Below are 65400 nucleotides of genomic sequence, written 5' to 3' on the forward strand. Positions count from 1 at the left end.
TCAGTATGAAAGAAACTTATGTACTGATGGTATACTTACGTGATATGTGAACTTAATGCTACAAGTACAAGAAATCTCTTGATTATGAAACGCTTTAATAATTTTGTCGTATTCTTAAAAGGAATTTATTTCTAATTTTGCTTCTTATTTTTCTTGGACTTCAACTAACTTTTCCTTGGGGTTATTCGTTTTGTGGGCATAATCCATATGTTTTTCCTTTTGGTTGAGAAATGATATTAAGGAAATTGTATATTACCATAACATTTTCCGAATATCTTGATGATGATTGATAAGGTTCTATTGAGGTATAATTACTTTGTCCTCTTTTGTATGTTCTTGAAATGACTAGTATATACCTTGTATACAGACAACCCATGAGAATCTCTAATTCTCTTTCTAGGTTTATTTATGTCTCGTTTATTAAATATTTCTTTGGCATTGACTTGGAGTCACTTATCCTTGGGATTTTGCCCACCTGGACTTTTCCTTATGCTGATATTCTCTTTCTTCCAGACTTGTTAGGAGAGTTACTCTAAGAGTTTTTATGCTCTTATTCTATTGCTATACTAATTATAACTATTAAGATCTTTATTGTCTGTTTTTTTAGCGAATGATTGATTTCTTGATCTCGTTTTTTCTTTCTTTGTATTTTTTCTTATCTCCTCTTCTTTTGTCTTTCCTCATTTTCCATTTCTTCTTTTAAGCATTGATTCTGCTAATTTCGTGACATTGATTTCGTCATAAATTGATTTATCTTCGATGTCATACATTCCTTCCAAGGAATTTTGATCTGTAGCATTTTCCTTGAGTGTAAGTAAAGTAAGGCTTTTGAAATGCTGGGTAATCGAAATATTGTTTGTTCTTGATAATTGTCTTCATTACTCTTTTTCCCTTTTTGACAATATTGGTTTTAATTTACTTGATCCTGCTCCTTGCGTATTCTGATTTGCACTTATCAGAACTGGTGGAGTCTTAGTATTGAATGAATCTGAATTTCCTTCCATTATCGTTTGATATAAGTCTTTGTCACTGGACACATGAATTGAGAGTAGAGACGTTTCAATGTATCCCTTTCCTTTACTGAATCGAGGTCGACTTATATAACTATTATGAATGGACATCTGCGCGAGGTTTGTTTAAAGGTAGGAATGCGTTCCTACCTTATTCGTAATATTTGAATATTCTATTTAGATATTTTTTAGTCAAATATCAAATTTGCTATTACTGATATTTCTGTAATAAGATTGATTGCCAGGAAGATACTTCGGATGACCTTCGTATGACAATTTAGGAACTTAACGATTGTTCTTGACTGATAAAGATTGTATAATGACTGTTATTACTAGCCATGTCTGATGGCTCATATTCGAATGCAATGATTGAATGTCTAACTACTCGGTGTATGCCCAATGTAGTTTGTATAAGACATTTGTACAGATTATGCTTAGGGATATGTATACTTCCAATATTTGCTTATCCCTATTTATTCAACAAATAGTTAAGCTTAGGTACTAATACATTAATACCTAATTCGTTGAAACCGATGGCTCCTATTTATAAGGTTATCTATCTCTAATCAAAGCATAGGTATGATTAAATACCTAATTCGCTAATATCGATGGCTCTGATACCAACCTGTCACACCCCGGCTTTAGGGCCTAGGCGTATGACCAATAGTTGGTACCTGTTTTGTAAATACATCAGAGTTGCGGTTTATTTTAGCGGAAGACTTTGGTTATAATAAAATATTAATTTATTTGAAACTTTGCTCGGATAATAAATACCCGAGTGTTTGATTAAAAATCATGTTTAAATCTTGTTCATAATATTTTAATAATTTAAAACTGAGCCATCTCTACCTTGCGAGCGTCTATCTTCATGAATGACTATATTCATTGCTACCTGTGCTAATGTGTTTCCCTGAAATGTGGGGAAAAATACGTCAGCTATATACTGGTGAACACGTATGACTCAATAAAACATTTGAATGACATTATAATACAAACATAGTTTTCTTGACAAACTCAGCGGAAGTATTACTACTTCCGGTATGTGTACCACTGCCCTACACACATAACGGTATTCCCCGAGCCAAACGGCCCTGAACTGAGAACTGGTCATGACCGTTGCAGCCCGCGGCTTCATTGCCTTTAATTGATTGATTTGGGCTTTAACGGTTATGTTTGGATCCATACACATGCGTATTCGGTCTGAGTTGATTTTATTCTCTACTTTGTATTATAACGTTTTAGAGATTACTCGATCTCATTTAGACATTTGATTGACTCGTTAAGACAAACACCCGTTCGTCTCATTGAGTATAAATATGTTTTGACTGGTTAAAAAGGTTAACGTATTCACCTGTGATTGTCTGATCTGAATGATATGGTGATCTCGTTTGAAACCTTGACTGTGAATGATTGATTGATTGATGATTGACCTTACACGGGTATTCGAAGTTCTTATTACTAAGATTGATTGAGCAGCACTTCCACTATCGCGTTCTAGAGCTTAGACTGTCGGAACCTCAGAGCTTGGCAAGAACTTTGCGGTTGGCACGCAAAACGAGGTGACATATGGTTGTCACCGTGTCGTGCACGTACTTCAAGATAGAATGTCGGGTCAATTTTGGGTGGCATGCACTTCGAGATATTGTCGGTATATGGCACGGGTTACGAGGTGGTGATTTTCGGGTCAGGGCACGGAAACCAAGGTAGTGAGAGAAAATATTCTAGAGAGAGAAAGTTTTGGTGTGAGAAAATGAGGTGCCATGAACCCCTATATATAGGCTGATCTCGCAACCCATCGCGATACGCGATGGGTATTCTCTAACCCGTCGCGTATCGCGACGCCGCAATTTAACGCCGCCATCCTAGCTTTTGGCACGTGTCCGCTGACTCATCAAGGTCCATCGCGATACGCGATGACCTGTGCTCTGGGCTCTTCACGTAGCGCGATGGGTTCCTGAATTCAATCTTTTACTTTTGTTTTGTCATGAAACTAAATCAAATGCATGCTATTTGTTTGAAGATATGGAGATCTTTGTATGGATGTATATATAGAAGGTGTTGGGTCGGTTCATTAATATCTTTGCTCCACCATATTGTTATTGTTATATATACTTATTATATTAATTATTAATTTGTTTGATGATTCACTGCTAGTAAAGAAAACGTGGCTTTCATAAATGGCATACACCACTTTCCTCTAATTTATTTTTTCTATTATTACAGAAAGTGTGAAATAAGTTGGCTTAAAAAATATCTTCATTTAATTACTTAAAAATGAAAAAATCTATATCGTTTTGGCTACCTCAAATTTACTTAATAAACTTAAATTCTTTTTTATTATTATTTTCTTCTCTCTATATGGTTTAATTCATAATTCTCCATATATAAATACAATGGAATATTTGGGAGTAGTCCCTGCCACAAAAGATTATGACCTTCTAAAAGTAGGTTCTTCATCATGAAGATATTTATGTATATAAAATTAATGGTTATTGTTACTAAGAGATGTTATCGTATATGGTATATGGTGGTTAATTTTTTTTATGCTCTAATACACATGCATACTAATATGTGAGTAATGTTTTAATAGTAAATGCACTCTTTTCTAAATAACACTATATTATGTATGTATAATTATAGAATCCAATGTGTATTCGTAATGGCGCAACATTATATGAGCATATATGTTATTTTTATAATTTATGCATTACAGTAAATAAATAAATAAATAAATGGTTTAAATGATGTTTGACAAATTTTGCTCGTCTAAATATTTTGCGACTCATCATTTTTATTTTTATTTTGTTATCATGTTTGGTACTTTTTAGCCTTTCAACTTTTAATTGTTGAGATTTAAGGAATGGAGTTTTGGCAGGTGTTACATTTTCCATTAAGATTTTAAATTATTTTCTAATTCATTAACTCATTTGCAATAACGATTTAAGCCTAATTCGTTATCTGAACATAGCCTGATTCGTGGTCTAATTCGTTATCAGATCTTAGCGAATTGGTGGGTAACGAATCACCTGATTCGTTATCTGATTCGTTGTCCTAACATAACGAATTTGGTGAATAACGAATCACTTGATTCGTTATCTAATCATAACGAACTAGGGAACTGATTTGTTATCTTGTTATGACGAATTGGTTAACTAATTCGTTATCTCAGCATGGGTGAACTAATTCGTTATATTAACATAACGAATGGCATCAGCCTTATCCAACTTTGACTCCCAGGTCAAAGTCAAAATCGCCAAGAACACCCACAGTCAACCTATCTTAGATCTGCAATTAAACCTTCGTTTCTTAACGAAATATCATGATTTAGGTATCAATGAACTCGGAATCCAAGCGTCTACAAACCCTAACCATCAAATCAGCCAAACTTTCGTGTTTAAGGGGTGCGATTTGGGCATATATGTTACAGGTTCTTTAGGTTAGAAATTAACCTATCAATCGTTAATGGTTTTCAGCAAGAATCATCATGTTTGCTTTGTTTTTACCATATGTATTCAGATCTAAGATTATCTAAATAAATCCGGACCTAAATTGTCAATTCCTAATTATATACGTACCTTAAATGAGTCGAACTATGAACACGGTTAAGCCTTGATGTTGTTTTGGTTCTTCACAACGATCTAGCACCAACAAATCTCGGGTTTTCAACTTCGGATCTAGGCTCGAGTTAAAGGATAGTCTTGTGTGTGTTTTTGATGGTGTAGGCTATGGTGTAGAGATGGATAAAAATGGAAAGGTTTAGGGTTTAAGGGGTATTTATACTCCCTTAAGCCCATGGACCTAAGGCCCTTCCATCTTTTATTCTATCTTTAAAAGTCCAAGCCCATCATCTTATAGAAACCGACATACGACACTTTATTGAATACACTAAATTTCATTTATTTATTAAAATCAAAAGTAGGATGTTACACATCATGATCTCTGGGGGTAAGGGGTAGTTTGGTTACAAAATCCATGGTAATGTTATCCCATTTCCATTCAGGGATTTCGGGTTGTTGTAACAATCCAGATGGCTTTTGGTGTTCAGCTTTAACTTTTGAACACGTCAGACACTTGCTGACATAGACAGCTATATCACCTTTCAAATTCGGCCACCAATAAAATTTTTGGAGATCTTTGTACATCTTAGTCGATCCTGGGTGGATTGAATACTTGGACTTGTGGGCTTCATCCAACACTAAGTTTCGCAAATTCCCATATCTTGGTACCCAAATTCGGTCGATCAAATAAGGTGTACCATTAGACTTTGTCACGAATTCACGTTCAAGACCTCGTAATCTTTCAGCTCTTATGTTTCGCGGCTTCAAGGCTTAGCGTTGGGCATCACGAATTCGAGTAGTAAGACTCATGTGAATCGCTAAACCCAAAGCACGAACACATAAGGGTTTTTCTCTTTCTTTTCTACTCAACGCATCAGCTACAACATTCGCTTTACCTCGGTGGTAACGAATGTCATAGTTGTAATCATTGAGTAATTCTACCCATCTACGTTGTCTCATATTAAGTTCTTTTTGGTCAAATATATGCTGGAGGCTCTTGTGATCAGTGAAGATTGTACATTTAGTACCATAGAGATAATGCATCCAGATCTTAAGGGAAAAAACAACATCTCCTAATTCCAAATCATGTGTAGCGTAATTCTTCTCATGTACCTTCAGCTGTCGGGAAGCATAGGCTATAACCTTGTCTCGTTGCATAAGCACGCAACCATAACCTAGGCGTGAGGCGTCACAATAGACTACGAAACCATCAGTGCCTTCTGGAAGTGACAAGATAGGCGCACTACACAACTTCTACTTAAGCAACTGAAAAGTTTCTTCTTGTTTCTCAATCCACTCGTATTTCCTTTCTTTCTGGGTTAACTGGGTTAGGGGGTGAGCAGTGGAGGAGAAATTTTTGATGAATCGTCGGTAATAACCTGCCAATCCTATAAATTGTCGCACTTCAGTAGGTGATCTTGGTGTCTCCCAATTCTTAATTGCTTCAATCTTTGAAGGATCAACATGAATACCGTCTTCGTTAATAATGTGACCCAGAAACTGGACTTCTCTAAGCCAAAACTCACACTTAGAAAACTTCGTGTACAACTTCTCATTCTTTAACAACTCTAAAATCATCTTCAAATGCTGCTCATGCTCTTTGGTGGTTCGCGAGTAAATAAGTATATCATCAATAAACACGATCACAAATTTATCCAAATATGGCTTACAAACTCGGTTCATGAGGTCCATAAACATAGCTGGTGCGTTAGTTAGACCAAACGGCATGACTAAGAATTCATAATGACCATAGCGAGTTCTGAAAGAAGTTTTGTAAACATCTTCTTCTGCAACTCGCAGCTGGTGGTATCCAGATGGTAGCTCGATTTTTGAATAATAACTAAATCCTTGCAACTGATCAAACAAATCATCAATTCTCGGTAGTGGGTACCGATTCTTGATGGTAAGCTTATTCAATTCACGGTAATCGATACATATACGAAATGAACCGTCTTTCTTCTTCATGAATAAGACTGGTGCTCCCCACGGTGATAAGCTTGGTCTAATAAAGCCTTTATCCAAAAGCTCTTGCAGTTGATTAGACAACTCCTACATCTCAGACGGTGTCAATCTGTAGGGAGATCGGGCTACAGGTGCAGCATCTCGCAGAAGATCGATTCTGAATTCAACCTGCCTTGGTGGGGGTAATCTAGGTAAATCTTCAAGAAATACTTCTGGGAAGTCTCGGACAATAGGAATATCTTCTACATTCTTTTCTTTAGCTTTCGAATCAATTACATGGACAAGAAATGCTAGATAACCTTTCCGCAACATCTTTTGAGTCTTCATAATACTAGTGAGCTTCAACTCCGAATTGCTTTGATCGCCCTGAATAGTTAACGCTCCACCATTTGGAAGGGGTAAACGAACCATCTTTTCTGAGCAAACAATTTCAACTTTGTTTTTGGATAACCAATCCATTCCCACGACAACGTCGAAACTTCCGAGCTCAACAGATAACAGATCGATGCTGAATTGATGATATCTTAATGTGATACTACAATTATGAACAACTTTACTAGTTTCTATTAACTTCCCATTAGCTAGCTCAATTGAGTATTTATTGTCTAGAGCGATAGATTTAATACCAAGGAGGGGTTCAAATTTCTTGGAAACAAAGCTTAAGTCGGATCCGGTATCGAAAAGTACATAAGCGTAATGATTATTTATAAGAAACGTACCGGTGACTACCGATGAGTCTTTGCGTGCCTTCTTTGTGTTCATCTCGAATGCCCTTCCCTTATTCCGATTCTTGATCTTTGGGCAGTCCTTCCTATAATGTCCCACAACTCCACACCCAAAACATCCGGGGTTCTGGTTACCTGATGTTGGCGGTATCATTTTAGCATAACAGTCTCGGTACAAGTGGCCGACTCGGTGGCATCGGTCGCACTTCTTACATTCCCCGCCATGATTCTTCCCACACGAGTTACATTGGTTCATCTGATTCGAACTTCCTCCAGCTCTCTCGACATTAGCGGAAAATGTGCGACCCGAATTTTGGTTTTTCTTAAACTGTCCTCCAGAATTTCCAGTCCATTTTCTCTTAAACTCCCCTGACTTGTTCTCGGGTTCTGCTGAATCAACTTTCTTTTCGGTATCCTTTAATATCTCTTTGCGAACACAGTCGTCAGTCAGAATTTTCGCGAGTTCTCTGGCAGAATAAATCGTATCGGGTTTCGAAGATGTGACCATGCCTCGAATCTCTGGTGCTAATCCCCAAACGTATCTCTCGATCTTAACATATTCGCGCGTGACTAGTCGTGGTACCAATCTTGCTAATTGATGTGCGTGTGCGCTGCTTGTATAAAATATGATAGATTAGATATTTAGCTTTTGCACAAGATCGTGTTTTAAATTTATAAAAGTGATTTCTACAAAGACTAAACACACACAAAATAGGCAAGTGTACCTATCGTATATGTAGAATAGTATTGGTAAGAACCAAGTATCGATCCGTGGACACAAATGTTTCTAATAATGAATCGTTGTTTTGCTTCAATCGGAGGTTATAATCATCTTGGGGTTAATTTTTGAATTTTTTTATAAATATAAATACTTATATATAATATATAGGTGACCAAGATAAGAAATTCTAAATGAGTTGTTCAATTATGCGAAGGTTACCATCTAAGATCAAGAATCCACTCCAGTTTAGCATTGATAATTAATATGTAGACATGTGATAAACTTGCCGTAGCAATATATGATAGATAGCTCCTTAAACCTTAAGTGAGCATCTTTGGCACTAAGGAGATGATATGCGCATTTTAAAGTCCACCCTTTCCTAATGTCATACCATCTCAATGATGTCAATTTAAGTTGGCAAGTAGTTTCGTAAAGTAGAAAGATTAGGATTGACTTCAATTTCTCGAATACCAATTCTAACAACTTCGGGTGGTGTAGTTCATCACACAACCTCCCCTTGGTTGATATAAGTAGGTTATAATTACACATTCCGTTAACATATAGTTTCTTTAACTAATTTGATATCCTAAGCAAAGCCATTTTCGGATTACCAAGGTTTAGAAAAATACACCATAACTTATATCTCATCATTTCTAAGTAAAATATAAGGATCCATGTTTCGATAATGTATCAAAGTATTTATATATTTCAAGAACATGAATCGATCATGAACGATTGCCAATGAAATTGACAACCACCAACTTTGAATTAGTGATTTAAGATGGTGAAACATTTCTCATCAAAAGATAATTGTAATACAACCATGTACTTTACTAGACTACATCACATGTCTTGATAAATTATCAAGTAAAACAAAGCTTCTTCATAGATTTTAGATGGTAAAAGGAGTTTAGCTCATAATGAGCATAATGATAAACATTAAGATGATTGATAATAACAAATACATGATTATACTTGGAACAATCTAACCAAATGTAGATGAATCTTTCTTCTTAATGATGGTAATGATGGTTGATGATGATGATTAGTGGTGATAACCTCCAAACCTTCAAACTCTTCACTATATCTTCAAAGTGAGTGTTAGTGTGTGTTTTTATAAGTGAAAACCAGAGAGAATTCTTTTCAAGGCACACCAAATGAATGCAACATGAGCCACTATTTATAGGCAATCTGGATGATGAGGCACGGCCCCGTGCTTGATGAGCACACCCCCGTGCATTTATATGACATGTGCCAGATTTGTTTTGTCTTTTCTGTAAGGTGGCAACGCCCCGTGGTTGGTAGGCACGGCCCCGTGGTTTTTAGTGACATGTGCTTAATTCTTCTTTGTCTTTTCTGCATTCTCGTCCACGGCCCCGTACTTTTGCTTCCAGGTTTTTTTTCTTGTGTCAGAAGCATGGGGGCGTGTTTCTTGAGGCATGGGGGCGTGTTTCTTTGTTTTCTTGTGTTTTCTTCTGTTTTTCTTCATCTTTTTGCTTGTTTCTTCGTTTGGGGCTTGGTTTCACCTGAAATTATGTTTTATTATGATAAGCAGCCTTTTATGCTATGTTATTAGATAGAAATTGTTGTTTTTAGAGATTATTTGGTGCCGAAAAGATGTATATTTCTATGTACATCACTAATACAATAAATTGAGATGTGTATGTTCCAATATCGGCGCCCTTCATGGTCAAATTCCAGAATTCCAACTCTATCTTCTGCAACTCATTCCTCAGGCAATACTCCTTGATCAACATCTCTTTCAACTCTTCCCATGTAAGACCATAAGCTGCATCTTCTCCATGTTCTGAATAAGAGAGTTACACCATTCGAGTGATTCGTCTTGAAAAGAGCAGACTCCATATTTAACTCTCTCAGCTGGGCTACAATTAATGATCTTCATAACATATTCCATCTTCTCAATCCAACGAACTATTTCAAGGGGTCCTTTATCTCCAGTAAAAGTCTTGGGATTACATTTCTGAAATGTACCGTAGGTACAACCAGATACTGGATTCCCTGTTAACATAGTTCGTTCAAAAATCATCACCGATTATTGAATTTTACTAGTCACAGTTATGGAATTTTTGTAAATGATTTTTATTCTTTTATTTTTACCTGACGGTTTACCGGTAAGATTGTCGGTTCCAGCTCCGGTTCCGACATCATTACGGGTATCTTGTGTTGGATTACGGTCAGCATCACGATCATTGCCTCGATGCTCAAGGGCTGAGTTAACGCGTTGGGCAATGAGCTGATCTAACTCCTCCTGGGTGGATGGTAATCCGGACCCTCGACTTGCGGCGGTTCTCCTTGTCTTAGGTAGCATTTTTCTTTTATTTTTACATCAACAATAATAGCATAAGGTTAGATTATTATCTTAATGTCACATAATAGCAAGAAAATTCGTAACATAAACATAATATTAATAATAATATTTTAAGGTGAAAAGCTCCAAAAAAATACAACCAAAATTTGGTGCACTATTCCTAGCACCTAAAAGTTTTGCTTTTCAACCCAAAATACAAAATACTAATCGAAATTACGTAATACTAGGACTAAAGTGCCTATACAAAAGAAACAAACATGACATCTAAGGCAAGAAACCAAAGTACACCAAGAGAAAGTGCAAAACATCCTCAAGGCTTTCCATCCTACCCGCCATTTGCCAGAATTGGCCCATGTGAAGCTACATTGCACCTACTCGGTGCTCCAACATCTGAAATGCTTGAAAGTTACCGATCTCCCGAACTTCTATGTTCGTGAGTCGGTTTTGAATATCCCCTAAGATGGCTTCACTAACGGCCATTCTCTCTGTGAGAGAGCTCACCAAGGTCGGGCCCTGGACAACTAGCGGTGGTGGAACGGGTATGGCATCAGCAGGAGGCGGTGCAGTGGGTGGTGTAGCAGGTGGTGCTGTCTGGGCCGATCCAGAGGCCTTGAAGTCATTCCTTCCCCTCTTTCGCGGGTTCACCGAGGTAGGGGGGATAACAGTGTGCGGTGTTGCAGGAGTTTGTATGGGTTGGGGTGTGTCCCCAGCCTCATCTTCTCCTTCGTTCAAGTCAATATATATGGGTGGTGAAGTCATCTGCGGCAAGTAACTTAGTTAGTGCTTTATCAATAAAACTAGCAAAAGTGCCCGCGCGTTGCTGCGGGTTCGAGTAACTTATCTCCTTGTATTGGTTTGTAGTGTTTGGCGTGGTGTGTAATGGGTTATCGTGCGATCACAATTTTGCATTAGCATTTGTGTGCGCGCGCGCGTGTGGATGAGAGAAGGGGGTGCGCACTAAAATATTAATGGATGCATATATATTGGATACATCATGTTTTGTGAAATATTTGTTAATATTCTTGCTTGTCAGTTTGTAAGGCACAAAGTAGAAACTTTTTGTTTATGCAAGTTAAGTACCAGTTACTTTATAACATCATCGATCCAATATATATGCATACACCAGTATGCATGTGCACAACCAACCCGCGTATGCCCACCTCTTTACCCATTCTATCATTCGTGAACACACGCCTTAATTGACTTTAGTTTGAGTATCTCTTTCATCTCCTAGGTAAATTTCAACTCTAACTACTCACCAATTAACACACATTTAATCCTTTATGTTGATTAAAATTTCAAAACCTACCATCAACAATGATTTAACCTGCTTAAATTAAGGATATTTATTTACAAATAAAAAGAATAATGATATCAAACATTACAAGTACTCAAAGTGGTAAGGTATAGCCGTCCTAAAAGATATGGTAATTCTTGTCATCTCTTCAACTTTACAACTTTCCTAGGGTTTGTGAGAAAAGTAGAAAAAACACCATAAACAATACCATATGTAATCTCCATGAAGATATTAGTGAACTCAAAGGGTAGTTCACATAAATTGAGAATAAGGTTTTGGTTCATAAGAAAAATATTAAAAATACCAGTAACAAACATAAGATAAAAGTGAAACAATCCAAGTAGTTAGTAAGATAGCAAGACATGACATTTATTAATAGAACCTCAACGAACGGTATTATCTTAAAATAGTTACGCCTGACATGTCATCTTCAGATATGGTGAGTGTTGTACTTGGTAGAAACATATTTTTCCATTGTGTACCCCGATAGCTATTTTAGCGTCAATCACATTACACTTGAACACTTTATTAGCCTTGTTCCCTTAATTTCGATATTGATCACTTGATAAAGTGTCAGATTCATTTATTAAATGTATAATGTGAATATAAACTAATGAGTATTATTATCATTTGTATGTGTGTAAGGTGGTTAATAGTCCATGAAGAGAACTTGGCATGCAACCATATTATAACACCTTTACTTGGAATTAATGTTGATGACTCCATGCAGATTAGAAAGAATATATATTTGACCATTCCTAACTCAATCCACCCAAATGGCCCATCCATGTTCACCCATGGACAATCGTAATTCGAGTTTTATTCACACACATGCTACATCACCAAAAATTAAAATTTATTGTGTCACCCTATTCATGATACTCTTATCATATTTAGTTAGAAAAATAGTCAAATTTTATTATTGATATTTCTAAGACAATTTAGTTGGTGTAAAATGATGTAATGATGTGATTTAGAAAATACACTGCTTTTTTTATATTCGATTAAATCTACGCAACATTAGCAATAAGATTTTGATTCATAAAGTAAACATTAAAAATATCAATAACATAAGATATAAGTGAAACAATCCAGGTAGTTAGTAAGATAGCAATATCGAAAATATTTTTAAAAAAACCTCAGCAAACGGTATTATTTCAAAAGCAACGTTACGCCTTACATGTCGTCTGCAGATACGGTGAGTGTGATACTTTGGTAGAAACACTTTTTTTCCTTGGTGTTCCCGATAGCTATGTTAGTGTCAATCACGTTACGCTTGAATGCCTTGCATATAGCCTTGTTCCCTTGTCTATGGCGTTTGATGGGGCAATGTTTCTTAGCAACATGATAGGACGTCCGATCTTTAGCCGTAGTTTAGTTGTGTTTGAAGTGGGTGTGGGTGTTGCTAACAACCAACAATGTTATTTTTGTTAATAAAAACAAACTATATAAATTGTAGTTAATTCGTATGAGTAATGAAATATGTTATGAGTATACCAAGGTCTGGTCCTTTTGGGCATTTTGATAATGAATCCTTTCTTGAAGCAGAACTCATGTTAGTGTTGCTTAGTGGTGTATGAGTTTTGCTTTTGTCATGGGGCATTCTTGGTGCGGGTTTTCTCGTTTCGTTAGTATCTTATCAAATATGTGTATCAAAATGGTGTATGTACATATTTAAGATGTAAGGGGAGAATGGGAACTCATGAGTATTACTCATGCATCAGTCAATCATGTATTGTCACCTCATTTCTACCCTTAATTACCCATAAACCACAAAATTACCGGCAACACCTACCCACAAGTACCCTAAAACTTTATTAATTCATTTTAATTCTTCAATGGTCAACAATGAATCAATTTTGTGTGGCAAACATTTGTCATGAAATGAAGTCACGCACCTCACCCTCATTGGGTGAGGTGATGTTACTATGTGATTTGGAAGCCATGCACTCTATCTATATGGGTGCCCGTCCTCTCTAATAGCACATTTACTTGCAATTAATGTTCATGACTCCATGAAGAATAGAAATAATATATATTTGATCATTCCTCCCCCAAACGACCCATCCATGTTCACCTATGGACCATCAAAATTCGAGTTATGTTCACACACATATCGGACAAATTGGTTAATTAGTATATAGAGAATGATTATATCAAGGTGCAATTTCATATATACCCTTTCAAATATTGAAAATATCATATATACCCATGCAAAATTAAAAATATCGTATATGCCCTCACAAAGTTATTAATATATCAATTCATTAAAAAATTTTAAAAATGGCCATAGTACTCTTGTTTGATTAGAAGCGATAAAAGGTTTTATAGTGTAGACCATTTGATGCGATAAATCTTCTAATGATTTGCAATTTTGAAGTAGTGACGAGAGACGATTTGGTTGTCGTTAAAGGTGAGAAACGTCGATTAAAATTAAAATTAAAATAATAACATAGGGTATAAACACACTATGTAATAGAAAGGGGTAGAATGGTATATTCGTTGAAATGGGAATAAATAAAAGTTAAATGTTTAAAAAAAGAACGGTAAAATGGTCATTTATTAAATTATTATTAACAGGGATATATATGATACTTGAATTGTGTTTATAAGGGCATATATGATATTTTAGTTACTTTGTAAGGGTATATATGATGTATTAAGTTTTGCTTGGGTCCATATGATATTTGTAATGTTTGTAAGGGTATATATGAAATTAATACTTATATTAACTATCTTTTAAATTTGTTGCGTAAAACTAAGATTTTACCCATCATACCCGGTATTCACATATAATACAAAAAAATATTGAATAGGGTGGCCTGAATAGTGGTACTTGTGCCTGTTGTCTCGAGAGGCAATGTTTGTTTCTAACATTCTGAAAGTGTTGATGGAATTAACAATGTGTATACTTGTTGTGAGAAAAGTGGTAGATGGAATGTTGACTGCAAAGAGTGGCTAAGAAAAATATGGGAGTTAGCTTGAAATAAGGCTGGGTGTTTGTGAAACCGAAAGTGTCATTGAATGGATGCATCAACGGGTATTACTTGGTGAGTTAATGGAAAGTGGGTTTCATTTCGTGAATATACTAATATAAATTGATGAGTTATTAATTAATATTGGTTTAAATGGATGAGTTATTAGCTTGCATCTATAAATATCAAATACTTGAAGTAAACTTTTACATAACTTAGTAGTTTTTTTAGGGACATTACAAGTCTATATGATCATGTCTTAATTAATTATAATGCTTGTTTGGTGGTTCTTGATTAACTTTTGTGATTATATGTTTCATATCTAGAAAAATTAAAACAATGACACATATACGGATTAAGACAATTTAGCCCATATGGTTTTATTGGACTCTATTTTATAGCATCTCCTAGAAAAGGTGTGACAACTATAAAAAGTTAAAAACACACTAAATCTCATCATCAAGACAACAATAGATTCCAATTCTATAAGTTTACTTTCGCCTTTTTGCATACCCAATAAGTCCCACTTATGTTTACACAATCTCAAATATTAAAAGATTTAGATTATGTATTATAATGCACATTTATGATCCAAGACAAAGGAATCAACCACTCAAATATAAATGAGAAAATAGAGATATCAAAGATTTAGTTTTGGACACTTGGAAACATTTGGGCATCTTATTATTACATGCAACTTTAAATGGCAAAGGCAAATGCAGTACCTGTTTAATTCTTTTTGATTTCCAATTTTCACGAAGCTTCTTTCTAAACCCACATCTAAACGCTGCCCTAGTTATTTACACTTTTCTCACAGGTCATGCGTGGACATCTGACTATGGTTGTTCAAATATAGAATAAGAGTTTCAATGGTTAATCAAGTGAGCAATATAAACCATTAATCCTCATGCAACTCATGATTAATATATATTTAATACAACTTAAAATTTTGGAAATTTTTAGTTGTTATTGTGTAAATAGATACTCACCACTGCATAATGTTAAGAGACCATGGGAGCAATCTAATGATCGCTCTTGTCAATATCCACCCACCTTATTGTTGACAGCCGATCACGATGACAGGGTTGTGCCATTGCACACCTTGGAATTATTGGCGGTACGTATTTCGTTTTCGTGTATATATGGTTGTTGGGATAATATATAGGTAACCAACTTTGGTAAAAAAATATATATAAGAACAAGAAGCCACTATAAATAGGCTCCTAAGGTTAATAGAAACATAATGAAACATGAGAGTTAAGAATGTGGATAGTCATTATGATAATAATAATAATAATAATAATAATAATAATAACAATAGCAACAACAACAACATATTTAAACCATATCCTTTTATTCCTCGAGGCTATAAATAATAATAATAATAAGCTCGTGAATTAATTCATGAAAGGTCTTTTCATTTTCAAAATAGGTACGAATTTCGTCACCGTTATTATTTTCTTAAATTCAACTTACACTATCATGTTTACTATTTAATTCAAGTAGTTGTGTTTGAGTTGATTTAATTAATTGTATTGTTTTTGTTCGAATCCGTAATGATTAGCAATTTTTTATTTTATTTTTTAGTTGTTGAGTGTTGTAGATGTGTTGTTGGCTAGGGTTTAATGACTAAATCGGAGTAATGTGCTTCCTATTTGTTTGATTGATCGTGTGCATTCACAAAGGAAACGCACTTAAGTAATAAAACCAGAAACCATTTATGGCTTGTTTACGTGAGCCGTTAAGCTAATTGAAGCTTTTCATACATATTGTATTTATTGGGCAAGCCCATTTAAAAAACAAGTTTTTGTTGACTGAATAACAATGATAACTAAAGTTTTAGGCCACAGCCCAATATCAATATGCTTTTCACAAACACAGCTTTTTAAATTTAACTGCATAAAGTACAATTATGTTGTCATGAATGATTGTACACAGTGACATAAACATTACTCACTTTTCCATAAAACATTATTATCATGTAAGGCCCCGTTACCGGTAGCCCTACTTTCGTGTTGGATTTACTCATAAACGCAGTTCTAAATATCAGAGTTAATTAAAACATTCGCGGAATATAAAAGCTTTCATAAAACATTTCATAACAAAACACATCTTGTCTTAAAACATCATATTGTCTTTCAAAACCTCTTTGTTACCATACAACCATACATCATACCTCGAGTATTATTAGGGCCCGGTACCCTCTTCGTAACCATACAACCATCCTTTCCTTCTTTTATTAACTTTATCACATTCATACACATAAGCATACATATCATACTTACCTTATACTTAGCGTTACAACCTGACAGTACGTGCAATATCCGAAGATCGTTCACATACCGTCAAGCTATCATTCATACATATCACATCATTCACATAAGGCATACACTTATCTCTTAGGATAAGCGTATTAACAAACATATCGAGTATGCACACAGCCCCAAAAACATAACACATGATTGGGGCTAGAAACTCACCTGAACACGGTTACGTTCACCGTTAATCGTAATCCCTTTCTTCAGTTGTGCACGGCTGACTGTATAACAAGTATACGTATCAATTAACTATCACTACTCATATCATCTTTCTAGTCTTAACTACTACCCACAACGAACGGGGGTCCGGGGGCAGCGCCCCTGGCAGCGAGGTCTAGGGGCGGCAGCCCCTAGCAGGGTCCAAGGGGCAGAGCCCCTGGCTGGGGTCGAGCTGCCAGGTCAGCTTGGCAAAAATTTATTTACATTAACTGTCATAACACATTTTCCATTAGGTTTTTAATTTATTTTCTAAGCGAACTTAACTTTAGGCGAAGTTAAACCTTAAGCGAACTTAGCTTTAGGCGAAGTTATCAGTTAGGCGAACTTGGCCGTAGGCGAAGTTATCAATTAGGCGAACTTGGCCTTAGGCGAAGTTATCAATTAGGCGAACTTGGCCTTAGGCGAAGTTATCAATTAGGCGAACTTGGCCTTAGGCGAAGTTACCAGTTAGGCGAACTTGGCCGTAGGCGAAGTTAAGCTTTGAAGGCGAAGTTATGCTTTGAAGGCGAAGTTAAGCTTTTGCAGGCGAAGTTGTTCAGGTCAGCTACGGGTTTGGTTTTTATCAAGCATTTTGGCGATTTTAATACCCTTGTTATGGTTCGACATCACCCCCTACGGTCCCTAACCGTTTTCGTTCGTATATATATATCCCGTATATACTATAAAGCTTGGACCTTTAAGGTAAAAACGTTCAATACTACGTAAACTTTAAAGGTCAAGAACATACCTTTTATACGTTCGGTGTGGTCGCGGTTTGCTTGGTTATCTCGTATATTGAAGATCTAATAATGGTCGGCTTGATTCTTGGTCTCGGATGTCTCTCTCTCTCTCGACCGAATATGGTGTAGTGTATGTGTGTGTTTTTGAGTGTGTAGAGATTATGATGGAAATGAAATGAGGGTTTATGGTTTTAGGTTGGTTTAGGGGATATTTATATCCCTTAAAGCCCATGGACCTAAGGCCCATTCTCATTTAACCCATCTTAACTAATCTAAGTCCATGATCCGTTCTTTACTCGACATTAATTAATTAATAACGCGAAATCACTAAACGTAACTTTCTTTATTTAACATTATAAATTTTAGGATGTTACATATCACTTTCATCAAACACATACATCAAGCACAAGTTAGATTTAGAGTAACAGACAAACAGAAATTTGTCGTATTAAAACATCAAAACATTCTAATTTCTACACAACATTTGCTCCCCCAAATGAGAACCAACAATAATAAGTCCACCATTCTTAATCCAAAGCCGGACCTTGCTTTACGTTAGTTGTCATTGTCGTTTTGAATAATGTATAGAGAGCATAATAAGTAGAGAAAATGGAGTTTGTTATTCATTGGTATGTATGCATGTATATCTAATACAAGCTCAAGAAGCACTATATATAGGCTAACAAAGTTAATAGAAACATAATGATACATGAGAGTTAAGAATGTGAATAGTCACAATAATAATAATAATAATAATAATACAATTGAATCATTGAAATCAATTAAACTATTGATGTGGAGTTAGTGAGCTTTTATAATAATTATTTAGTGTTCAAACATTAATTAAACAAACCTTTTGCATCTCTAAAAGCTTGAAAAGTAATTTACAAAAAAATAGAGCTTTATGAACTTGTACAAGACGCTTGAAAAACGAAATTATGCAATGGAAAATTACTTTTGTTGCCCAATTATGAAATGTATGTTTTAACCTTGTCATGGAATTATGAAATTACTTTTGTGCCCATCACTCCTCCTTTATATATAATATAGATATGTATAAATAATAGTTAATTATTATTTTCCAATAAGTTATAAATATTCAACTTATAACTTTATTACATACCTTGGCTTCGAGAGGATGGATGAACCATGTGTTTTGATTTCACGAGTTATAGTTTAGAAATTATTTTAAATATTCAAAAATTTGTATTTCGCTATAACGATTGGCTCTGATACCAACTTCTGTCACACCCTGAAAATCTTATCTTGGCAGCGGAAGACTTAACTAAGTTAATTTCGGGTAATGACAGATGCCGATTAGCCAATTCACGAAACATAACGCTTAAATATATAAAAATGCTTGTTTATTCATCAGAGTGCACATGTCATATTTTACATAGTTTGTTATTATTACAAGCCTACAATTCCACATCATCAAAACACACGCGTTCTCGGTTCCATCCCATTCATCCCTCACGATGTCTCCATATTTCTCATTTACCTGAAAAGTATGTTAAAATTATTTTGTCAACACGAATGTTGATGAGTTTCTTAATTAAAAACCGGGATGTAACAGTTCTCGACTTTACACACATTTATTTATCATTTTTATCAATGATAATTTTTATTATTCACCATTCTTTTCAATGGGAATTTAATTTCCACTTTTCCATACATAGTTATATATTTCTTAAACAAAACGTGTTAGTTGTAAATGAGCAAAGAGTACAACACATGTATGACTATCATTATAATAAACTCGAAACATACCAAAATCAAAATATTCCCACCTTTTCAACCAGAGCGACTGGAAAAAGGGGGCGTCGCCCCGATAAATCTACCAATATTTTTAGGCCCTTTCTCTCTAGGTTAACGGTTTTTCCTTTTATTATGAGTCATCCCATTAATTTGTAAAATATATATCTCTTTAATTTACATACTCCCCCCCCCAATATTTATAAATCAATAAAACACTTAAAAGTGGGGATTTACGAGATAACTAACTGTTTTTGGTAGATGATCAGTTATTCCAACTCGACTCATGTCCTAGTTATATAGCATACGATTAATAATTTATTCATATTTTAAGTTATTTCTTCAACTTAAAATATTTCACACATCTTATTTCTTTAAAATGTTATTCTTTTGTTCGTGTGTTTATTTTAGCTTTAACGACACATTGGCGATTCCGTTCAAGTCCTGTATGATCATTCAACACACACATAACTTATAAATTTGACTCAAGTAGCAACTAGCACATTAATGCATAAATATTCTATTTAGCAAATAAACAAGTAATAATTTATTATTATATATTTAATATTGTTTAATATTATATAATAATATTAAGTTTTATAAATTTATATTTTAGTTTCTGGGATATTTAATATTTTATATCTTTATACTTATCACATTTATAAAATCGTTTATCAGTTTGGTCGGTTTTGTCGGTTTTATGTTAATCGGTAAACCGGTTAACTTTTCTTATAAAATTGAGTTCTTTATTACTTTTAAATACTTTAAGCGTGACAATACACAAGTTTTACAAGTTATTTTATTAAAATAGTACATTCTTATTTTTGTTAGTAATTTCACAAAACTAGCAATTTTGAAGTTTTCGGGTCGGTTTTTCCGCGACACGAACCGTCAAAGATCAAGTTATTCCATCTTGACCTTAATATATACATTTACTTATGTAAGGCATATATATTATTTGGGCTTACGGGCTGTTCTAAAACAGTTCGCAAAACCGTTGTCTATTCGCGTTAAAAGTCGTATTTTTCGACCGTTAAAGCTACCGACAAGTAATTTATGTCATATTAAACATGCCAAACACTTAATACACATATTTACAACATATAATTTGAAATAAATTTCCAGACTTATACACTTAACACAAAACACTAACTTTATAAGCCATTTTCAAGTCTAGTATGCACATGTCTAAGCTTACTAAATAAGGTAAGGTATAAACTAATCAATATTCATGTGACAATATGCATTTAATATACTTAAATTTTCAGATTTGTTCCCACTTTATCATGTCTCTATCATTTTTCACACAATCCAAGTTTCACCTTTTTCATATGCATTACATGTGACAAATTTTCTAGCATTACTACTTAACCATCTGTTCAAGATTCTTTCATGAGCATGTCACATTTATTCCAATCATCATCTTATCAATCAAGTTAACAAGCATGTTTATTCAAGTGTCATTCTTCAACCATATATGTTCAAGTCACTCAACGTCATTAAACAAAACTAGAGGTTTACAAGTTGTTGACAAATAAAGTTTCTATTTTTAGCATATCATCTTATTCTCAATATTTTATCCATAATTTTAATCAAAGTAAAAGAGTCATTTCAATAACATATATAACCATAATATTGAGTTCTAACATGGACCTAATTAATATTTGCAAATTTCAAGTATACCTATGTTCATGCGTAAGGCTAATTCATCATTTCATCAAAATATAACAATGAGATTTTTGCAACCACACAATACTCAATCATGACAATATTATCTACACTAATTATTAAAGAGTAACTTATACACTTTCTCCTATTCTCTTTCTCTCTCTGTTTTCTCCTTCTTACACCAACCAAAACCCATTTCATCTTTTATAGGATAATCTCAAAAGAAATCAAAAGTGTATGTTAGAATCAATCAACTAGCTAGCAGTAAACAATTATATAAGGATTAGTCTACATTAATGTATGCATGCATGTGGGTGTATGGCATCCTCACACACACAACATATTCACAGCACACTCACATTTATACACATTTTTATAATAATAATAATACAAAATTTGTCATATTATCAAAATAATAAGAACAATAACATGCATGTATGTGGGTGTGGGCTCGGCACCCACCACACACATGCATTCAATTCAACAGCTCACACCGAACATCATGCCTACGTATAAAAACAATCCCACGACTCACCCACACATGCATATATTCATCACCTTTTATTTTTAAATGTCAATCCTTGATTATATGTGTGAAACATCAAGTTGCAAAACTAGATCAACAATACTTTGGTAGTAAGTTTTACCTTAGATTTTTGGGGTGAAGCAAAGGAAAGAAAATGAAGAATATATTTGCTAGTGGCTCTTTGGAATGCTTCTAATCCTCCTTATTTACTCCTATAAACTTTTAGACCTCCATACTTGAGTTTTTCAATAATAAGGTGAGAGGTAGATTTGAAAAATGGTGTTACAAGAATGATGGTGATAATGCATCGGATATATAGAAGAGAAAATGAAGGTAGCTTTGATGAGTTTCACTAGATTGGGGATGTGGAAGATAGTGAAGGAGTGTGGCAATTCTACACAATCTTAACAAAATCATAGAGTAATCATGATTTGCATGTCCTTGGATTGGACAAGAAGAAGAGGAAGCTGGCCATGAAATATTTTTGGAAGATTTGGTGGGGTCTCAGGTGATTAAATAGATATATCTTAAATATTGGTTTAACGTTTGGCAAATTTTAACTACTCAAACGAGTTCCGTTTTTAATAATTTTTGTCAGACTTTATCCGATTTTGGATTCCTGACGCAACAAGCCTAAGAACATAATTTTTGGTGGTGTTGGGTTTCGAGTTCATACGGTGTCCGCTACCGGCTCTCAACCGCAAACTTATTGGTTTCTGTGAAACGAAAAGTTCTAAAAATATATTTGTCACTCATGTCCACTATCTTTACTAATAATAAAATTTTCCGGGTTGACCCCGACTATTTTGGACTTTCAACTTCCCGGGGTATCGCCAGTGTTCGTTACGCGCAATGTTCGTTACGCGACAAATTTAACCTTTTTGAATTTAAACAAATATAGCACACATATTTTGAAGACTTTGGAATAAAATATTATTATTTTATTTATTACAATATTTTATTTAGATAAGCACTGTTACATTAGTCGCGGTTAAGGCTAAATTTTACGGGGTTACACAATTTGTAGATCACTTAAGATAGGTGTAGTAAGAGCAAGCTAGTGCATTCGATTGTATTACGGATGTTGCAATAGGTGGTAGGCGGTTGCAGGTGGGTGCAGATAAGGTGGGAGGTAGCTGGTGGTTATAGGTGGGTGGTAGTGGTAGAGGTGGGAGGTGGTGGTTATGGAGAAGGTTAGAGTTTTATATAGAAGGAGGATAATGTGGTGGTGTATGTCCCTCAAATATGCTTTTTATTATTATATAAATGTCACATCAGTAACGAAACTAATAGAGTTAGGATCGACTAAGTTTGGGAGCGCCATAAACAAATAGGGTGAAAGTTGGAAGTGGTGATAACAAATAGAAAGTTCGGAGTGGTATAAGCTAACGAGTGAAAGTTAGGAGTATTAGAAACCAATATCTCTTTTTTATTTATGAAATTTTGCTGGGGTTTTATCCCATTAACTAAAAAAAATAAAAATAACATTCCATTAAAATCATTCATTCTCATCTCCTTTTTTGTTTTTTCATTCTATTTCTCTTTCACCATACTCGTTTGACAACATAAACCTGACAACCGTTGCAACCACCACTGTCTCCGACACCGTTAGCATCACTACCACCACCTGACCACCAGCGCTACCATCACCACCACCATCACCGTAGCCACCACAACAATTGTTATTGTCGCCAACACCACCGTCGCTTCTGCCTAACCACCATCGTCACCGCCGTCACCACCATCGTCGCCGCTAACATCACCATGATCGTCAATGGCGCCACCACCACCACCGTTGCCATTGCATTTACTTTTATTCCGATAATTTTAATTTTATTTTGATTTGTGGTTTTTTTATCATTTCTATTTCATTCATGCGTTTTTTTCGCTAGCAAACAACATAAAGTAATAATTTATTCCATTTTAATAAGTTAACCAAACAAGACAAATGAATGATATTGTTTTATTTCATTTCTTTGTCATTTCCATTCCTTCTTCCATTATATTCCCCCTTCATTCCATTAATCCTAATAGTAAAAATGTTTAGCTTGTAAGACTTACAAATATTGCGTACATGTAGAATGGATGTTTGATTCTTCTTTGGAGTTGTTTGCCTTCAAAAGTAGTCTCAAATCATATATTTGTAGTTTGGGGAAAAGGTTGGACAGAAGGGCATCCTCCCCCACCCATGTTCTCTAACTCTTCTTAAGTGAGATTGTAACATAATTTTATACAAGTCTGGAGATAAACGTGTTCATACTCACGGCATCCTCTCCTAGCCACGCGTCTCGCGTTGCGTTTATACTCGATGTCGTATTCAGCTGAGTACCCAAATTTTGTGCGTAGACTTTTGACAAGATTGTGCTTAAGAGAGATAAGTATGTGCTTGGTTAAAGCATTGGTTGTGTTTGGGCTTGTTTTCTCGATCGACATGGACATGCTTAAATGACCATGTTTTGGCCATTTGGCTTCTACACCGTCTTCTCTTTTTTCAATTACATGTGCTTAGTTGTTGCTCCCGATAGGCACGACCGTGCGTTGGAACCAAATTTGAGCCAGCCTAAAAGAATTTTGAAATTATATGTTGCACTTAAGTCAACTAGTGTGAGTGGGTTTTAGGCTTTTCAATCCATTGTCTTAGGGTTCATGATTGTTTGCTAGCACCTTGGTTAGTCGGGCTACCTCATGTGTGATATCCGTTGGAATTTATAAAAGTTCATTCATCGACATCATCAACAAGCTAAATACTTCAAGTTATAAGGATACACATATTGAGCATTATATGGTTTTTTTTTTACGTTTTTTGATCACTTACAATTGGACCATAATTGTTATATATTCATATTATACCGCTTAAATAAAAGTTTAACACGGACATATAAATCTCAATAGTGGTATCACTTTGAAAGCTTGCATGATAAACTTTATGAACTTTTCTCATTAATATAAATCACGATTGGAAAAAACAAATGCACGACGAAAGAAAACAACTACAAATTGAATGGAAAATTAAAAAAAAAATAATTTCTTGAGAAAAACCTATCACATCAAGCACTATCGGACTGCGTTTTGTTTGAAACACGTAAAGAATCAATTCGAACCAAATATCTCCAAAATTAATATCACTTGTAGTTTTTTGTTATTGTAACTTTAATTTAAACAGTTCCATATTTTAATTACATTATTGTGTTGTTTGCAAAGAGAAAAATAATTAATGCCATAGTTTTAGAATGGGTGAGATGATTTGGTGAATGTATTTACATGGTTTCGAGATGAGATGGAAAATGATGATGCGGTGTTGATATGAATGAGAGAGAAGTGTATGATGAGTGAAAAAGAAAAACATATATTCTTAGTTTCCCATTACTTTTAATAAAAGTGTCAACATTATCTTCCTAATTCATGTCTTATGCGTATAATCTAATGTTTAGCTCAAGAACCTACAAAAATTTAGGGTTTTTTTAGGTTCTTTTCTCCTCTCATCATTTTCCTCATAAACTATCTCCCACGATAATTTCTCTAAGGGAGTGTGTGTTTTTTTATTATTATTAACTTTTATTTTTTATCATAGTTACAAGAAACAACTTAATTTATAATAACTTTTGAAATACATAATTTTTGTTTAAGGACAAACTATGCATTGATATAAAATAAGGGAAAATTCCTTAAATAACCCTTTTGAGAAGAGAAAAAATAAGAAATAGACTAAAACCCCTACATATTATCAAAATAGCCTATTAAATTTGGACTGAGGCGAAGAGATCTGACGAAATCTTTAAACCAATAGAAATCTGACAAGTGTATTTTTTTTGAAAATTCGACGAGTTATTTGAAAATGTTGGAGGACCAGTCCATATTTTCCACTAAATATTCTTCTAAAAAACAGTCTTGTCCGACAGTTTAATAATGTTTCCTACCAGATCCTTCAAATTCCAAAAACCTGGGAAATTGTGTCTTTAAACTCAGTCTTTCAAGACGTATTTTGGGTGAATTTGTACTAAACTAAGTCCAAATTTAATGGGCTATTTTGAAAATATATAAGAATTTTGGCTATTTCACACTTTCTTTGTCCTCAAAATGGTTATTTAGAGAACTTTCTCAAAAAAATAAAGTATAATTACATTAACACACTTTATTTTTATAATTGTTTACACACCGTGCTATTGAACTTCAATAACTACAATAAAATGTCCCCAAATTTCATATGCTGTCACACGTTATCCCTAAACATAACAAAACCGAAAACTATAATTTACTAAAAAGAATAAAAATAAAAAAGCAATATTTGAGTTGCTAGGCTGTAAAAATAAGTAAATAGATATGTATTTTTACAATAATAATAATAATAATAATAATAATAATAATAATAATAATATTATTATTATTACTAAAAGCCGTACAAAGTTTCAAGCCTTTTGTATTGTCTCAGTTGGTGAGTCGCGTTGCGTCGAAATACATACGTTGCTTTCTTCCTTGCTTATCGAACAAATCAATCAAGGTATAATCAATCACTGCGATCTATTCAATTCATTATTATTATTATTATTATTATTATTATTATTATTATTATTATTATTCATTCAATTCAATCAATTTCATCGATTTCGCCTAATTCAATTTCAGCCGATGCTTCGATTCATGTTATTCTGACCTAGACGATGATTACTCTAGCTTAATTTAGCTCTCCAATTATTCAATTCTAGGTCTTGATTACACGTCAATTTAGGTTTTTTGGGATTCAATTTTGGAAATTCAATTCAATTTGCAAATTAGGGTTTCATGTTTAATCTGTAATGTTTACTGATTAAAGGTCATTGATTTTCCCCAAAAGATACCAATTTTTATCATTCATGTTAAGGGTTAAGACTCTCAATTGTTACGTATCATGTGTTCTGGTTGATTTTGAGTTTTTGAGGGTCGGGTACGGTTAAATAACACACCCCTATTCTGATTGTGGCATTTGTCTTGAAACTGAAGGTGCTTTTAATCTGAAATTGTCACATTTTACTAGGGTTTGATGTTTTGCGTAATGAAGTTTGCAATGTTGATTGATTACGGTTCATTGGTTTGAGACAAATTATATCATTGATGTTTAAAGTTAAACTCACTATTGCATATTATACATTGGCATTCTTCTGTTTGTACCATTTGACTTTAAAAATTAATTTTTATTAGGGAAAACTGAAGGTGAATCTTTATACATATGAAGTTGTAACATTTTATTAGGGTTTGATGAAATTTGCAATGTTGACTGATTAAAGTTGATTTTGATTGATTTTCCTCGAAAGAGACCAATTTCATCATGGATGTTAATAGTTAAAATCAATATTGCTCAATTGATTGCGTTTTTCTTACATATTATAACATTGGCATTCTTCTGTCTGTAGCATTTTTCATGTATTAGGAACTGTTACAGTTGGTTATGAAACATATTGTTTGTGGAAGCCAAGAGGATAAAAATGAATTTGCAAGCTCCAATAACAGGACAGTATTCAAGGCAGGTTTCGAATCAAGGCGGGACTTCGTTGCCTGCTATACAACAGCAACAGAATATGATGCAGAACTCTGAAGGTGGGCCGCGCGCTCAAATAACTGTGGAGGCAAGACAGCTTATAACAAAACAGATGTAAGTTGTTTTTCATTGTTTTTATATGAAAAACATGTTTTTTGTGTGTAGGAATTTCTGTATGCCTAAAGTGCCTGATTGTCACTAATTTACTATACTAGTGTTTGATGGAGTTATTGTACGTGTTGAGAACTATTGAATGTGTTAGGAACTATCGACAACATTTAGTTGGTACTTTGTTTGTTTGTTTGCTTGTTTGTTTAGGTTACAAATACTTATATTCTTTTAAGTTACTTTTGTAAAAGTTTAATGAAGTGTTTTGTTTGTGTCTGTTTGGTAAGAAAAGGGTTGCTAATAAGTGTGTTTGGAAGTTGAGAAAGCAACAATAATTGAAAATCAGTGATAATAATGTTTAGGTATTGGCTTCTTTGTTTATTGTACCTTTGTTATGTGATAATAACATTAAATCAACTATTGCTTCTGCATTCTTGTAATGTTGATGAGGATAGCTAATTTTGGATAAAAAAAGCTTGATTCTCATCTTTTATAATATCTTGAAGCATCATGGATCAATTTTAATGTTTAGTTCAGATTTATTTTTTGCAATGCTCTTCATGAATTAGTGTTACACGATGTCTTTTTCTTGATCATTTCCTGATGAAAAATATAAATTTTGTTCTAGCTATAAGTTTATCATTCAGCGAGTAAATCGAGGGAATCCTCCAAAAGGTATAACGGATACCGTCAGACGATTGGAGGCTGGCTTATTCAAAGATGCTACATCAAAGGTTTGCTAATTGTTTACTTACGTTACATATGATTTATTTTCACTTGATGTCTTCATATTGCAGTAATATATATATACACTCATTTTAAACAAACGTATTTTTTTCTGTTAGGAGGACTATTTGAATTTAGAAACACTGGCAAACCGTTTACAAGCTCTGCTTAAACGAAGCAGCAGTCAAAATCAACGATATCAACAAGGCAATGCTAATGTTCCAATGGGAACAATGATTCCAACACCTGGCATTCCACAAAGTGGAAACTCAAATAACATGATGTCATCAGTTGCCAATCAGAGCAGCTTTTCCATGAATACCCCAGGGCCTTCTAGAAGCATGCATACTGGGTCATTTGATGGTATTTACTCTCTTTCTAGTTCTTACAAGTTTATTTATAATATTTTCATCTTTCATTAGAACAATGTACAATTGTAGATTTATATCCACTTTTTCAGGAGGTTTAACAGACGGATCTCAACAAGCGATGTCTAATTTTTCATTACCGGGTGGTGGACAAAGAATTAGCAGCCAAATGATGCCTACTCCTGGATTTAATAATAATAATAACAGCACAAGTAACCAATCGTATGTGAAAATGGAGCCGACTAATAATGTTTCTGCTATTTCAAATGGTGACTCGGCAATGGTGACTCAGCCAATGCAACAGAAGCAACAAGCTGGTGGTCAAAACAGCAGGATCTTGCATAACCTGGGAAGTCATATGGGTGGGGGGATAAGGTCAACTTTGACTCAAAAACCATATGGGTTTCCAAATGGGTCGTTAAACGGTAACTTAGGGATGATCGGTAAAAGTTCACAGATGGTTAATAGTTTGGGTAACTCTGAAGGGTTTTTGACAGATTCTCTTTATGGAAACTCTTCTAAACTAATGCCACAATATTTCGATCAACATCAAGGACAAGTTTCTCAGGGTACTCTTTCTGCACACACACATATGCTGGGGGGGGGGGGGGGGTCATCTTGGATTGACTCGAAACGTTTTTGGCTATTTTTTGCTCATTGTGTGTTAAAGATATAACTACAGAGAATATTTGGCTTGTAAATGAACTGAATGGACACGAAAGTAGAATGTTCTTGTTTGTTTGTTTAACTTTAATTGAACAAACACGAACAAGTAAATGAACAGACTTTTCTTCTTCGTGTTCGTTCGTTAAGAAAATGAACATGTTCATTTATGTTTGTTTGTTAACAATATAGATGAACAGTTAACAAAAGAACATAACTAAACATAGATGAATTTAAATTATTGAGCTAAAACTAGTTATAAGTATGGTGACTAACAATGTGTTCAGCTTGAAAAGCTATTAAAACTAGATTAAGTTGTAATGGGCCAAAAAGTTTAAATGGATGTATTAACGAACTTAAACAAACATAAATGAATGTAAAGTTGTAAAACGAGTTTAAATGAACAAAAGAGACACGTTTCCTTGTTCATTTATTTAACTAAATGAACAATAATTTTCTTCATGTTCGTATGTTTATTAAATAAACAAACATCCTGCTGAACGGTTTATGAACTGTTCACTGAATGTTCAGTTTGTTTACACATGTAGAAGATATTGTTTTCTCAAAAATAATCTATTTGTGAATGAAGTGATTTAGTAGGTTGTATGTTGACAATACACTTTGAATGACTTTGGACATGTTTTACTAAATCTTTTGATTCATCTCGTGTGACCCTTTAGAGATAAAATGATCTGAATTATCTTAAATTTGTTAGGTGATGGATCAGGAAACTTCTTTGTCCCAACAACCTCATCTGCATCAATAATGAATATGAACCCTAATTTATCGACATTACAAAGAACAAGCTCCCCATTGGTGGTTAATCAGTCAAACTTGCACACTTCTGATCAGTCTGCAGGTGTGAAGTCTTCAATGGATCAATCAGAAGAGATGAACTTTCAGTCTCAGCATTTACAGAATCAGCAACAACTCATTCAATCTCAAAGACAACAGAATCAGCAGAATCAACGTTTACCTTATGGGCAATCTCAGATGATATCTGATCTAGGTAATAGAGTTAAATCAGAACCACACGCTTATCATCAATTCCAGTCATCCAGAGGTGGTCAGTTACATGCTATTTCATCTGGTTCTCAAGATATGTCTGTAGTAATGCCACAAGCTTCAGAGAAGCAGCAGCAGATAGGTGGTCAATGGCATCCCAGATTACAAGAACCGAACAAACAATTAGGTAATTCATCAAATGAGTTGAAAACTGAAGAGGGTTTTCAAGATCAGATTCAAAGGAACGGTCTGTCTTCAGAAACATCAATGGCTGCCAATGCACCAGTCGATCCATCATCTGCCCAACAAACAAAGTTCAGGAATCAAATAAGATGGCTTTTGTTCATGCTACATGCTCGGAATTGTGTTTATTCACCTGGAAAATGCCCTGCTATTCACTGCGTTTTTGTTCAGAAACTTTGTAAACATATTGTGTCGTGCAATGATGTCACTCAATGCCAGTATCCTCGTTGTCATAAGTCAAGGGAGTTGCTTCATCATTATAAGCAATGCAAAGATGAAAGTTGTCCTGTGTGTGTTCCTGTAAAGCTCTTTGCGCAACAAAACAGTGTCCACCAAACAAACATCCCACCATCAGGAAATGGCTCATGTGACTATACTTCAGAAGATTTGCGTCCTTCTATTAAACGTTTGAAGATCGAGCCATCACCAGCTGCTCAAAGTGAAAACCAAAACCATAACCAAAACCAGAGTCAAAACCAAAATCCTAATCCGATTCTACCCGTTTTAATCCCTGCTACATCTGAGGGCCTTCAGGATCGTGACACATGTCAACCCCTAAAAAACGAGGTTAAACTAGAAGCTTCTACAAGTTCTATGCAAGGAACAGTGAAGATGACTAAGGAGAACAATGAGGGTGCTTCACACATGTCAAATGAGGGTACTGGTTTCCCTAAGCAAGAGTTTTATAAGGCAGAGAAAGTGGCGGGCCCGGTTAAACAGGATGACATGGCACTTGCTGCTGAGTCATCTTCTGGGACCAAATCTGGGAAGCCAAAGATCAAGGGAGTATCGATGACAGAATTGTTCACACCAGAGCAGGTTCGAGAGCATATAACTGGTCTCAGGCAGTGGGTTGGCCAGGTCAGCTTCTAAATATAAAGATAATTGTTTCATATAACAGGTAACGCTTGTATAAATCTAAACATAATGTTCATTATTTGTTCTGTTACAGAGTAAAGCAAAGGTAGAAAAGAATCAAGCTATGGAGTTCTCCATGAATGAAAACTCTTGTCAGTTATGTGCAGTTGAAAAGCTCAATTTTGAACCACCACCAATATATTGTTCACCCTGTGGGGCCCGCATCAAAAGAAATGCAATGTTTTACACTTGGGGGAGTGGTGAGACACGCCATTTTTTCTGTATTCCATGTTATAACGAGTCCCGTGGGGACACGATAAGTGTTGATGGAACTAATATTTTGAAAGCAAGGCTAGAGAAAAAGAAAAATGACGAGGAAACTGAAGAACCGGTATTTTTTTTATTATGCTATCTTTGTTTTAATTTTTGTATTTTGTAAATGTCTAATATTTTTGAATCATTTTACAGTGGGTTCAATGTGACAAATGTGAATCTTGGCAACATCAAATATGCACATTGTTTAATGGTCGGAGAGATGATGGGGGTCAAGCGGAGTACACTTGCCCTAATTGTTATGTGGAAGAAGTTGAAAGAGGAGAGCGGGTTCCACTGCCCCAGAGTGCTCTTCTTGGAGCTAAAGATTTACCAAGAACCATTCTTAGTGATCACATAGAGAACAGATTGTTTAAAAGATTGAAGCAGGAAAGATTAGATAGAGCAAGATTTCAAGGGAAAAGTTATGATGAGGTAATGTGAATGTAACCTTGTAAAATTAGAAACTAAGTAAAATAGCATATTCACCCATTTCATTATAAACAAGTGTGAATATTACCAATCTATCGTTATTTTTCTCAAAACTTTAAAATTTCATCTTTATCCTTTTCTAACCTTTAATGTTTATATTCATTTATCAACAGTATTTTTCTCATAATATAAGATTTGTTCATTTCATTAACGCACCCACGATAAGTCTTGAGATTTAGATAGGGGTGTTCTGAAAATTCGATTCGGATTCGAAAAATTCGAAATTCGACTCAATTCGAATTCGATTATCAAGGTTCGAATTCAGTTTTAAAAAATTGGAAATTAATTCGATTCGAATGCGAGTCAAGTAATCGAATTCGAATCGAATACGGATTTATAATGTTCGATTCGATTCAAAATGCAAATTCAAATTATACTATATTTTGGCCAAAATCTAAAATAATCCATTAGTTAATATCTATCTATAAGTCCATTATTATAACATTACCAAGCTCAAATGGTCAATAGCCTGTACTAGTTATTTCTAATATTTAACCTACCTTGAATCTTACCAAGACCCCACTGATAGATTTTGCTATTTGTGGGATATACTGGGTATGGTTGTTGAATCAAACTGAGTTTATTCGAATTCGATTCAACTTTCAAATACAAATTGAACTGAATTTCGATTTGGGCAAAATTATTTCAATACGAATTCAAATCAAATTAATCAACTTTAAATCAATTTCAATTCGGTTAATATGAAAATTCTGTTCATATGAAATATAAATTATTTTAAAGAAATGAGGGTGTAATGGTCATATTTAAATTGTATTCAATAAACTGGGTATATATTCTATGTTAGTTTCTAGGGGTATATATGATATCTTAAATTTGGGTTGGATATATATGAAATTCTCCCAGTTTTTCTTTTAGTCACAAACTCGATCCAAATTCTGATGCTTTATGATGTTATTAGGTTCCTGGAGCAGAAGCACTTGTTGTCAGAGTAGTATCATCTGTGGATAAAAAGTTGGAAGTTAAACCGCGGTTCCTTGAGATTTTTCAAGAGGAAAATTACCCACCAGAATTTCCATATAAATCTAAGGTATGCACATAAACAATAATAATATTTAAGTATAACTGCATTCATTTAATTAAAGTTCATGAACCAAGATTGACAATATACTAAACCCTGTTACTTCTTTTAGGTTGTTTTATTATTCCAGAAAATCGAAGGGGTAGAAGTATGTCTTTTTGGCATGTATGTTCAAGAATTTGGAGCTGAATGTGAGCAGCCAAATCATCGCCGCGTTTATCTCTCGTATTTGGATTCAGTCAAGTATTTTAGGCCCGAAATAAGAACTGTTACAGGAGAAGCTCTGCGTACATTCGTATACCATGAAATTCTGGTAAGTTTATATATATATATATATAATATATATCCCCAGATTATATCTCAAATTATTATTATAAAAAGACTGAAATCTTACTATTTTCTCAGATTGGTTACCTAGAATATTGCAAGTTACGCGGGTTCACAAGTTGTTATATATGGGCATGTCCTCCGTTAAAGGGTGAAGATTATATCTTATATTGCCATCCTGAAATTCAAAAGACACCAAAATCAGATAAACTAAGAGAATGGTAAGTGGTTATGTTAAATTAAAATGAATTAGTTACACATATGGTCTCTGTGGCTTGGCCATATTGCAACATCAGTCCCCATGTTTAAATATTACAACTTGAGAATTTAGATCAACTGTTTGAACGAATGTAACACTGATGGTACCTGAATGGATGAAGGTTAGCTTTTTTCGTTTAATTTTTAAAAAATGACCAAATTACTTGTGGAATATTGAAAAACAAAAGACAAGTAACATATTCGAACACTCAAGTGTTGGTGGGTTTGGGTGTTAGTGAATCCCACCATTTGAAGTGATTTTTATATATTTATTTTGGGTGTTGGATCCTCTTAAATATGTATATTTTTTATTTTTTATTTTTTAGTATTAGATTTTTTGATTTTATATTTTTAATAGTTAATTAAACGGATGGTTCTTGTGGTATACCCATATTGCAAGTTTTGTCCTTAACTTTGAGGAATTACCTCTATGGTCCATATCAGGATCAATGGTGTTACCTTTGTGCAACGAGTTGGTTTAAAGTTGTAATTTTTGAAACCTGGGGACTAAAGCTGCTCCATGACCAAAATACCCTTAGGACTATTTGTGTGATTTGTTCAACTTAAAATGTGAACTGTTACAGACTGTCTGACGTGGATTATTGATTTTTATTATCAGGTATTTGTCAATGTTGAAAAAGGCTACAAAGGAAAATATTGTGGTGGATTTGACAAATTTATACGACCATTTTTTTGTACAATCGGGTGAATGTAGAGCTAAAGTTACCGCATCTCGGTTGCCATATTTTGATGGAGATTACTGGCCCGGTGCTGCTGAGGATATAATATTTGAGCTTCGTCAAGAAGAAGATGGAAGAAAACATAATAGAAAAGGGCCAATGAAAAGGACCATTACAAAGCGAGCTCTTAAAGCTTCAGGTCAAACCGATCTTTCTTCAAATGCTTCTAAAGATCTGCTACTCATGCATCGGGTAATTTGTTTCTTCAATTTATTATTCATGCATTTAATTAGATACAATTTATAATATGATCATTATCCCCTTCTCTTTTTCTATATACTCACAAGATATGACATCTTAATGCAAGTTTTAAGGTAAGGGTATAAATGTCATTAGTTTAAATCAATTTCAGATAGCGGTGAAAACTTGCATAATATCATATTTACTCAATCAGAAAAGTTAATATCTAATATACGCATTCAAAATGCTTAAAATTTCATATTTACCCAATTCGTTAAAATACAACTTATAATAAAACCAATGTATTCTTTTTCTCCTTACATTTCTAACACTGACATCTTAATGCAAGTTTTAAGGTAAGGTATAAACATCGTAAATTTGGAAACAAGTTTATTTGATATTATATATTTTTTTTGTTGGGTGAATTTGATATTGTTTTGAAATTTTTTTATCTGATGCATAGGGATGCTTTTTTCTCTTCAATTTATGTTTTCATAAAAAAAGGGCAATTTTACAGATGAAAACTTGCGTAATATCATATTTACCCATATCATTAAATCCAGTTAATGATTTGACCATTATACCTTGTAGGAAAAAATCCTGATTAAAGTTCACATGTGAAAAAGAGAAAAAGATTTAGAGATAAAGAGAGTGAGTTAAAGTCAGTTAAGAAGAGTTTGAATTTGAATGTCTAGTCTATTAGTTAGAGCGATCGGGTTTTTGATCTATTTATTGGTTTAATAATGTTTTAGTTAGAATAGGATTAGGTTATTGGTTAGTTGGAATATCTAGTAAGTTTATGTTGAGTTAGAGTTAGAATAGGATTAGCTAATGGTTAGTTGGTTTATAGGTAAGTTTAAGTCGAGTTAGAGTCGGGTTATGTTTGAGTCATATAAACATAGGTCTAGGGATGTTTGTCTTTTGTATCAAATCAAGTTTTTTTTATTGTAAGTTTATTAATCATTATTCATGTTTATCTTAAGATCTGATCATTCTATTTAGTTTTTTTTTGTTGTTTATCGATCTGGGCCATCATACTCTTCCTTTGTCTTCTTAAACTTTAAACTCTGATTTCTTAATGCACTTTCTATGGTAAGGGTATAAATGTCATAATTTTGATTATATCTGATATTGTAATTTTGACCAGTAAATATGATAGTATCGAGTTTTTAAAGGGATATATGAAATTACTCAAAAAAAGATCATAATTATTGCATCTTACATTGGCATGAATTCTTTGATTGTAGAAATATAGATTGTCTGATTACTGTTGGAACTTGAAATATATTATAAACATGAACGGATTCATATTATTTAACAAGTGTGCATTTGTATAATAGTATTTTGTACATTGTTCTTTTTACAGCTTGGTGAAACAATATCCCCAATGAAGGAAGATTTCATCATGGTTCACTTGCAGCACTCATGTACTCATTGCTGTCTTCTAATGGTCTCCGGGACCCGCTGGGTTTGCAACAATTGCAAAAACTTTCAGCTCTGCACTCGGTAACCACATTTTGATGGTGTCTATTAAAATATATTATATGTAACGTAAATTGATGGCTGTGTATGTTTGTTTGTTTCAGGTGCTATGAAGTTGAACAAACTCGGGAGGAGAGGGAGAAACATCCTATTAACCAAAGGGTCAAGCATCCACTTTATCCTGTAAGTTCATATTCAAATTTAAAATGTTCCACCGATTTGAGGCACAATTTTAGGATATAAATAAATAGGTAGTTGATTCTTTTTTTGATTTATCAATCACTTTAAACAACTTACCTAAAAATAATCGGATTAACAAAATTAACTCCAATCTATAGCTTTATAAATATCGACAGTTGGTTATTATGCATATCACAAACCAAGAACAAAAGAGTCAAGAGGTTAGCAACAGTAAAGCATGTATATTTATTATTGATTTTTTAGATTCTGTTGTGACTTCTCTTAATTGAAGGTTTAGATACATAAATTCATCATATTTTAAAATACGTATTTTTTATTCCAAGTTCTTTTTTTGTTTGATTTTTATGCTCTCTTAGTTGTGCTTTTGGTTGGTGTTTTATGCTTTGGCTTTGTTAATTGAAGCCACCTTTGAGTTATTTGCTGCCATAGCTCCTTGAGGTTTTTGCTGAGTTCTTTTAAGTGCCCTTTTTTTTTGTTGAGCTAGGCTTCGGAGCCTTTGCTATTTGATAATTATGTATAGTTATATACATAACTGCATATTAAAAAAAATAAAATAAAATGGATATAAACAGCCCCTGCCGGACCGTTAAACCACCAAAACTAAACCAAGAACAAATTTTATAAATCTCAAAAACTTTCTTGGTTTGGTCCGGTTCAGTTGGTTTCAACCATTTGTCTATGCACAACTAAATTTTAAGGCTATTTACTTATTTGATTATGTTTATAATGTATTAACTTTGCAGAAGGAAATCAAAGATGTACCTACCGATACAAAAGATAGAGACGAAATTCTAGAGAGTGAGTTCTTTGATACCCGACAAGCGTTTCTTAACCTTTGCCAAGGAAATCATTATCAATACGATACGTTAAGACGCGCTAAACATTCATCAATGATGGCATTATATCATCTTCACAACCCAACGGCTCCCGCATTTGTGATTAATTGCATAATATGTCGGCTTGATATTGAAACGGGCCAAGGTTGGCGCTGTGAGATCTGCCCTGATTATGATATATGCAATGCATGTTATCTCAAAAATAGAGGCATTGATCATCCTCATAAGCTGACTCAACATACCTCGATTGCTGAGCGCGATGCACAAAACAAAGAAGCCCGCCAACAACGAGTTGTTCAGGTAATGTATAGTCTAGGAGTGTTAATTGTGTCTTGTTGGTGGGTTCAAATGTTCAACCCGAACACATCCCATATTTTTATTTGTGTCAAAAACGTCAACGCTATCCCGCACACCTAAAATTGTCACATGGGTTAAACCGGTCATAAATGGCTTGTTGGTCGACCTGTTTAAGTAAGCAGGTTAAACATGCCAACTCTTAACATCATCTGTTTAGTTAAACAGGTCAACCATAGCACGAACCATTTAGCTAATCAGTTCTACAGAACAAGACCTGTTTCGTTAAACAAGCGAACCGGAACACAATCTGTTTAGTTAAACAGGTCAACCCTAGCATCCCTCATTTAACTAAATAGCTCAACCAAACTGACCCATTCATGAGACTACTCCTATCGCGGGAGTATAGGTGGGTCGGTCGGCCAAGATTGTGTGAAAGAAAAACCAAAAATCAATTTAATAGTCCGACCAAGTCGCTACACTGACTTGTAGTCGGTTGCCAATAAAGTAGGGGGCCCTCCATGTGGAACATATTATCTTATTAAATAGTGAAATTACCAAACGTTAAACAGAGCTATTCATATACATATTATTTTGGCACATGCAAAATTCATATGGTGTTTATATTGTTGTAATAAAACATATCAAATAAAAAATATAGTTCAATTTAATTCAAGAAAATATAATAAAAATACGAAAATATATTTTCAATAAATTTCTACCCACATCGTAGAGAACTTTTTTTATATTTAAAGGTTTTTTAAAATCCAAAGTTATTTTTAATACAATTAAAACTAATCATAATATATATTTTATTCAATAGAAAAATGGTTGATTGGGTTGTGAATGGAAGTGAAAATTTGATTTTGGTTGGGCTGTATACGTGGAAGGGGAAGAGAGAGAAATTAATATTTTAATGAAAAGTTGGGTTGTGTTGGGTTGTGAATGGGAATAGTCTGAACGTGTCAATTCAAACACGACCCATTTAACTAAACAGGTAAACCCGAAGGTGACCCATTTTTTAAACGGGTTAGATATGTGAACCCAGACTCGGATTTCTTTCGTGTTCTGTTAGAAATCGTCATCCTTATTTTTGTACAAGATTTCTTTTACTTGTTTCTTGTAACATGGTTGGATTGATTGCAGCTAAGGAAGATGCTTGATCTTTTGGTACACGCATCCCAATGCAAAGCGGGTCAATGCCAGTATCCAAATTGTAGAAAGGTGAAGGGACTTTTCAGACACGGAATGCAATGCAAGGTACGTGCATCCGGTGGTTGCCCCCTCTGCAAGAAAATGTGGCATCTTCTTCAGCTTCATGCGCGCGCTTGTAAAGACTCGCCTTGCACCGTGCCCCGTTGCAGGTACATTTTCATTTCTTTTATTATTATAGTTATTGTTGTTATCAAGTATATATATATATAATTTGTATTGTACAACAGGGATCTGAGGGAACATTTGAGAAGGCTGACCCAACAGGCGGATAGCAGGAGGCGGGCGGCTGTTATGGAGATGATGAGGCAGCGGGCGGCTGAGGTTGCTAGTAGCAGTTGATGATGAAGCTGTAAATATACAACATGAGTCAGTGTACAGTTACAGTTTTGATTAGTTGAATTTTCTTTCAAGTGATTTTTGGAATGGGACAGCTGCTGCAGCAGGTAGCTGGGCTGGCTACTACATAGGGAATTAGGAATAGAAGGAACAAGCAAGTACAAAGTGACTTTAACTTTTAAGAATTTAAACAGAATTTGTTTTAAATATTATCTTATCTTGGGGTTCTTTGTATGCTAGTGACTTTACCTTAAGTAGTTATGCAAGTATATCTTATTTTAAAAGGCGCGCCTGCAAATTGCTTGATTTAGGTCAGTTTGAACACCGTAAGCGCATTGCAAATAAAGATTATTTTCTAAATTTTCTAAAAAGTTCTACAAAACTAGAGTTTAAGAGTAAACTACCAAACTACCCGTGCGCTATTTTTTGTTTATAATAATAACCAAACTGTCAATTTTATTTAAGATATAATGTATAACATTTTTTACACTATACGTATTCGTATGACATTTCTCATTATATGGCATTTATCTTAATGTACGCAAACCGTAAATTTTATGCGATTTTCAAAATGAATTTCCTAAGTTTGTATGAAATTTCTCCTCATTCAAGATTATCGATTGTTCTTGACTGTAATTGTGAAGCTAATTCTCCTTCAATATAATCATGTATATAATATATTATTTTTATTTAATAATGCTTGAGATTTGTAAAATCTAATTAATTTGGATATGGTAATGAGCCTATAAATTTGTAAGGCACAAATCATAAGCAAAATTAAAAATAAAATAAAACACTTATAAACCGCACCTCGAAACACCCCTCCTCCATAACCAAAGCAATTATATGATTTATAAATGGGTCTGTTAACCTGCCTGATCTATTACCCAACGTAAATAAATGAACATATGCAGAAATGTTATTATATCAAAGCTAAGGTTCTTTTAATCATGAATCATGATTGTAAAATCGCGCCTAGTACTTCACAAGTAATCCCCGAGTACTCTCTACATGGGCCTAGCGACTTATTCGACCATATTTCTAATTAAAGCAGTTTTCATAATTTATATTTTTCTTTTGAAGTTTTATGAAGTTTATAAGGACCTTATCAGATATATCTATGTTTCTTTACTTAACTTAGCATGATCAAAAATAGTTCTTGATATATCAACATATTAAAGATGCCTAAGAAAGTGAATTGGGGAAAAAGATGAAAGACTAAAGTCTTTTACAATAACACGAAAATAATCATGTAGCAAATTCACACAAGAGTAGAATCTTATTTTCTTCAGATTGAAACACGAATTAGTTCTTTGAGTTTAGAATCCCTGCTTTTTGGTTGTTTTAGGTCAAGAAATGAATGGAAACAATGGCTATTCAAGAAAGTTGACCAAAGAGTCAAAATTGAAATGAAGAGCAAATTACTCCTATTTTGTTCAGAAACTGAGAACATGTACCTAAAAATATTCCGTAGAAAGTACAAACCCCATAAAAAACAAGCTTTTGAGTATTGAAATCCATGGTTTTTGGTTATGCATTATCAAGATTGTATGGAAATAGAGATGGATGTTCAAAAAAAGTTGACGATTAAAAGTCAAAATTAAAATGTAAAACTAATTATTTGACATCACGCGCGCATTTTAAAACCAAGCTTATAAGCCGGATGAATTTAACCGCTTAGACATGCCTTAGAAATGTGAAAATTCATTCACCAGAAGGATCTATTTTTGTTCACTTCTTAAAATCAATGTACTTACTATGCAATTAATTACTAAAGTTTGTGTTAAAAGCCGTTAATAAAATTTAGATCAATTCCAATTATTAGATCTAATACTAGATCATAGCCGATCCGATCCATGATAGTGACACGACTACTTACTCATACGGTCATACCTCTCACATGTTAACAAATGTTATAACAGTCGTATTAAGAATTATTGCATAGAAACTGTATTCTTACATCACAGTTTAAAAGTGAAAAAGTTGTATGAACAGACAAACAACTCGAGTGTATACGATCTTCTAAAATGTCCTGAACTTTCTGATTTCATACATAATAGACGATATGGGAACAAGATCCTTGTTGAGGGCGGACCCACCAGCAATCTTTTTCATGCAATCAGAGAGTCGCGTGTAGTAAAGTAAAAGTTGCGTCAAGGAGGCTTTCAATATCTCCATACCACATAAAAAGTTGCTAAATGAAGTGATTACATCACTATGCATTAATTCTATTGCCGCCTTCCACCTACTTCCAAAATCCTTAACTAGCGGTTCAACTTCTGCCACAGTGATTGGTTTGTCAGAACCATTCGGGTCTTCAGCTGCATTCAAAAAGTCAACTTCAGTTATTTTGACCGACATAATCAATAACAAACACAAAATGTGATGACGATTCATAGACTCACAGGCTCGGGTTTTGACAAACTTGATCAGATTGCTGAAATGCTCTAGCAGCAATTCTTCCTGTGAGAAGCAAGAAAGTGTTATTTAACTGCCCAAGTAACTAGTGGTGGCACAATGAGCAGTCCGGGCCCGTTTAGTGACGGGTCAAAGTCAAAACAGCTCAATGCCTAAAAGAAAGATTTTAAGGGTGTTATGTAGTTAATAACTCACCACATAAATAGCTGTATAATTCTTCAGAAGCTCTTCAAAATGGGCCTGAATTTTGCCACCTTCTGGGCCCGTTTCCTAAATATGAAATTGCATTATAGCTAATTCGTCTACCATTTATATAACACACACAAATATATATTGCGCCAAAAACAAGGACCTTACCTTTAAAACTGCAATTGTCATGTCATAGTTATTAATAAGAAAAACTGTCTGCAGTTTCGATTTTGTGAACATTTTAGCAAGCTTAATTAGCAAGTCATCAATGGCCATTTTCAGTCTTTCCATGTTCAGATCAAGCTGTGAAGAAAACAAAAGGTTAGAAGTCAACGCCTCTCGGTTTCACATAATAAATTCACTAAACACGCGAGTTATAAGTCAAACCTGCCCGTCCCCATAGTCAACATTAAGTTGAATAAGTGAAGCTGTAAACTCAGCATAACGCCTCATGACATAATGCGGGTGCACATCATCTTCCCACAGTGTTTTCACATTCGCATTGCGCAAACTGTTTATGTGCATATCAAATACCATCTTGAAACGTGGCCACAATGATATATTCACCTAACCACAATCATATAATGTATGTAAAATATAGTAATATAAACAAAAATACAAAATATTAAAAAATTATTATAAAAAGCCGTTACCTTGTCTAGGTAAGAATCAAGACATGGAATCCGTCGCCTAGACATTATGAGCTGAAAAGAGAATGAAGAAAATGAAGTATTATACAAAGAAAAAGTGTTATTATTACAATATTAATATTACAAACTTGAGTTGTTACCTGGTGTTGATGGGTGATGCGGATCATAAGCATTATACCTATTGCATCAAAGGAATTTGGAAGAACTGTACCAAAGTGCTCATCCATTACAGCAAATGGCCCTAACAAAAAATCAAAATTAAATAATTGTTACTGCTGAATATATATACTATTGAACATTAATAAACGTGTTTTTTTGAAACCTCCTCAATACCCGAAAATATTTCATAAAATACAGTCTCTTCTCCAAAGAAATCACCACAGAATACATATCTGCAAAACATTATAAAAGTCAAATTGCGTATTCTGGGTTCAAAATACGCCATTGTGTGTGTGTGCCAATGTGAGAGAGAGCTAAAAAAACAAATATACAGTACTCTGATGTGGCAGTATCCATAAGCAACTTATGCAAGCTTCTGAACAGAACTTCATAAGGATATTTTTTTGAGCTTGCTTCAGCAATATGTGGGATTAATGAAGGCTCATCAATTTCCTAAACCAGTAGTAATGAAATATAATAACTGAAATGCCAGTTGGCGAGAAAACAAACAGAAATAATCAAATTCACTTATAAGACCTTGAGAATGTTTATCCTATCCCCGAGAGCAAAGATAGCAGACCGGTTTTTCAACGGTTCTCTTCCTCTTAAAAAAAGGCTTGTGCTTCTAGTGTCAACACCTATTAGATCAGTGGGCCCCGCTATATCTAGTTGTAGTTTCTCTAATGCTTGAATATAAGCACGAAAATGAGCACTTAAGACCTGAATAATAGAAAAAATATTAACTAAAACTACAAAATAAAAATAATAATCAAGGTCTTAGGAGTGATATAATTAGTCTACCTTGTTCATAGTATCGGTATATGCTGCCCGCACTTCATTATAAATCTCCTTCCCATGCTCTTTGAGAAAGGAAATAGCAAACCTGCATGAGTAATAGGACCGATAATAAATAATTAACCTAAATAATAAAGTCATTACAAGATATCCTATACACACACATAACTGAAATACTATTAATAGATATCGGCCAAACTGGACGGGCCAGGCGGGTTCAGGTCAGAATGGGTTCTAAGAAAAAATGAGATCGGTTCAAAACGGGCTCTAAGCAAAAATGAACACGGGTCAATGTGGGCCGCTTTGAAAAAGTATCAATTTGACTGGGGTCAAAACAAGTTTGACCAATATGAAATCGGGCTAAAATCTTGGTTTTAAAGCGCGCGCATCACGAGCATTTAATGCATGATGCACCAATGAGATCGCATCAGGTGGACCGATGCGCTGCGATTCCATGATGCTCGATGATGCGCTCTAAATCACATAATGTGTGATGTTTGAATACTGAGTTAAACTATGTTTATGCATAGATTACTTATACATCATGCATAGACTTCTTGTACACATAGAGTTAAGGACTGATTGTGTATATACATAAAATTTCTTCAATGGTACTATGGCCTTTTTTTTATTACTTATTTTAATCTCTTACTTTTTAGAGATTAAAATTTAAAAAGTTAACAAGTTCAAATAGTATCTATAAATATAATTTTAGTAATTTTTTTTAATATCAAAGGCCTCATACATAGTGCGTGCGCATCACGCATCGGGTTATTGAATCAAAACGCATCAGAGCACACCCCACCCCTACCCCAGCCCCTGGGTTAAGTAAGTCTTTATAAAAAAAAGTACTCACCCACCCCGGGTAAAAATAAGTCTTTTATAAAAAAAGAATTAGATATATAACCCACCCCACCTTGGGATGAAAAGAGTCGTTTTACAAAAAGAGGTACCACCCTACCCAACAGTTTCAATTGAGCCGTTTTAAAAACAAGTAACCACCCACCCCCCAAAGGTTAAAATGACTCATTTTAGAAACAAAGTACCCAATCCACCCCAACGCCAGGTTAGAACGAGAAGTTCTAAAAATGAAAAAAAAAGTACCCACCCCTCACCCAACCATGCCCACCCTTCGTTGATTGTGGCGCTTGGTGGTGAAGATAGTAGTGGTGAGTGTGCAGATGGCAGCGACAACAGAGTGGACTAGCCATGGCAGGGGCATGGGGCAGTGGAGTGTCGTGGCGCCAGGCGGTGGAGTGTAGGTAAAGACAAACGATTGTCACGGGTAGTGCTACCTGTTTGGACCTTTCTTTAAGTTACAAAGTTTTATAATAGTTACCCATTTTGACTCGTTGACTACTTTGAGGTAGCCCAACTTGACCCGCTGAGTAATTTAAGATGACCCATTTTGACCAGTTGACTAATTGAAGGTGTCCCAGATGAAACGCCATATCCAATTATTGTTTTTCCAAAATTAACCCATTATTTGAACAAAGAGTCATGGTTACCACCTATAAGTAGATTCATATACAATATATACCATAACTACTGGAAATATCATACTGAAGACAATTAAAAGAGAGAACTGACTTGTATTTTAGCAGGATGCTCTGCTGAAGAATCTGGATATTTGTTTTAGGTTTCCTCAATGCATAAAGCTTCTGGATCATAAATTCAAAAACCTGAAAGTTGGAAAGAATATACAATAAACAATAAGAAGTGAAGTACAGCAGTGCAAGAAGCAGGCCAATCAGTTTACTTTACCTTTGAAATTGCTTTTTGTCTAAGTCTTTCTAATTCGGGCTGAACATCTTTTAGAGCATTTGAAGTTTTAACCATGGGATCTACTTCCACAAACTTCAGCTTCTTGCTCAGAATCTCAAGAGTCCTCAGGTATTCATCATTTACCTAAAATTAAATTTAAAATCAAATATATATATATATATATATAATGTACTGCAGTATGTTTGTTACATAAATACAAATCAAATGTCGCAGAATTTCTCAAAACATTTCAGTACATTGGATTTCTTGCTTTTAACAAAAAGATAAAATCTTTTCACAGAAGCAACAGTCATAAAAAAGAAGCTCAAAACTAGTTACCTCTCCATCAACAATTATGTCTATCATCCTTGGTGGTACAATTATTTCTTCAACAAATTTAGCTAATTTCGATTCTGCAACCTGTGAAATATGGCAAATACTGTAAATCATGAACTTTTATATTAATATATGACAGCTAAAGTTGCAGTTAAAGATGCGCTTTATAACATCAGGCACCTATTTGAAGAATGTAATATAAAAGTATGGTCATTACAAAAAAATGATAAGTATGCAATATAAAAATTAAAAAACAATACCTTGCGATTTTTTAGCTTCAGTCCCATATCTAAAGATTTCTCTTGAAGTATTTTTATGTCTGAACTAATTGAACCAATTTCAACCTAGCACAATAAATATGAAATAATTTGAGTAATGTAATGTAACAGTATCATCATAATTTTAATAATGCAATGCACTTTTGTCTAAAACATAATCAATTACCTGAAATCCACCAAGTAGAGTTTCCATTTGTGAAAGAATGATGTCACAATCACGGATTTGATCATGCAGTGACACTAGATTATCACTCTCTGTTATGTATTCCTGTTTATAAAAAGATAAGTTAGGTTAGTATAAATGCAAACATAAAAATATATATATTAACACACACACACAATGCTAGGCCACCTGCCTGAATTGAGTCCAATTCTACTTGGCGTAAATTGTTTTCAACTCCTTTGGTGTACTCCCGCAGTTTCACACCTTTCGATAATATGTTTGCAACAACCTAAGTACAAAGAAGTAACAACCTCATTACACAAAAATATATGCGTGTCAAATACAAATTTCAGTTGCCATTATAACTAGAACTACATCAAAATATGATTGTCCTCACATAAGAAATGACAACACTTATAAACACGAATTTTCAAATAAAATGGTACGATCATATCAGACCTAGGCCAGTAAACGGACGAACGGTGGGAAGTTCGTTTATTTAATACACAAACGAACATGAACAGAAATTTTGTGTCCATTTAGATAAAAAAACGAACATGAACACGTCTTGTTCGTTCATTTATGTTTGTGAGCGTGCGTTTACGTTCATTCATTTATATTCGTGAAGGTCCGTTTACGTTCGTTCAGTTAAATTCGTTTATGTCCGTTCCTTTACATTGGTTCACTTAAATTTGTTTATGTTCATTCCTTTATGTTGGTTAATTTAAATTTGCTTATGTTTGTTCATTTGCATTCATTTATGTTTGTTAGTTTACACTATTTAAGTTTGTCGTTTACGTTTGTTAATATAATCATTTAGGTTTTTTTGAGGCATTGCAATTTAATCAAGCTTTAACAGCTTTTTAGGCCCAACACATTGTTGTTCACATCTACTTCTAACTGGTTTTCGCTCAGCTGTGTTCGCTCATCTATATCTAGTTATGTCCATTTGTGTTTGTGAATCGTTCGTTTAATTAACACAAACAAACACAAACAAGAAACTCCTTTCAGTTAATTGTTCGTGTCCAATCGTTTGTTCTGTTAGAGTTAAACGAATGAACACAGGCATGCTCTGTTCATGCTCATTCGGTTTATATACATGCCTAAATTCAAAATACACATCAATGGTTTTAGGCAGGATAGCTTTGAAAGATATATAAAGAAGTGTACATAGAAACAATATAGATTTAACAAATAATGGAATTATCAAATACACAACTGAAGAAGTGGCTATATAAGTAAAAGTACCTCGTCAGCTTTGCACTCTTCGAGCTCCTGTTGCAGTCCTTCCAATGATATATCATTGCTGAAGCAAACGAATCATTGATTCAGAAAACTCAAAATCAAAGCTTTCGACTTCATCGCATAGCAACAACATTTAAAATCCACCAATAATAAAACTAAAAACAGAAACAGTCTGCATGACCACATTATCTTAATTTTGGTTGAATCAAGGATAACGAAGTGTACCTGCCTGCATCTTCTTCAATTGTTAAATCACCAACAACAGACCCCAAAATAAAAACAGATTTACTGGCATCCATGATTTCAGCTTCAGATTTACGCTGACAACACCAACGTATCCACACACAGATAAAAAGTAAGCCAAACAAATGTTTTCAAAAAACTAAATATAAACAATTAAGTAAAACTCTTTACCAGTTCATCTGTTGCTATCTCTGCCATTTTTTCAGTCAATACCACAATAACTAGCCAACTACCTGTATGTGATTAGAGCCAAAGCAGAACCAAGTTAACAAAACCAGGGTTAAAAAGTAGAAACCACTAAACGAATACACTGCTAGGTCAGTTTATCATTCAATTTGGTTCTACTTCTATCTACAGTGTAATATTTGAACTAAAACCATGGTTGAAAAATCCCACCTAGGCGTACCCCACCGACTAGTGGCAGCTATGGTCAAAATCGAAAACTCTGTATATAAAATTTGGTATATATATGTGTGTGTACAAAATCCAATCCGATTAATCCATACTAATCCTGATTAATCGCTAGTCCCTACCCCACCCCTGGACTAGCGCCTAGCGATTTCTACAACACTGGTGTGTAAAACTAGTTAGTGACATTGTCAATCACATTATGATGAAGTTATGAGGCATGTAATAAAAAACAGCATACAGATCCAGCACAAGATCTGGAATGTCGTTGAGGAAATGAAGAATAACATGAAATTATTAAAAATTACAAGGAGTGAAGAGATAGAAAATGTGTGTTGAGATCCGGACACGTAATAATAATTGAAGAAATAGAAAATGAAGATAGGTGTAATAATGTTATTATTGAGAGTCAGTCAGTTACGTGCAATTCAGATTCAGATTCAGATCGGGTGGAACAAATCTTTTCAGATTAAACCACAGCATAGCATATATCAGAAGTTATAAAGTCTCAATTGGAAATGAAATATCGATGAGTAGAGTGAACAGGTATGTATGTATGTATGTATAAATATAACCTAATTATAATTAATTTACACGGATGGATTACTATTAGCAGTTACCTCCTTCCTTATGAAGAAGAAGAAGAAGAAGAAGAAGAAGAAGACCGTCGTTGAGTAGATGTTACTTTTCTTTTCTTCCACAGCGCTGGTGGTGATTGACTGACGCTGAAACAACACAGGGACGAATTCTAATTGTACCACACCCCAGAGAGATGCTGGTTTTTATTTTTATTTTCTTACTCTTTATTTATTGCCAGACGATGCCGCATACGCAGCGAGAACTTATCTGAAACCGTGAATTAAGAATTCTTATTTTGAACTCAATTTAGTAGCGAAGTACAAATGAAACCAAAATCTAACCATTGTTAATGGTTTGTTTTTGTTGGGTTTTAATTTTCAACGGTTTGGTTTCAGTTTTCGATGACAAAAAACGGCTTGGCTCACGGCTTAGTTTAAAACCATCAAAACCGGACCACAAACGCCTATACGTAAGATGCTATTTTTAACTAAAAACAAACTATAACAATATCATACTCAAATTAAAGAGAATTAAATGCTCGTTTTTATGGTGCAATTTTTTAAACAAAATATTGATGTATGAAAAAATTATGACCGTTTAAAAATCGTGAGGGATTTGGGTTAAAAGTGAAATTATAAATAATATATAGTTAAAAGATGATAGGATCAAAGTTTAACTATTCTTTAAATTTTCAAATGTTGATTAAAGTTGAGGGGGCAAGGTTGTAAATAATTTAAAGAAATATGAAAGAAACGTTAAATTTAGTGATAGAATGACTTCTATACCCCTATTTATGGTTGTACTATGTGTTTAAAAAATTATAAATTACTTAAAATTTAGTGTCTTAATTTGTCCATGAGTGGTGCATTATATATAGTACTAGACAGGTGTCCGCGCGATGCAGCGGGTGTTTGAACCTGTTAATCACGTACAAATATAAGTGTTTATGGTTCGGTTAAAACCTTGAAATCGTTTAAATCGGTCATTGGTTTGACTTCTTTTTTTTTTCTTTTTTACTTTCGGTTTGTTGGTCGGTTTCAAAATTTTCAAAACGTAGTGAACGGTTGGTTCGCGGTTTATATCGGCAACTGGCCATATGAAACCAGAAAAAATTGTAAATTAACCTAATTGCAATATGATTCCTTTTGTAATATTTGTTGTTATTATTTTACGTCCTAGATCTTCCATTAATACTTACCATTTATGTGGCTAAAATTATCATTTTTATTTATGATCATCTCAAGTATCATATTATGTTGGTTTTTAGTTAAAATTGATGGTACATTTAAATTATTAATTATTTTAAACTAAATTTATTATTAAAGTTTAAACTGTGAAACCAAACTGGAACCAGGCCGTTAGTAACGATTCAGTTTCAACTTTCAATGGTTGAGTTTGGTTTTGGAAGACAAAAAATCAGTATTAACGGTTAGACTCACAAGTTTAACTTAAAAACCATTAAAACCGACACTGAACAACCCTACGTAACATATTAATTTATTTAAAATGAAAAAAAAAATACAACAATATCATATCCAAATTAAAGAGAATAAAATGCTCGTTTTTATGGTGCAATTTGTTTATAAAAATATTAACGTATGAAAAGGCTATAGTCGTTTAAAAATCATGGGTGAGAAGTTAGTTTACAAGTTAAATTAAAAACATAATATGGTTAAAGATGAGGGACCAAACTTGTAAGTTGAATGAATTGTGTTTAAAAGACATGTTTACTCTTACTAACACATGTAACTCATGATTTAAGTGTTGTAAATTACTTAAAAATGAGTGTCTTAATTTACCCTTGTTTGATGTATTATATATAGTATAGATAGATTATTATTTTCTTATTTCCTGATGTAAATGTTTGGGTAAATACATACTTAGAAAACAACTTTTTTAACATTAGTTAACTCATAAACATCACTATTCATGAAAACTAGCAACTTATTTTTATACACATGTAAACTTTTCTTCTATGTCAACTTATTTCTATTTTCTATACTAAAAACTATTTGTATATATTTATAGCATGTCGTACTAGAGATGAGCGTTTTTCGGTATCGGTACCGAATTCGGTAATAAGTTTTAAGTTTTCGATACCGGTACGGTATTTGTACTTCCCGCATTTTGCTCGAAATATCGGTACTGGTATCAAATATTTCAAATCTTTCGGGATCGATTCTAGTATTATCCATAGCTCATCCATATGTTATAACTTGTACTTCCTTTGTTGCATCATCTGAATTGCTAGTCTTATATATTCTTATATTTGCATTCCACGTGGTTTTTTAACATGGGAAGTATGTTCTTCCCATGTTATATGTCCCTTTTTGTTCATATATAAGAATATATATCCCATGTTATATTTGCGTTTCCTTTGCTGGGATTTGGTATCTTTGCTATGGGTGAATGAGTGGATTTTTAGACGATTTCATATGCTATGTAAAATTTTAACTATTATTATCAGTTTTTCTTTAACTAACTTTAGTCGGTACAAAGTTATTCAATGGTTGCCATCACCATCACCATTGTCGACAATCACCACCAAGTACCGCCCGCATTATTTGCCGCCATTAACTCCACCACATATGACAATGAGCATTGTCTTCTCCTTCCCCTCCTATCACCACATTATATTTTGGTTTTCTCTCTTATATAGGGCTAATCATGTATTAAACTTATCTTAAAAATTATGTTGATACTAAATCATAAGTGATTTAGGTTTTCTACCTTATATAGGACTAATCATGTGTTTATTTACGCCAGATACTATATCACAAGTGACATTCGGTTTCTATCATATGTAGGACTAATCATTTGTATATATATATATATATATCTATATCTATACTATATATAATACACCAAACAAGGGTAAATTAAGACACTCATTTTTTAGTAATTTACAATTTTTATTGCTTAAGGTACATCTTACATAGCATCCAAGATAAGGACAAACTTGTCCATTGAAAATATGTCTTAAAATAGTTACAACATTGTCCCCTCAACTTTACTTAACTTTTGTAAATTTAAGAAAAATAATTACTACTTTGAACCTTTATCTTTACACATATATTCCTTTTAATTTTAAATGTAAATAACTTCCCACCAACGACTTGTCAACGGCCATAATTTTTTCATACGTTAATATTTTAAAATTGCACCATAAAAATGAGTATTTTATTGTCTTTAATTTGGGTATGATATAGCTATAACTTTTCTAATAAAAAATTTAACATATTACGTATGGGTGTTCACAATTCGGTTTTTAACGGTTTTCCAAGTAATATCGTGAGCCAAACCGTTGGTTCGATTTTTTTGTTATTGAGAACCGAAACTAAACCTTTGAAACTTTAAACTGAATCGTTACTAATGGTTTGATTACACGCATTGAGCTTCAATGATAAGTCGACCTTCCGGTCCGGTTTTATATGACCAATTTTTTGTATAAACCGTAAGCCAAACGTTTGCTATGGTTTAAGCCTTCGGAAACCGGCTGACCAAAGGTGATGATTGGTTCAAACGTTGTTCATTAATTGTTACATGATTACTATGATTTTCGTTACCCGCCGATCGCGTGGGCACTCATCTAGTTGTTTTCTATTAGATACATTTACAATTTTAGTTTTTGAATTATTCAGTACATCATTCGGTTCTTAAATCCGGTCTAACTAGACCCTTAAATCCGGTCTAACTAGACCGACCAGTGAATTAGTAAGACAATCTGTTCGATGTCTGTCTAGTGTGAAAAGCATTGGTTTATTTAGAGGTATACATTGAAATTCTATTATGAATTTAAAAGTTTTTCCGAACCAACCAGTTGATGAGGTAAGACACTAAATTGCCCTAAAAAACTAAATCTCAATTTTATTCAATCTGAATTTAATAATCACCATATATTTTCTGTCCGTCTTTTATCCTCTCTCAAGCCTTTAAGTAACCTGGAAGCATCTTAAAACTACCAAAATTTTTATGTGGTTTCAATAACAAAAAAGTTTTTAAAAATTATTAAATCTTGCATTACATGTACAGAACACAATAAGATATTAGTGGTGTCTTGGTGTACAAATCAACTCACATAACAATACTCTACAACAATACAATTGGACCCTAACGGTCACAAGTCCAGATTTAAACCGGAGGTCATCTAATAAACAAGCTCAAGCCCAAGCTTCACCAAACCCTTACCCTTGAGTTTAAAAGACCATTATTATACAAACACAGTATCAGAATTTTACATTTTACATGATAAATACGTAATTACAAAATGATGATAACTATTTCATATATTATAAAAGAGTGGAGCTCGAGCACTTGTAAACTAAGCAAGCAACCCTAGAAATTAGACAAGCCGGTACTCAGCTCAGCTCAGCTCGTTTAAACGAGGAAAAACAAATTTGACCTCCACTAAAACCAGACAAACCAATTCCAACAATATACTTTCTTGTTTGATATTTTACATCCTACTTTCCAACTGATCTCCAGTTATATTAGATAAAGCATACCCAAATGGATACGTATTTAAACGAGGAAAACCAAAATTTACACAATACACGTGAGTATATCCGGACATGTTGTAAGCCCAATAACCTTAACTACTATTTATTCAAAGATTCATATTCTATATCAAAACAATTTATGAGTTCATTGCCTTACAGGATCTACCGAAGACGGCCCACAATTTTCAATCTGAATAGATGTGCCCGTACTGTTTTCAGGTTCAGTAGTTACAGAGTCGTTAGTCGGTTGCGGTTCAGTTGGAGAAGAAGTAAGAAGAGAGAGGCGACAAAGTGGACAAGTGGTATGAGTAGAAAGCCAGCTGTCAATGCATTCCACATGAAACGCGTGCTTGCAAGCCGGTATCTGTTGCAGCCTATCTTCTGCCTGGTAGTCCCCAAGGCATACTGAGCATCTGCATATTATATAAATGATATTGTTAAAAATACTTGATACAAAGACTAATGAGATGCTATATATCTATAAACATGGAAGCTGATGCACAGACACCCAATTTTCCCCCAACTTCTGCAAGTTATTATTTCCAGTTGTGCAAACACTTCATATAAAGGATCCAGAATGTATAATAATGACTAGGGTTGTAAAATCTAAACCGCAAGTTATTAGTTCCAATTGGCAAATGCTTCATATAAAAGATCCACAATGTATAATAATGACTATGGCTGTAAACTATAGTCACATAAATCGCGGTACACTCCGGTACGGGTACGCGGTTCGCTAAGCTAGACGAATTCGGTACGGAGGGGGTAGGTTCATTTTGATACGAACCGGTACGGTGTACCATGTAGTTCGGTTCGATGCACCAAATATAAAACTAGCTATTTATAATTTATATATATCAATCAATCAATCAATCAATCATGCCCAGTAAAATCCCACCGACAGCAAAGCTATAAGTAGGGTCTGGGGAGGGTGGGATGTAGGCACACCGTACCTCTATCCAAAGGAATAAAGAGGTGGCTTCCAGAGAGACCCTCGGCTCTAAGTACATGTGTATGAAGCAAAATAAAGGAAATCAAAGTTTAACAGTTATATAAAAACTACTACTAATTATAATAATATTAATAATAAGATCACAGTTTAACAGCTATATAAAAGCTAATAATAATTATAATAATAATAATAATAATAATAATAATAATAATAATAATATATGTAAGGGAAATACCATTATGGTATGTGACCTAAATAAGTTAAGTCTAAGCCCTAAGGTATTCAATTCTCTCTAAAAATCCTTAACTTTAATTCTACTTCTCCACGAATTCCTATCCTCAACCATGTCCTCGGAGAGGTTTAGGTCTATCAAATCAAGCCTAATCCTCTCATCCCAAGTCAATTTCGGTCGTCCTCTACCCCTCCTCCCCTCTATAGTAATGTTTTCTACGGATCTAACAGGATTCGTCGTCTGTCTTCTCTTTACATGTCCAAACCATCTCAATCTCCACTCACTTATCTTGTCTGCTATGTTCGCCACCCCTAATCTCTCGCGAAACACAACGTTTCTTATTCGGTCTAGCCTTGTGTGCCCACACATCCAACGTAGCATTCTCATTTCTGCTACCTCCATCTTCCGCACTTGTGCCTTCTTGATGGCCCAACAATCTGTTCCATATAGCATTGCAGGTCTAACTGCCACCCTATAAAATTTTCCCTTTAGTTTAGTCGGGAAACTCTTGTCGCACAATATACCTGTGGCTGCTTTCCATCTACACCATCTTACCTGAACTCGGTGGGTCACATCACTGTCTAATTCCCCATCGCTCTGTACAAATGATCCTAAATACTTGAACTTCATTACCTGCGGGACCACCTGCCCTTCAATTGTGATCTGTGCGTCTTCATTGTCGTTTATCCCACCAAAATCACAGTGGAGGTACTCCGTCTTAGATCGGCTAATCTTTAAACCTTTTGTCTCTAAGGTTGTTCGCCACTCCTCAAGCCTCATGTTTAGATCTTGTTTTTTTCTCAGCAAGTAACACAATATCGTCTGCGAACATCATGCACCACGGGAGAGTCCCTTGAATCGACTTTGACAACTCATCCAAGACTACTGCAAAAAGAAACGGGCTCAACGCTGACCCCTGGTGAAGACCTACCTCTACAGGAAAGAAATCAGTATCCCCCACTGGCGCACGGACACTTGTTTCACTCCTGGTATACATATCCATAATTATCTCTATGTATTTCCTGGGCACTCTTCTACCCTCCAAGCACTCCCAGAGCACCTGTCGTGGCACACTGTCGTAGGCCTTTTCTAGGTCAATAAACACCATATGTAGATCACGCTTCTTCTCCCTATACTTTTCCATTAATCTTCTTATAAGGTGTATTGCCTCTGTGGTGGAACGCCCCGGCAAGAAGCTAAATTGGTTGACCGTAACCTGAGTTTCTCGTCTAAGTCTAACCTCAATCACTCTTTCCCATAGCTTCATAGTATGACTTAGTAGTTTGATTCCTCGGTAGTTACCACAACATTGGGCGTCTCCTTTGTTCTTATAGATAGGAACTACAACGCTGCTCCTCCACTGGTCTGACATCTTACCTGATTTGAGAATACTATTGAATAGAGTAGTTAACCACATGACTCCTTCCTCCCCCAGACACTTCCACACCTCGATGGGTATGTTGTCTGGGCCAACCGCCTTAGACCTTCCCATCCTCCTAAGTGCATCCTTCACCTCTTCTCGTGTGATCCGTCGGCAGTAGCAGTTATTCGATTGTTGTCGTTGAAAGTTTGTGTTGTCATGTTCTTCTTGGTAAGCTCTCCCATTGTTAAAAAGATTGTGGAAGTAGGTTTGCCATCTTAGCTTGATGTCCTGCTCCTTGACCAGTATATGCCCATCTGTATCCTTTATGAACTTCACCGGTCCTAGATCTTGCCTTCTACGCTCCCTGGCTTTGGCAATCTTAAACATAGCATGTTCCCCCTCTTTTGTTTCTAGACTTTCATACATCCGTTTAAAGGCCGCCTTCTTTGCTTCCGCCACTGCCTTCTTCGCCTCTATCTTGGCCGTTTTGTAGTTGTCCCTCAATTCCACTCGCTCCTCCTCATTCGTGCACCTCATTAACTCCCTAAAACATCCTTGTTTGTCCCTTATCTTGTCTTGCACTGCGTCATTCCACCACCAAGACTCCTTATGCCCACTTGTCTTTCCTGTTGTGACCCCGAGAGTCTCCTTTGCTACTTAGATGATCTTTGTCTCCATAGCTTCCCATATATGAGTTGAGTCCCCATTTAGTCGAGCCCGCGTATGCAGTATGAGTTTATCCTTAAACAGTAGGAGATTTTCGTTCTTCAAATTTCCCCATCGAATTCTCGGTGTACCTTTCTTCTCTCGAACAGTCAGCTTATTTCTGAAGGCTATATCTGTCACTAGTAGTCGATGTTGATCACAACTGCCTCCCCAGGTATGACTTTGCAGTCCTTCCACCAACGTCGGTCTCCTTGCCTCATCAAAAGGTAGTCAATTTGAGTGTCGCGTCCGCCACTGCAAAAAGTGATTAAATGAGAATCTTGTTTCCTAAAATAAGAATTTATAATACCTAGGTCATGTGCCACCGCAAACTCTAGAAGATCTGTTCCGGTCTCATTCCTATCACCAAAACCGAAACCCCCATGTACGGCTTGAAAACCATCGTTAGCCTTACCAATGTGTCCATTAAAATCACCTCCTATGCAAATCCTCTCCCCCTAGGTATGCCCCCTACCACTGCGTCTAGGCAATCCCAAAATTCTCTCTTTTCCTGATCCCCTAGGCCTACATGAGGCGCGTAGGCGGAGACTACTGCCACTACTTCCTCTCCTAGTACTAATTTCAACACCATAATCCTGTCATTATGTCTTATCACCTCCACCACACTAGTGTGTATTTCCTTAGCCACTAGAAACCCCACTCCATTCCTAGCTCCATCAGACCCCGAGTACCACAACTTATACCCATTACACTCAGCCCCTCTATGTCCTTTCCACTTAGTCTCCTGGAGGCATGCTATCTGAACCCTACGTCTTTTAAGCACATCTACCAATTCTAGCAACTTACCATTTATATATATTATAAATTTAATTTAATACTTTTTATGTATAAATATATAAGTTTAATGATCAAATGTAAACTAGTGGTAATAGAGGGGGTTAATTGTTTGAATACACAAACTAATTTTACATTTTTAATAGGTTTTATGTAAAAGTTTATAAACTTTAGGGACTAAATGTAAAGAATGAGAGAGTATTGGGTTAATATCAATGTAAAGAATAGGTTTTAGGGACTAAATGTAAAGAATGATAGAGTATTGGGTTAATATCAAAACTTTTTAAACCCTAAAATAACATATCAGCCGTTCTTCTTCTCCCATCTTCCCCGTCGATCTCTTCCTTCTTCCTCTTTCCGGCGAGTCCGACGTACCAGAAATTAGGATACTTGATTTATTGTTCAATTAGAGCGACGATCATCAGATTCAAAATCGCGGTTTAGGTTTTCAAGGATCGAATTTGAATTCGCGAATTCTCCGGCGACCGGAGCGCCGACGAATTGCGATTGGGTACACAACGTACCAATACGAAATTCGTGGGTCTGTGAGCGATTTATGTGACTATGCTGTAAACAAACCGAACCGAACAATTCTTGTTCATGTTTGTCCGTTAAACTTTTATCAGACAAGTAAACTGTTCATGAACAACTAACCGAACGGAAATTCTTGTTCGTGTTCATTCATTAAGAAAATGTACTTGTTCCTGAATGGTTCACGAACACAAAAAAAAAACACAATGTTTCATTTGATTTGGCTAGTTGAGAGTCGAGCTCGAGAATGGTCAATATCAACAGTTCGATCTGGCTACCAAATTTGTGTTGGTGTTTTACTTTTAACATTCATATTTATACGTCAATTAATCACATTTTATAGTTTATAATTTTGCTTAAATCTACAGAATAAGATTAGAAAAGTCATTAAAAACCTTTAATAATCAAACATCAACAGATGTAAGCAATTACATTATCGAACATTGACAAACACAACTGAACGAACACGACCTCTGTCCGTGTTCAATGCTCATTCATTCAGTTATTCAAACACAACATAAACCAACTTCCCGTTGAACGGCTCATTTAGAGCCCTAATAATAACAAGGAAGATGAAAGAAAGAAACTCACAAGGTATCAGTAACCGAAAAGCTCTCCTTGAAGACAATAACTGGCAGCATCTCCCTCAATTCCTTCTTCACCCCTAATTCAACCTGCTCCTCCTAATAATCAATCCAAATGCAACAATTTCAACAAAAAAAGCCCTAAAAGCAAAATGTAATATAATATACCTCCTCGGTATCGGGCGGAGTGTGTGATGGAGGGTGGCGGCGGAGGCGGAGGTAGAAGAGGTAGAAGGAGAGGAAGAGGAGTAAGGTGAAGGCGAGAGTGAAGGCCAAGGCTAACCCTCGGAACAGCTTCATTTCAGCTGATAATGCTCGCCTCCAATCCCAACAATCACTACTACTCTCTCTTGACGATGATGATGATGAACAAGCCATTTGATTTGTTGGTGGACTGTGTGGGCAAAACTGGAAGCATCTCACTTGATCAATGCTGCTGCAGCTGCCATTTTGTTTGACTCCATCATATACCAATGCCACCACCTTATTCTTATTCTGCACTACCTCAAAAGGAACCCCCCCCAAACTTAGGGAAATTATATTTTCTTTCGTTAGTTCGGTTTTTTACGGTATCGACACTGGCTATAGTAATCGAAGATATTGACACGTGTTTTGAATTGATCGGAAACCATAGAAACTAATAACTTATTTAGAATATAACTATATTTTTTAACAAAATTTATACAAGAAGGTCTAGAGCAAGAACATTTGTCACAGTTTTGGGAAACTATAAAAACAAATACTGGTAAAGATTAGGATAATATTGATTTTTGATCAGATGCGGTTTGATTCATCACGATATGTTACGGTACTGGCACTCATACGGCCTATGATAAAAGAATTTTATTTTAATATAACTTCGTTTTAAATAATTTTGTACCAAAATGTCGAGTAAAAAATTAAACACAGTTGTGTATTTAGAACTTTTTTAAACAAACGAATGCAAGTTATTTGAGAAATCAAATTAAATGATAAATAAATGGGCTAAAACATATATTGTTTACGAAGGGTGAAAACATAAAAGGAAAAGATAACATATTATTCCTACCAACATGCTAATTTAATATATATTTGTAACTAGTTTTAAAACTTGGATGATACAAACAAAATAACTACAAATAAATTTAAATAATAAGTAGGGATTGCAATGAAACTTGAATTTGATGGGAAAATCGAAACCCGACACAAATGGGATGAGTAATACCAGACCCATTAGGGTTTGAGACGGGGTTGAGATTAGTTTAGAAAATTTTCGTGGGATTGGGATTTGTAACATACCCGATTACCCGACCCGTTTATCCGATTATATACCCGTTATACCCGACATAACTTTATTTTTTATATATTTGTATAAATACATTATCAATCATTTATTTGAAATTTTGTATAATTTGTTTTGAACATCAAGTGGTAATACTTGATGCTCATTACGTTGTGCGTTTTCATGAACGATTTGAGTTTATTAATCTGCTACAAAACATGCATATTTAGTTTCCTTGGTCAGTGTTATTTAATTTTCTGTATAGCTATCTTTCTCAAGGTTGTATATACTTAAATGTCAACTAGTTGCAGCTCATTTTTATCTTGTTTGCTAGGTAGTAACTTACATCACATTATATTCTATCAAAACCCAATAGAATCTTGACGGGTTTGGGTTGGGTATACCCGATGAATATTTTGTCAAAACGATAGAAAACCAAAAACCCGACGGGTAATTACCCGATAAATACCCGACGAGTTTGGGATGGGTTTAAGAATCAGGTATGAGATTGAGAATAAATAAACCCGTCCCAAACCCGACTCATTGCCATCCCTAATAATAAATACATAATATACATGAAAAAATATATTACATATATACTTTTATCACCTATTAGTTAATTTTCTATATCTAATTCGTTGTGGACCAACTCCTACAACAACAAACGACACCAAGATAATGTCCAAGAAAAAGGCTGCAAAACGAGTCTGTTTTGTATGGGGTAATGGAATAGGTGATGAAATGAAATGAACAAAGGAATGAAATGAATGAGGTAATGGAATGAATCATTACCATTCCATTGAGATGTTTGGTTACTTGTGGGAATGAAATGAATTATTACTTTGTGTTGTTTGGTATGTTTGAAAAAGCCGGAATAAAATAAAAACAGTGCGGTGGACTGTGAGCAGTAATTGTGGTGGTGATGGGCGGGAGCTGGGAGTGATGGTTGGTGGCGATGGGTGATAGTGATAAGCGGTGGTGATGGGTGGCGGGTGGTGGTGGTGGGAGGGGGGTGGTGGCAGGTGAGCAGGGGGGGGGGTGTTGGGCGACGAGCAATGGTGGTGATGATTGGGAGTGATGGTTGGTTGTGGTGTGTGGTTGGCGGTGGTGGGCGGCGCCGGTATGTGGTGGTGCCGGGTTGATGGTGGTGGTGGTGGCGATGGGTGTAGGTGACATTGGCGGGCGACGATGGGTGGTGGTGAGAGTGCAATGGGTGGTGGTTGAAGGGTGTTGGAGGTGATATGGTGTGAAAGAGGGGTATAATGAAAACAAAACAAGGGCGATGAATGAAATAGATTTAAGGTGTTTTTAAGGAGAATGAAAAGTACATAGTAATGAGTGATTACATTTCATTGATCAACCAAACAATGGTTCCATTTCATTTTATCTCCCATTTCAGCATACTAAACGCTATTGTTACGTAATAATATTAAACATTTATAGTTGGTTAATCAAAAAGTCTTAACACCCGAAACAAATAGACAACTTTTTAAGATAACCCCTTTTGACCCATATCCAATTTCTAAAACTCGTTCGAAGCAAAATCAAAGTGACATTTTTAACGTGGCTCATTCTGACTTGGTACTTGGTTGACCCAACCCGCATAACTATTCTGTTTATATTTTCGGTTCGAATTTCATTTTTTTTTAATTTGACTTTGATTTAACCATCCTTCAGATGGTTAGAAAACAAAAACAAAAATAAAAATATTAATGACATGGAGAATGGAATGATTCATTGTGTTGAAATAAAAATAGTGGTGTTTGGTTGCTCAATTGAATTGAATCATCCATTACACATGGAATCTCATACTATCAAAACAATTCCTTTCTACCCCATCTTTTTTCTACATTCAATTCCTCATTTACCCTACTTTCTCAACACCACCACCACCTAACAACAACAACCACCACTCCCATTTAGAGGTGTTCAAAAAAACCGGTTATAGAACCGGTTTGGTCGGTTTAACCGAAAACCGGTTAATAGAAAAACCGGTTATTAAAAAACCGGTTAGACCGGTTATTGAACCGCCGGTTAGTACTTCAGTTACTCATTCGTGGACAAAAACCGGTTATTGAACCGGTTAGTAAAAAAACCGGTTAAATTTAAAAACCGGTTATTAAAAAACCGGTTAACCTAAAAACCGGTTAACCGGTTAACGGTCAAAAACCGGTTAACCTTAACCGGTTTTTAGGTTAACCGGTTTTTGACCGTTATAAAACGGCCATATGACCGTTTGGGTCCTTTTTTGCCCGTTTTTTCTTGATTTCTAGCCGTTTTTTTTAACATTTTACCCCCACAAACAACTATATATAGTTTAGGTTGGGTAGGTTAGCTCACACTCGATTATACAACTCTACTAGCTCTAAACATTTATTTCATACGCGATTATTTTGTTATCTCACACTCAATTATACCACATTACCACTCCATACGCTCTTATTTTGTAGTCGTTTATTTCATACTCGTACTGGTTTATTTCATACTCGATTATACGCTCTTATTATCATGGCCTCCCAAAGTGCTGCTTCATCCGTCAACATGGGTGCCTCGAACACAGACATAACGGTCGTTCGGATCATCCCCACGAAACGAAACCAAGATGTGTGGCAACATTTCGACCTATGCGAACTGTCTAACGGTCGCCAAAAAGCTCGATGCAAGCACTGTTTGAAGTTCTATGCCAAAGATGCAAACTCCACTTTAAAAGCGCATATACAACAGCGCTTTTGCAAGGCCTTGAAGGACGAAGTGAGAAGTAGTTCGCAGCCGGAGATGACGAATCAAGGAGGGGTGTTTACGTACAACGTTGAAGCGGTACGTCAACAGTTTTCAAACTTTGTGATTCAACAAACACTTCCTTTCAACCACTTCGACAACCCTCAATTCACGGAGATGATGCAAAACTATGTTCAACCACGCTACCAACACGTAAGTCGTTCGACCCTTAGAAGAGATTGTCTTAAAGCATGGAAAAACGCTAAATCCGAACTAATTTCATACTTTTCAAACTTACAAACTGGTGTAAACTTAACAACGGATGTTTGGTCGGTACCTCATGGTTCGCCCGACTCATACATTTGTGTGACGGCTCATTGGGTTGACCCCGAGTCGTGGCAAATGATGAAACGAACCGTTGCGTTTCAATTGTTTGATTACCCGCACACGGGTAGAAATATTTTTCAAATCTTGGATAAAGTCATTCGACAATACAAAATTGAAGATAAAATCTTTTCAATTTCGTTTGATAACGCGTCCAACAATACGGCCGCGGTTGGCCATTTAAAATTAAAGTATAAACCTATTTGTGATGGAGCGTTTTTTCATAGCCGATGCATTGCACATATTATCAACTTGGCCGTGCAAGATGGGTTAAACGTGATCGAAACGCAAAGAAACAGTTTTAAAAGAATGTTACGAGATGTTTTTAGCAACAATAAAACATTTTCAAGATACAAAAAATTTTGTGTAGAAGCTAATTGTCAATGGTTTGGGCCAAATTGGGATTGTCCAACAAGATGGAACTCGACTTGTAATATGTTTGAGAAAGCCATCCAACAAAAAGAATCATTAATTGCGTTTCATCAAATTTTGTCAAGTAGGGGTAAATGTGCACCATATGATCCTAGAAACTGGTTATTGATTGAGATCGTTACGGAGGTCCTTCAAATTTTTAAATCTTGCACAACTAGTTTATCCGGGGTTTACTATCCAACAAGCCCCATTGCTTTACCAAAAATTGCTGTCATGTGCACAAAGTTGAGTGAACTTGATTGTAGGGGTGCACCTTATTTTGATATGGGTGTAAAAATGAAAGAAAAATTTAGAAAATATTTTCAACAACTACCCGCTGTTTTGACATGTGCTGCTGCGTTAAACCCTTGCATCAATGTTGGTGGTGTTGAAGCTTTAATAGAAAAAATTTGTGATGAGCTTGGGTTAAACGACGATCAAAACCCCTATTATAGCCAAACTTTAAAGAATGCTTTCAACACCACCTTGTCAAACATGTATGATGTCTACCTTACAAAATACGGATCGTCTTCCCAAATTCATGACTCGTTAAGAGCTGTTGCCCAATCCCAATCCCAAACCGACCTTGAAATGGGGATGTACTACATGATTTGGGAAGACGCTGGTAAACGTCAAAGGGTAAACACCCCAAGCAGTGAACTTGGAAGGTATGGTGGTACCAACTTTGTGAAACACATGACTCCGGATGAATTTAGAAGTCTTGATTTGCTGGCTTGGTGGAGAGGTAAGGAGGATGAGTTTCCGATCCTCGCCGCCATGGCCAAAGATTTACTAACGGTCCAAGCTTCCACGGTAGCTTCGGAGTCTGCTTTTTCTGTTTCTGGCAGGGTTATATCGATTAGGAGGACTCGACTCACTGCACCAGCTATAGAGATGTCGATTTGCTACAAGGATTACTTGGACTCTTTAGATAGGGCACAACATCAACGCTCACTCGAGGGGGAAATGGAGTATGAAGCGGGCTTGTATGAAGACGAGGTCAATGAAGGACACACTCAACCAATGACCGATGAAGAAGCCCCGTACGACGATTACCTAAGAAATAGCTCGGGATCGGGTAGCGAAGAAAATTAGTTAAAGAAACAGCAAACATGGAGGCAAATCATGAGTAAGAAACAGCAAGTTGTTCATGTAATCGTGTCTAAGCATTCTTTTTCCTAATATGTGCTCTTATTTACTTGTTGATTTGGATATTTCTAATTTAGTTAAAGAAACAGCAAACATGGAGGCAAATCATGAACAAACTGCGATTGGGAACAACAGGAGCATCTGCTAGTTCACGATTTAATGTTTGTATTTTTGAGTTAAATCATGAACAACAGTTCTTGGCAGAGATTTCTTCAGTGTTAATGATTTAATGTTTGTATTTTTGAGTTACGAATATGCGATAACGATTTAATGTTTGTATTTTTAATGTAAAAACTATAAATGAAAGTTATGTGTTTTTAATCTTTGGTTTGTTGAAAACACATTCACCAACACACACTCATACTCATCTTCCAAGCAAAGAACCCTAACAACGAAAGCAAAGAATGGCTTCGGTCAGTCCGTTTTGCCTTGTAGTTACCGGTTTGCCTTGTAGTTACCGGTTTGTTTATACTGTGAAAAAATAATGGTCTTCATTAAGTACAAAATATAAAAAACAAATATTCGTATTTGAAACCGCGAAATTTAAAAAAAAAAAAAAAAAAAACCGGTTAATAAAAAAAACCGGTTAATAAAAAAACCGGTTAATAAACCGGTTTCTAAACCGGTCCTAACCGGTTAGACCGGTTAGGGTTTTGACAGAAAAAACCGGTTATTAACCGGTCCGGTTATTAACCGAACCGGTTTTTTTCTGGGCCCAAAAAACCGGTCCGGTTAATAACCGAACCGGTTTTTTTAAAAAAACCGGTTTGTGCACCTCTACTCCCATTGCCACCTCCACCGTCACCACCACTGTCACCACCACCAACACTACCACCACAACCATTGTTAGCATCGCTGCCACCCTACTATCGCCATCACTACCAATGACACCACCGCTTGACCCCCTACCACCACAACTACCGCTCGTGCCGCCTAATTGCCACCACCACCGTCGCCACCCCCATTGCAATTTTCGTCACTAGAGCTACCTCCATCGTCGCCATTACAATTTTTTTATTTTGGTAAAAAAAATTATTTTAAGATATGAGTGTTTTTATTATTTCTATTTCATTCATACAATTTTTTTGGATACCAAACAACATAAAGTAAAAATTCATTTCATTCACATAGGTTAACCAAACAAGATAATCAATTTCATTCCCTTGTTCATTTCATTCTTTCAATTTCATTCCCTTCATTTCATTGCCTCCAACCAAACATACCCTAAAAGTTACAATTTTATCTAATAATGTATGTCTAATGATCTCACATTCTGCAATACAACTTAAATTGTGTAATTTAGACGTCTCTATATAAAGAGGGAAGAAAGAACCTCCATTGTCTATATAGTTCTTTCTTCCCTTGAGATGTTTTTTTATAATTAGTTGTGACCTTAACTCGTACTGACCCAACCCGTTCTCACATGTTATGTTGCCCCGACATGAACCAACCAATCCATTTTGCCAGCTACAAGAAAACGTAAGTAGTAATTTCTAATTGTTTACTTATACAACAATGTTCCCTACAAGATCAAATTTACCTGTATAATTTCAAACAAAGCTAATGGTACATTTTGCAATTTGCTATGAACAAGGATCATCATCATCATCGTA

At 34.9% G+C, this 65400-nt stretch overlaps 3 protein-coding genes across 7 annotated transcripts; 1 reads left to right on the forward strand and 2 right to left on the reverse strand.

The window, feature by feature from the left end:
• The first annotated feature begins 26185 nt into the window (after window positions 1–26185).
• LOC143575450 (histone acetyltransferase HAC1-like) lies at window positions 26186–39235 on the forward strand. 2 transcript variants are annotated; one of them, XM_077059826.1, is made up of 17 exons: window positions 26186–26279; window positions 27186–27407; window positions 28030–28135; window positions 28247–28490; window positions 28588–29064; window positions 29874–31267; window positions 31359–31655; window positions 31733–32011; window positions 32988–33116; window positions 33220–33420; window positions 33513–33655; window positions 34312–34624; window positions 35979–36118; window positions 36199–36277; window positions 37039–37431; window positions 38572–38789; window positions 38868–39235. In XM_077059826.1, the coding sequence occupies exons 2-17, from the start codon at window positions 27241–27243 to the stop codon at window positions 38977–38979; spliced, it is 4692 nt and encodes a 1563-aa protein (XP_076915941.1). In that variant the 5' UTR covers window positions 26186–26279; window positions 27186–27240; the 3' UTR covers window positions 38980–39235. The 2 variants fall into 2 exon arrangements, with proteins under 2 accessions (XP_076915941.1, XP_076915942.1); XM_077059827.1 differs by having other exon boundaries at window positions 29886–31267.
• Window positions 39236–40879: 1644 nt separating this feature from the next.
• LOC143575451 (vacuolar protein sorting-associated protein 52 A-like) lies at window positions 40880–48370 on the reverse strand. Of its 4 annotated transcripts, none has more exons than XM_077059829.1 (20): window positions 48245–48370; window positions 47388–47449; window positions 47199–47293; window positions 46977–47034; window positions 45922–46017; window positions 45732–45833; window positions 45548–45631; window positions 45291–45371; window positions 44952–45095; window positions 44778–44869; window positions 43194–43275; window positions 42930–43112; window positions 42730–42845; window positions 42567–42625; window positions 42374–42474; window positions 42237–42287; window positions 41971–42150; window positions 41752–41886; window positions 41590–41664; window positions 40880–41439 (listed from the first exon to the last, which is right to left on the reverse strand). In XM_077059829.1, the coding sequence occupies exons 2-20, from the start codon at window positions 47412–47414 to the stop codon at window positions 40999–41001; spliced, it is 2202 nt and encodes a 733-aa protein (XP_076915944.1). In that variant the 5' UTR covers window positions 47415–47449; window positions 48245–48370; the 3' UTR covers window positions 40880–40998. The 4 variants fall into 4 exon arrangements, with proteins under 4 accessions (XP_076915944.1, XP_076915945.1, XP_076915943.1 ...); XM_077059830.1 differs by lacking the exon at window positions 48245–48370 and having other exon boundaries at window positions 40880–41297; window positions 41382–41439; window positions 47388–47543; XM_077059828.1 differs by lacking the exon at window positions 48245–48370 and having other exon boundaries at window positions 47388–47545.
• A 4353-nt stretch (window positions 48371–52723) lies between these two features.
• On the reverse strand, window positions 52724–58314 carry LOC143575452 (uncharacterized). The gene is made up of 3 exons (XM_077059832.1): window positions 58033–58314; window positions 57872–57963; window positions 52724–53115 (listed from the first exon to the last, which is right to left on the reverse strand). The coding sequence occupies exons 1-3, from the start codon at window positions 58240–58242 to the stop codon at window positions 52848–52850; spliced, it is 570 nt and encodes a 189-aa protein (XP_076915947.1). The 5' UTR covers window positions 58243–58314; the 3' UTR covers window positions 52724–52847.
• Window positions 58315–65400: the final 7086 nt, after the last annotated feature.

The sequence above is a fragment of the Bidens hawaiensis genome, unplaced genomic scaffold (genome assembly GCF_021521415.1).
Source record: "Bidens hawaiensis isolate Kalapana, Puna unplaced genomic scaffold, B.hawaiensis_p1.1 tig00027432_1, whole genome shotgun sequence".
Classification (NCBI taxonomy): Eukaryota; Viridiplantae; Streptophyta; class Magnoliopsida; order Asterales; family Asteraceae; genus Bidens; species Bidens hawaiensis.

What these genes read in the sequence shown, in the direction of transcription:
- LOC143575450 (XM_077059826.1), top strand. Translation starts at nt 27,241, where the DNA reads ATGAATTTGCAAGCTCCAATAACAGGACAGTATTCAAGGCAGGTTTCG. An exon ending in GCATACTGGGTCATTTGATG is followed by an intron (nt 28,491 to 28,587) that starts GTATTTACTCTC and finishes CCACTTTTTCAG; the next exon opens with GAGGTTTAACAGACGGATCT. An exon ending in TCAAGGACAAGTTTCTCAGG is followed by an intron (nt 29,065 to 29,873) that starts GTACTCTTTCTG and finishes TAAATTTGTTAG; the next exon opens with GTGATGGATCAGGAAACTTC.
- LOC143575451 (XM_077059829.1), bottom strand. Translation starts at nt 47,414, where the DNA reads ATGGCAGAGATAGCAACAGATGAACTG. An exon ending in GACAAAAAGCAATTTCAAAG is followed by an intron (nt 44,870 to 44,951) that starts GTAAAGTAAACT and finishes TCCAACTTTCAG; the next exon opens with GTTTTTGAATTTATGATCCA. An exon ending in ATACCGATACTATGAACAAG is followed by an intron (nt 43,113 to 43,193) that starts GTAGACTAATTA and finishes TCTATTATTCAG; the next exon opens with GTCTTAAGTGCTCATTTTCG.
- LOC143575452 (XM_077059832.1), bottom strand. Translation starts at nt 58,242, where the DNA reads ATGGCTTGTTCATCATCATCATCGTCAAGAGAGAGTAGTAGTGATTGT. An exon ending in CTCCGCCCGATACCGAGGAG is followed by an intron (nt 57,964 to 58,032) that starts GTATATTATATT and finishes ATTGATTATTAG; the next exon opens with GAGGAGCAGGTTGAATTAGG. An exon ending in TTTTCGGTTACTGATACCTT is followed by an intron (nt 53,116 to 57,871) that starts GTGAGTTTCTTT and finishes TATAATATGCAG; the next exon opens with ATGCTCAGTATGCCTTGGGG.